Source organism: Cibotium barometz, chromosome 36, assembly GCF_041138505.1.
Source record: "Cibotium barometz isolate CiBa-2024 chromosome 36, ASM4113850v1, whole genome shotgun sequence".
NCBI lineage: Eukaryota > Viridiplantae > Streptophyta > Polypodiopsida > Cyatheales > Cibotiaceae > Cibotium > Cibotium barometz.
Window position 1 is genome coordinate 24,147,670 of NC_141081.1, and position 72,089 is coordinate 24,219,758.

At 41.3% G+C, this 72,089-nt stretch overlaps 1 long non-coding RNA gene and 2 pseudogenes across 1 annotated transcript; 1 reads left to right on the plus strand and 2 right to left on the minus strand.

Moving 5' to 3' along the window:
• Positions 1–23,000: 23,000 nt before the first annotated feature.
• Positions 23,001–24,785, minus strand: LOC147617658 (uncharacterized; annotated as a pseudogene).
• Positions 24,786–24,968: 183 nt separating this feature from the next.
• Positions 24,969–25,469, minus strand: LOC147617659 (uncharacterized; annotated as a pseudogene).
• Positions 25,470–32,718: 7,249 nt separating this feature from the next.
• On the plus strand, positions 32,719–33,532 carry LOC147617660 (uncharacterized). The gene is made up of 2 exons (XR_015262203.1): positions 32,719–32,804; positions 32,851–33,532. It is a non-coding gene; the product is annotated as an uncharacterized LOC147617660 (long non-coding RNA).
• The last annotated feature ends 38,557 nt before the right edge of the window (positions 33,533–72,089 follow it).

Genomic DNA, 72,089 nt, shown 5'->3' on the forward strand with positions numbered 1-72,089 from the left:
AAGAAGGGAGCAAAGGGGCTTCAATTGCCAGGAGATTGGACACCAAGCTCATGAATGCACCCGACCTCGCCAGGGCTTTGCCCAGTATCCCAAGAATCAGGTATCCCAAGCCCCGTCAAGTTTCACCCCAGTCCAGCAAACCTATAGACAAGGTGGACGAAACCCTGTTCAACCCACCTTCTCTGTGAACCAAAGTAACTATGTACCTCCTCACCAGCAGTGGGGAAATAACAGAGGAAGGGTCCAGCCCCAAGCAGCAGCCTCCAAAGCGGTGACTATTGCGGATGAAGCAGCTAGCAAACCGGTGACCAAGTGTCACATTCATGCTGCAGTTGAACACCAAGGTCCGAATCCACAGTTTTCTGTCATTCAAGTTCCTGCAACTCATCAAGGTAAGCCATTTAAGCTTTTGATTTATTCTGGCAGTTCGCATTCCTTTTTTTCTCCAAAATGCATGCGCAAGCTAGTCTTAGATCAAAAAGTGGGCAATCCAATGCAAGTAGAACTGGCCAGTGGAAAGATTCTTTTCACCCACCACGAGACCGAACCGATAGAATTTATGTTGGATGGAAATCCTACAATATCCCAGTTTAAGGCCTTACCCTTGGGGTTATTCGATGGAATCCTTGGAATGGATTGGCTTTCCCAGAGTCAAGCTGAAATTAAATGCCATAAAGGAACCTTATCCTTCTTGGACCTTAGTGGGAACAAGGTTCATGCATGTGGAAACAATGGGACTCCGACCCTGCAGTTGGTAAAAGCTTCTAAGCTGTTGAAAGGGCTAAGGAAAAGGCAACCAATCTATGTGGTCAAGCTAAACCTAGTAAGTCATGAGAAACCATCTGGAGAACCAGCTTGGTTGAGTGTATATGAAGATGTATTCCCAGAAGAGCTATCTGAGATGCCTCCAGAAAGGGAAGTTGATCATGAGATAGAGTTGGTGCCAGGAGCTCAACCAATAGCCAAGCGGGCCTACAAGATGTCAGTCCTTAAAGCCATTGAACTCAAGGAACAGCTTAGGCAACTCCTTGAGCAAGGATCGCCCTGGGGAGCACCCGTTCTCTTCCAAAAGAAGAAGGATGGGACATTTAGACTCTATATTGATTACAGGGGTTTAAATCAGCTAACTGTTAAGAATAAGTACCCCATTCCCAGGATAGATGAATTATTGGATAGATTGCATGGTACCAAGATCTTCACAAAGATTGATCTTAAGTCAGGGTACTATCAAATCCGGATAAAGGAGCAAGATATCCCAAAGACAGCATTCAGAACCCGTTATGGTCACTATGAGTTTACTGTGATGCCATTTGGGTTGACAAATGCACCTGCCACGTTCAACCGGTTAATGCAGGAGATCTTCAGGGAATACCTAGATGACTTCGTCTTGGTCTTCTTTGATGACATTCTAGTGTACTCCAAAAATGTTGCTGATCATGAGATGCATGTCAGGAAGGTCTTAGAGATTCTAAGAGCCCACAAACTCTTTGCCAAAAAGAGTAAATGCACATTTTCAGTGGACCGTGTGGAGTACATGGGATTTGTGGTTTCCAAGGATGGAATTTTTGCAGACCCCACAAAAGTGCAGGCAGTGATTGATTGGCCAGAGCCTCGGACAGTTAAGGAAGTCAGGGGATTTTTAGGCTTGACAGGTTGGTATCGCATTTTCATACCTAGATATGCAAAAATAGCCTCCCCCCTGACAGCCCTCTTGAAGAAGGATCAATCTTTTCAGTGGACTCCTATGTGTCAAAGTGCCTTTGACAAGCTAAAAGTAGCCTTAGTGTCCGACCCGATCTTGAAATTGCCGAACTTCAGTAAGCCTTTTGAGGTGATTACAAATGCCAGTGGTTTTGCCCATAGGCGGTGTTCTAATGTAGGAAGGTCATGCAGTTGCCTATGAGTCCAGGAAACTCAAGACACATGAAAAGAACTATGCCATCCATGACTTGGAATTGCTTGCAGTCATCTATGCATTGAAGTTATGGAGACATTACCTTTTGGGACAAAGGTTTACCCTGGTGATTGATCATCATAGTCTGAAATGGATTTTCACTCAGGATAACCTTAACATGCATCAAAGGAGATGGATGCAGACTCTCCAAAAATTTGACTTTGAGATCAAGTACCGGCCAAGTAAGGCCAATGTAGTTGCTGATGCCTTAAGTCGAAAGGTATCCCTGCTAGCAATCTCGGTGATCTCTAGCCCTCTGGTAGAGGAAGTGAAAGGGAAGATCAACCAAGACGATAGCTTCTTCACTCCAATCATTGCTCTGCATCTTAAGGAGAGCAAAACTCCTAAGGAACTGAATGTTGTGCAAGGATATATGTTGACCACCAATGACTGTTTATACTTCAATAATCGGCTATGCATTCCTAAGGGTGAGGATATTAGAAAAAGACTATTGGTCGAGGCACATGACAGCCCCATAGCTGGACACCCTGGTTACATAAAGACCTACATGTCAATCAAGAAGAGTTTCTTTTGGCCAGGTCTGAAAAGTGATGTATTGCATCATGTCTGCCAATGTCTTATATGCCAAAGGGTCAAAGCCGAAAGAGTTAAAATGCCTGGAATGTTGCAGCCTTTGGACATTCCGTTAATGAAATGGGAATGTATAAGCATGGACTTTGTCACAGGTTTGCCTATTGTTCAATTAGGGTATAATTCAATCTTTGTTGTGGTGGACCGCCTCACAAAGGTTGCACATTTAATCCCTATTAAGGTAACCTCACTGCAATGGATATAGCCAAGGTCTTTATTAGAGAGATCTTTAGATTGCATGGTTTACCCAGAAGAATAGTCAGTGATAGGGATGCCAAATTCACATCAAGGTTTTGGACCGCCTTCTTTGAAGCTGTTGGTACATCCTTGAATCTCAGTACAGCCTATCACCCTGAGAGACAGACGGCCAAACCGAACAGGTCAACCAAGTGATCGAGGATATTCTACGGTCCTATTGCGGAAGGGAACCTCGTAAGTGGATGAGCTATCTCCATTTGGTTGAGTTTGCTTACAATGCTTCTTATCATCACAGTATTAGGATGAGGCCATTCAAGGCACTCTATGGTCAAGACTGCCTCACCCCATTAACCTGGTCAGATCCAATGATCAGGGTAGAAGTGTCAAAGCAAATGCTGGATGAGATGGATCATCAGATGCAAGCTATCCGAAAGGATATAAAGGCAGCACAAGATCGCCAGAAGCATTATGCAGATGCAAAGCGGTCTGTGAGGACCTTTGAGGAAGGAGATATGGTGTTTCTCCGTGTATGACCCAAGCGAAGTTCCATATCCTTGGGCAAGTACAAAAAGCTCTCTCCAAGATACTGTGGTCCATACGCGATCACCCGAAAGAGATCAAGCTTATGAGCTACTGCTACCTCCTCAACTAAAGGTACATAATGTTTTTCATGTAAGTCTGCTAAAGAAGTATGTACCTGACCCTAGTCACATCTTGGATGTGTAAAGAAAACAGGAGATAGAGGTAGCACACACACAAGAGAGTAAACCCTAGTTACTTCATTGCATCAACACACAAGAGGGAAGCCATATCCATTTCCCGCAAAACTCACACAAAGAAGAACACTACATAGTGTAATGTTCACACTCCAAATAACCCTAGACATAATGTCCACACACATGACTAGCTGGACGCGGTCATTATTCCACACATGCTATCCACCTAATATGTCAGCACATCATGTGCTATCACCAGCTGTCTCCGAGCTTGCATTCTCAACACTCCCCCTCAAGCTCATAACATCCATCTCATGTACTCCAAGCCTGTCTCGAAAATACTCAAACTTCTCTTTACCTAATGCCTTGGTAAAGATATCTGCAACCTGCTCATCGGTCTTCACATAGACCAAGTCAATCTGTCCATCCAAAACCTTCTCACGCACAAAATGATAGTGGACCTCTATGTGTTTGGTCCTAGCATGATAAACAGGGTTGCTAGCCAGCTGTATACTGCTCATGTTATCACAGAACATGACAACTTTCCCATCATGATGCTCACCAAGATCCTTGAGCATCTTCTTCAACCACATAATGTCACATGCAGCCATAGCTGCTCCTCTATACTCTGCTTCCGTGCTAGACAAAGCAGCGGTAGGCTGTTTCTTGCTACTCCAAGTAACCACTGCACTCCCAAGTGTAAATGCATAACCACTTGTGGATCTCCTGTCATAAGTGCTACCTGCCCAATCTGTGTCAGTGTAGCCATGAACATCCAAATCTCTCCCATGTTCATAAGACAATCCATAATGTGCCGTGGCTTTCACATATCTCAATATCCTTCTTACTGCATCCAAATGAGGCTTTCGTGGACTTTGCATAAATTGACTTACTAGTCCCACTGCATAGCTCAAATCTGGCCTCGTGATAGTCATGTATATGAGACTACCAACCATTTTCCTTGTACATTGTGATGTCTTCTAGCTCATCACCACAATCAGCCCGCAACTTCATGTTTTGCTCCAAGGGCGAACTCATTGGCTTGCATGCCATCATAGCATATTTAGCCAACATTTCTAAGGCATAATGTCTTTGTACCAGCCATATGCCCTTTTCGGTCTTCACAACCTCAATGCCCAAAAAATACCTCAACTCTCCGAGATCTTTCATGTCAAATTCAGCACGTAGCATCTCTTTCACACTGGCTATATCATGGCCAAAATCACCTGTGACGATCAAGTCATCCACATAGATGACTATGACAACAATTCCTCTTTCTGTCTTCTTCACAAACAATGAAGAATCTGAACTGGATACCTGAAAACCAATGCTTATGAGGTACTTTCTTATCTTATCACTCCAAGCACGTGGTGCTTGTTTCAACCCATATAAAGCTTTCTTCAACCTGCATACATGTGTAGGATACTTAGGGTGTACATACCCTTCTGGCTGTTCCATATACACTTCTTCTTGCAACTCACCATTCAAAAAAGCATTCTTGTCATCCATTTGATGTAGTTTCCAACCTTTTGATGCTGCCATAGAAATGACCGATCTCACTGTGGCCATCTTGGCAACTGGACTAAATGTTTCCTCATAGTCAAGGCCCTGTGTCTGTGCATAACCCTTTGCGACCAGCCTTGCCTTATGCCTTTCTATTGATCCATCTGAGTTTCATTTCACTTTGAAAACCCATTTACAACCAATAACATTTCTCTCACTTGGAGTAGGAACCAACTCCCAAGTATCATTGCGGACCAATGCATCCATCTCCTCATCCATTGCCTTTTCCCATACATGCTTGCCAATTGCTTCATCAAAGCATGATGGTTCCACATGCTTAATCATTGATGTCATGTATGCATAATGCATTGCATACCCTTTGTACGTTAACCTGTCCACTGGATATTTCACCCTTTGTGATCTTCTTATCACCTGTGGCTCACTATGAGTCCTTCTTGCATGTGGTGGCACATATCTTTCTTGCCTTACTCCTGGTGTGCGTACGGATGGAATGCCAAGTTCCTCATCAAGGCTTTCCAAGCCTGAGGACTCATAACCTGTTATGCCAATTCCTTCAACTTTCTTCTTGCCTTTATCCATAGCACTACTACTTGTGCTACCATGCTCATTTCTCAATCTCCCATTCCATGGGTTCACACTGCTACTATCACTCGATCCTGCAGGTCCTGTTAATGAAGTAGACACTTCATTTGGCAAATTTACATGAATATCTGAATCAATGTCATCAACCATGACATCTACCTTGTCCTTGTACCAACTTGCCAGTTCATCAAACACAACATCTCTTGATATAACCACCTGCCTTGTGTTTGGATTGTAGCATTTGTAGGCCTTCCTGTCTTGTGCATAACCTATGAAAATGCACTTCTCTGCCTTAGGATCCAACTTCCTTCTTAGCTCATCTGGCACATGTACATAAGCAATGCACCCAAAAACTTTGAAATGGCCAATGTCCGGCCTATACCCTGTAAGTCTCATCTCCGGTGTACTCGCATGTATGGCAGCTGTGGGTGTCTTGTTCAATGTATACACCGCAGTGGCACATGCCTCGGCCCAATAGTAATTTGGCATGTTCTTTTCATTGAGCATAGCTCTAGCCACTTCACAAATCACACGATTCTTTCTCTCTACTTCTCCATTCTGCTGAGGAGTATACCTGCAAGTAAGCTGCCTTCTTATACCATGCTTTCTAAGATAGTCATCAAAAGCATTTGAGATGTACTCTCCACCACCATCTGATCTTAGACATTTAATCCAAGTCCCATATTGCTTTTCTGCAAAAGCCTTGAAAGTAATGAACTTTTCAAGAGCTTCACTCTTCTCCTTGAGAAAGTATATCCACATAAACCTTGAGTAGTCATCTACAAAGATGATGTAGTACCTGTTTCCATTCAAAGTTGGGGTTTGGGCTGGCCCCCAAATGTCACTGTGAATAATTTCCAATGGGTACTTGCTCATTTGATTCTCCCTTGAGAAGGGTAATCGTGCCTGCTTTCCAAACTGACAGGCATCACACATATGATTGCTTCCGTCATATTTAAATCTGGGTAATCCACCAACTATGCCATTAGCCTGCATATTCTTCAACTTCTGTATATTGACATGTCCAATCCTCTTATGCCAAATATCAATGTCTGGCACCACACCTTGTCCTTTAGAAAACATGGCTGTCTTCAATTCAGGTATTCCTGCATCAAGTTTGAATAACCTGCCATCCTTTTTACCCTTGGCTACCAACTTACAGCCATTCTTAAAGTCCTCAACAAAGCATCCATGCTTGTTAAACCTCACCTGCAAGCCTTGCTCAACCATTTGACCAACTGAAGCAAGATTCTTTGATATAGATGGCACATACAACACATCTGACATGTTTTTGATTCTACCATCATGCATCCTGAGAGGAACACATGAATACCCATGATGTATTAGGTCAGTTTTGCTAAGGTGCCTATGATCTCAAAGGAGCAAAGCCCTCTCCCTATAGCCCCTGGAAGCAACTAGCATATTTTTCCAAGGTCTTTGGGATAGCATTTAAACATTTTGATGTCATTTAATCATTACAACACCATTTAAGCTTGGGGAGTTTAGAAAACATATGGTTGAGGCTTGGAGAAGCCTTTTGGTTCACACTTGGAGGATTAGGAGCTCATTAAGCTCAATAACTAGAGATTTGCAAGTTTTTAGAACTATCTTAGAGAAATAAAGCATCACTAATTATGCCATTAATCTCTATCTATATCCAATTGAGCTAATTTCTTTGGTACAAACAAGGATCAAGGAGTTATAAACTTTTTATTTAAAAATTTTTCAATTTGGATCAAATTTGAAGGAATTAGAGCACTTTAAGTGACTGTTGGTCTCTGACATAAGCAAAAATAGCATTTAAGAGAGTTGATAAAATTGACGGTTCTCTCTAACCTTGAAGAATTCGGTAAAACCCTCCTAGGGTATGTTGGAGTTATATGTTGGGAAGCTAATGATTGCTAAGTCATTGAAAATGAACAAGAGTTAAAGGAATTGGATCATAATCTCTAATTGGTTACTAGCAAGGAAAAAGACTAAAAAATTTAACTTTGGAGTAAAGATAAATCAAATAAAGTTCATATGCAACATTAAGCCTCACAGGATGTAAATTCATATGTATGACACATATGTAGCTTGATTCATAAGCATTTGGAGCTTTGGAAGGCATTAAAAAGTGTGCTACATCAAGATATTATTTTGACTTTGACTACTCAATGACACTCTCCTCAACAAGAGTGAGGTCTACTCTCAAGTGTGAGCTCATTGGAGCATGTGGAAGTAGTGAAGCATTGCTTGGAGAAAGTTGAGCTTTGGATAACTCATTTACAAGTTTAATAGGTACATTATAGGAATCCAAAGTGGGAGATAGCCCAATATAGATTGTAGGAGAGAATCTTGACAGAAACAACTTTCAATCTTGGAAGTATAAGATGCAGATTTTCTTAAAAGGAAAAGGCTTTTGGGGTTTAATTATAGGTGAAGATACAGAGCCATTGGTGCAACTCAATGTAACCCTAGTATAGGTACAAGCTCACAAGATTTGGATGAAAAGAGCTAACAAGGTATTCCATTATTTTGCCATATGTGTGACTGAGAGGAGGGAGACTGGCCATATGCCTCAATATCAAGACTAGAAGTCCAAACATAGACATACTTAACAACAAGTTTACATGCCATCTTCTCACTTGATAAGTCACCATAAGCACAAACAAACTTAAAGTTGCAAAAATACATAGAGAAACTATGCCAATGACTTCTATGCATGGCAAAAGGAGGCCTAACCAACCCATACCTCCATCATCTGTCTCCATTGAATTTCAATAATAATAGTATCATCTACATACATGTAAATTCACTCTTAAAAGGAGGATACTAAGAAAAAGACATAAAAATTAAATTAGAGAAACACTCATACTAGTTGAATGAAAAAAATAGCTTACCAAGTGTGTTTGTTGGCTTTTATGTTTTGCAAAATATCTAAAGACAATGGTTTTTGACTTTTGGGTAGTTGTGTATGGTTTCTTTTACCTTTATCTAAAGAAAAATTTGACAATGCATGAAGACTTACCAAATTCTCAAGATAAATTATTCTACCTTGTGGTGGCAAAGGATTTGTAGGTTGATCCCAAGTCCTTCCCATTAGGGCCTTGTAGGCATCCCTCTCTCTCACAAGAACTTGCCCTCTACCCACCATGGAAAATGAGATATTTCATATGGACTTAGAACACCCAATGAAGAACATGTGTGCAACTTTATTAGAGCTTTCTAGCCAACTCTTACAACAATGAAATTGTGAGTCTTCAAATAGCATCCTTGTTTTTAAGAAACCGTAAAAATATATTCAAAGATACATGTCACATTCACCACAAAATGGAGAATAGTTAAACAAAAGAAAAGTTCCTTAAGCAAAAATATAAGTAACTATACACCAATCTATAAGCAACATCAAGGAGGGATCAAGGAGATAGGGCTTAGGATTGCCCTCACTATCTTTGGAACCCTTCTTATTCACAGAAATAAAAAGATGCTTTGTTACCTCCATCTTTACCTACTCAAAATACTCACTCAATCTATATTGAGGAGGGATCACAAGTGGCCTAGTAGTTTGTCTTACTTCGATTTCAGGGCTACACTTAACACTTTAGATTTGATCAAAGGATCCTGGAGTAGGGAGTTATTTATAACACAATAATTTCTTTGGAAAAGGGAGAGGTCTATCTCCCCACCAAGCAGGTTCATTCCATTTCCACCTTACCATAGCATGGCTAGATAAAAGGGACCTGTGATCCACCCAGACATTCAAAGTGTTAGGTATCCAAGCAGCATTATCATTGGATAGAACTCTATCAATTCTTGAGGAGGAATTTTGATATTGCAAGCTAAAATAGGTATGACCAGGGTTAGAATTCCAATCATTAAACTTAGTGACGATATTGACCCACATTTGTTTCTGAGAACAAACAATATAGTTGTAATCCTCAACCCTATCTTTTCCTTCTTCCACCATGTTAAAACACCCTAACAAACTACAATTATGATTGATGTTTAAACCATATAGCCATTCCCATAACTCTTTCCTAGATTTAGCATTAAGACCCCCCATATATATTGACCCAAACTATATATCCTTTAAGCATGATTTCCACCACAAGAATTCTCCCATTAGGGTGATTAGCCACCACCAGTGGTTTGAGACTTGTTTTCACAATAGTACATATTCCACGGTAGTTGTTTAAAAGATAACATATTTGCCAAACCTCCGCTCTCTAATAGTTTTAGGAACAAAAAGATTATGTTCATGAATACCCCAGATATCACTTTTTTTCCCTGACAGAATTCCAAAAAATTAAACTTTTTTTGCTTGTCCTTCAAGCCCTTCACATTCCATAAAATACCTTGCATCACTTATCAACAATGGTGTATTTTACAACTTCCATCCTAGATGTGCCATCTCTTGAGATATCAAGCTCTACATGTGCGGACATTGATGGACAACTTGGGTGACCGTTCCACACTTATGTCACTGGCATAGTTGGCAGACACTATGGTTATGATATACATCATGGGTGACAGCTAGTAGAGCATTGGCATAGTTATAGCACTAGCTCATATAGTCGGGTTCACACTATGGACCAACCTTTGTATGTTAGTAGTGGAGTACTTTATATTATTGTATGTACTCTTATCTTTTAGGTATTATGCATTGTTGAGTGAAGAAGAAGATAGAAGAAAATTCAGCCATCCCTCTCTCTTGTGTGTGCTTGTCTACTCTTGTTAGCATGTCAGTTTGGGAAGCAAACAAAGAATGTGTTTCCACATGACAGAAATTTAAGCAAGAGGGCACTTGATGTGGTGCACTTTGATGTGTGGGGGGTGACCAAGACGACGTCAATGGGAGGATGTCACTACTATGTATTGTTCATTGATGACCACACAAGGAAAGTGTGGGTGTACTTCATGAAGGAGAGAAGTGAAGTGTCTACTCACTTTCAAAATTTTAGAATGTTGGGGCTGAAAAGCAAATAGGTTTGCAGGTTAAGTGCCTAAGGTTAGATGGAGGGGGAGAATACTTCTCCAATGAGTTTATGATGTACCTAAAACAACATGGAATTCAGAGGCAATTTATATGTAGCTACACTTTGCAACAAAATGGGGTTACTAAAAGAGGAAGAATAGGCACATTGGAGAGGTTTCTCATGCATTGATGGTGGTTGAGAAGAGCACACCTCATTATTATTGGGCTGAAGTAGTTGTGACTATAATTTACATCATGAATAGGACCCCCATAGTAGCAGCAGTGCATGGTGTGACTCCAGAGGAGAAGTACATTGGTAGAAAACCAGATTTGTCACACTTGAAAGTGTTTGGATGCATTGCATATGTACATGTCCCTGATGAGCTATGAACTAAGCTAGATCCAAAGGTTGAAAAATGTATTTTCATTGGATACTCACTTGAGAAAAAAGGGTACATATGCTATAATCGTGTCACACGTGAGATGAGGGTGAGCACAGATGAGGGTGAGCAGGGTACATATGCTATGACCCTGTCACATGTGAGATGAGAGTGAGCATGGATGTTGTGTTTGATGAGATGAGCAGTTGGTATGTTGTGTTTGATGAGATGAGCAGTTGGTATGTTGATGTAAAAGACTCCATTGGGGTTGATGCACACGAGCATGTGGTTGCAAATAATGCAGGGCAACAATCACAAACATTGAGTCGACCAGGAGAGTCCTCTAGTAGTGGGTCTACTAATAGACCATGGAGTGGCAGGCTATGCCAAAATACTGATTTTGCGAATACAAGAGATGCATCATATAAAGATAAAGAGAAGATTGTTCAGCCCCTTGGTATGCTTGATGTTTCAGTAGGGCATTCATGTATAGATGGAGAGTCTAGAGGCTCAGAGCAGAGCCTTGATGATGAGGAGTTTGGGATTCTAGCAATCAGGACACCTAGTGTGAGAAGAGCTAATGTAGCTACTAGGACACCATAGATATATCCAGGACCACGCAAGTCTAATAGGGTAAACAAACCATTTCAGAGATTGATGTATGATAGCTATGTAGCTAGCCATTATGCATATACGGCAAAGGTTGTGTAGGATGTTAAACCCACATATTTTGAGGATGTTGTTAGCCATACACTTTGGGATAAAGCCATGGATGAGGAAATGGTTACGTTGGAAGCAAATATGACATATGAATTGGTGCCTTTATAAGAAGAAAAAAGGGCTATTGGTTATAAGCAGGTGTACAAGGTGAAGCACAACTCAAATGAAAGTATATGCACGTACAAGGCTAGATTGGTAACCAAAGGATATGCACAGACACATGGGATTGATTATGAGGAGACATTTGCACCTATTACAAAGATGGCAACTGTGTGAGCTATGATTGTAATGCTGGGTCAAAGGGTTGGATTTCACATTAGATGGATGTAAAGAATGTGTTCTTGCATGGTGAGCTACAAGAAGAGGTGTATTTGGACCAGCCACCCGGCTATGAGGATTTGAGTCACCTAGACTATATGTGCAGGCTGCGTAAAGCCTTGTATGGGCATGGCATGAAAAAATTGTAGAGTATCTTGTCACCATTGGCTTTCATATGATGGCAGATTCAAATCATTCACTCTATGTGCTTAAGAGTGATAGGGGAATTGTGGACATCACCATTGTGGATGACTTAATTATGGCGGTGACAATGAAGAGGAAGTTGAGCATGTGCAAAGTCTCCTCAAGCAAAAATTCGACATGAAGGACTTGGGTGAGCTGAGATACTTTCTTGGCATTGAGGTCACTAGGGTGCCTAAGGGCATATGGTTGTCACAGTGAACAATATGCCTTGGACATGTGGTATGGCTGGCTATAAGCCCATCTTTGTACCATTGGATTCGAATGGCAAGCTAAGTGCAGATGCAGGTGAGATTTTAGAGGATGCCACTATGTACAGGAAGATAGTGGGTAGCCTTATCTACATGGCAATCACCAGGATGGATTTGAACTACACAGTTGGATTGGAGAGCCAATTTATATAGGTTCCTCGAAAGCCACATTTGGATGGTGTGAGGAGGTCCACACTATGTTATGTGAGGTCCACAATTGATTATGGTCTCTTTTATTAGGCTGATGTAGAGCTACAGGTGTATGGTCTCTTTTATTAGGCTGATGTAGAGCTACAGGTGTATGGATACACGGATGCAGATTGAGCTAGTAGCATCTCAAACAGAAGATCTACTAGTGGATTTATGTTTCCTTTTGGAGCGCTGTTACATGGAGCAATAAGAAGTAGTTGACAGTTGCCTTGTCGAGTACAGAGGCAGAGTACATGGGTCCTGCAATGGCAGCATATGAGGTAGTTGCTTGGAGATATGGGGCTACATGTGGGTAGGAAGATTGTATTGCAATAACCTTAGCAACATAGAGTTGGCCAATGTTTCATGTATAGACCAAACATGTTGAGGTGCGTTACCACTTCATTATAGAGAAGGTCTTGGCAAGTGAGATAGATCTTGTGTATGTTAGCACAGAGGATCACGTTGTTGACACTTTCACCAAGGCCTTGGGAGCTGAGAAGCTTCGTAGATTCCATGACATGCTTGGAGTGATGGAGATGGAGTTGAGCTTGAGTGGGAGTATTGAGCTGTCAAGCTCAACTAGAGCTGACACTCACGATGTGCTTGGGTGATCGTTCGTCATTTACATCGGCGGGTGGACTGCACTACCAAGTCCACCCGCCGAGTTATGGCACACTTATCATGCCAGTGTTGAAATTATGATGCTAGAGTGCCAGGAGCACCTAGTTGTATCTATCCCACATGAGGGAACATGGAAAAAGTGTACTTGCCTCATATAAAAGGGGGCCATTCCAATCAATGAAAAAAACATACAATTCCACAACTCAAGAGTCTTTTTATGAGTTCAAGCCAATCTTATCTTGAGACCTAATTGACTTGAGTAACACACATCATGAGTACACTTAGGCACCATCCATCGTAGGTTAGTTAAGTTAATTTGTGTTTAACATAATTCTATAGGATTAGTGTAGATTAGGCCTTTTTCTTCTGCTCCATAGCCATGGAGAGCTTGATCCATGAACTCTAACATGGTATTAGAGCTTGGCCATAGCTCTCCTAACCCCATTTTTTACTAATCTTAGTTTATTAAGTGAGATTAGGTACTAATCAAACCCCCAATCTCAACCTTATCCTATTCACCTCTTGTGGCCAAATCTTGCTGAGCTTGGCATTGCCTATTCCTTCAACCATATCCAAAACCCTTTTAGCCATAGCTTGTACTCATCAAGGTGTCCCATGCTACCAAAGGGTTCAAGAAAAAACACTATAAAAATGGTGCATTTTGCTTGTTTCTAGCCATTGGTCTTTTGCTTTATTCATCATCTGTGCTTCAAATTAAGTCAAGCCCTTTTATCTGTAGTTGGACCATAGTATAAGGAGCCCATAAATCAAATCTTGAGCCATTTCATTCATAGGTTGGAGAGATTTCATCAAAAATTTAGAATTTATCCTGTTTTGGTTCAACAATGATTAATGGTCTTACTCTTCATCAAATAGGGGGTTTAGGGGTTCAAACCTTAGCTAAAGGTATTGCTACAACTTCTCTCTTGACCATTTAGCAAACCTCTCACATTTGAGCACTCATTTGTATCCTCCAATGTTCCCCTATTTTCTGCATAAAAACTAGAGAACTAGTCCTCTCACTAATTAGGGGTTAATCACTTAAAAACTAGAGAACTAGTCCTCTCACTAATTAGGGGTTAATCACTTAAAAACTCCTTGGTTTCTCATCATTGAGGAATTAAAACTTAAATTGAAGAGTTGCTAAAGCCATATATGCTCTCATATTGCATTTTTCCTTAAATCCATTGCCCAAATCTTCATTGCAAATCACACTACATTTTCTAGTTTTTTGGTCAAGGGATTGCATTACATCTTTTTTGCTTCAAATCATTCATTGTATCAAGAGGTAGACACTGCCAACAAGTAGTACTTGGTAAGACCCCTCATCAAAATGGAAATCATGGATATAAAGTTCAACGGGGATGGATTTTTTACATGGCGAAGTAAGACCATGTACTTGCTTATGCGAAAGGGCCTATGGCATCTCATTGAAGATAATGATGTGAAGATGGAATCACTCAACAATCACAAAGCTTTGGGACTATTCGGCAGCACTGACTCAAAGAGCTCTAAAACCATCCTCTTGATGTAGTTTTACAAACTCGACAAGAAAGAGTTAGAAACCATGGTTCAACACATCATCAAATTCAAAGGTATAAAGTAACAACTCAGTGCACTCAAAAAGGTGATTGAAGAAGATGAATCGTGTTCACATTATGGACCACATGTATATAGTACTCTAGTACTTATGTTTGGATATCACTTATCTTTTGTAGACCTCTTTTTATATGAAGAAGAAGAAGAAGACTTTCAATCTTCCATTACTGTGTGTTGCCTTTTAGGGTTTGTGTGTATGTGCATGCTTGCAAGATCTCAAGCTCTCCTTCTTCCCCCTATCTTTTCATTCATCACAACCATTCATATAGCCATGTTGAGGTCTTCATCACAGCCATTCATATAGCCATGTTGAGCTCATAATTCAATTGAGCTCCAAATTGCAACTTCACGATTTCTTCCTGCAATACACTTTGCAAAATTATTTTGCTTCCTTGTCCTCTAAATAGAGGTTTCCAAGCCATTAAAATTGCCTTCATGAGCTCCAAATTGAGCTCTCCATATGCATCTCTCCTTCTTGCTACGTTTGTCGATTCCTTGAATCTTGGCTACATTTGGGCCTTCTTACTTGCTCTATGCCTAAGTTCTCCACATCTTGAGCTCTCACATGAGCTCCACATTGTGCATGCTTCTCCTTTATGTATGCATAATCTCTTCAAGGCTGCTTCTTCATGGATTTCCCACAAGAAACCCGAGGTGCATAAACCATTGTGAAAGCCTTAGTGCTTCCACCCATCATACACATCTTCTATGAGCAACACATGTGTGCATCTTCCTCTTGATGCACACATGGATTCCCAAATGAGCATGCTAACAAGCTTAATGCCCCTCCACAAATGCTCCTTGCCCGGATGCAAGAACCATGGGATCCACAAATCCCACACATAGCTATCCTTCATACACAATACTTGACCATTCTTCCATGCTCAAACACCTGAGCATTTTCTATGCCCATAAACACCAAAAATTGAGGTAAACTCCACAAATTACCTTCGCAAACATACTTTGGCAACTTCCATTATGTTGATGAAGACTCCATAGTCTTGATAAAGCTAAAATTTGCATTTTTAGCTTTGTAGGTAGCTTCTTTGATGGTGTTGACAATACCATTTGCACCCTCCTTGATGCAAAATCTCCTTCATATTGCAAGAACTCTCCTTGTGTTAATAAAATCTCCTTCTTTGATGGTGTTGACAATACCATTTATTTTGCACCCTCCTTGATGCAAAATCTCCTTCATATTGTAAGAACTCTCCTTGCACTCCAATGATAGCTTCATTGCAACCTCCTTGTTGCATAGACTTCTTAGCAGCTTCAAATCTCACAACTCTCCTCTCAAAATGCAGTGAAAATGATAATGAGTGTGCTAAATTTTTCATAATAATGAAAATATCAAAACATAATAGATGCTTAATCAAATGAACACAAACTAAGATACATACATAAAACCATGATTAAGCGCCCACCCTAGCTTTGATACCATGTTAAGAAAGTAAATATGGGGTTAATCATAGTGTTGCACAAGATTAAGCACACATAAACTAAGGAGAGTTATACCACACCAAGAACTCCATGGCTAGAGAGAGAGACATTACACACTCAACACAATGCACTCTATTGCATATACTTACAACCATACAAATGAGGCTTCAATCCTCAATTGAAAGGTCTTTTTGTTTTAGCCTTCGTATCTTGTCAAGCAATTATGAAGAAGTATTCACTCTTCTAAACAGGAATGCTTGCTTCTTTGTGTTCTGCATAGCTCTAAAAGTGATCCTCCTCTTACTAAGAATGCCATTCAGTCAGAATATCTCCAAATGTGGATTGAACCTGTGCGCAAAAATGCTTCTTTGAGTTCTACATAGTTCTAAAAGCGGTCCTCCTCATCCTGAGAATACCATTCAATTAAAATATCTCCAAATGTGGACTGAAATGTATTCATCATTCTTTCGTCTGCTGGTGAATTTTGTTTTCCATGCTGATTCAAACATAGCAATGTGTTGGGGTCACCTTTCTTGGTTCCATTGAATTTCGACCACTTCACATGAGCTTCTGGGTGTGCCATTGCTTGCTATGGTGGCTGTGGTGAAAGTTAAACTCTCCTAATCCTTGTGGTACATGTTCTAAGAAAATATAACGATGATGGAAGTAGAATCTTCTCAACACAAAGCAATGAAATACAAAAAGAAATGGAGGGTAAATAAGATTATTGATTGCAAACTTTTTACAACTCAAATGGCTGTCCATCCACCCGTGTGCTCCGATAAGGAGCTTCAATGGCAATTTGAACAGACTCTAGATGGAGGACTTCTTGCATGCAAAGGATGCTTGAACACAGTGAACTATGATGCCTCAATAGCTGCCCACGTTGCCTTTATATAGCCTCACGGGATTGGTCGGGACATAGATCGGCCTCAATTGGCCACCATACGTCGAGTGCTTGTGCACCGAACTGACATATCACCAACATGCTATATCAAGGCCTATTGTTAGTGAGGAAATATTCCAAGGAATATTCCTTTTAACATCGGGCTGCTGGAGGGCCACTATTAACTCAAGGACTCGTTATCCTCGAGTTGCTACCAAACACCCTCTAATTGTGGTAACAATAGCCCACATAAACATGTGTACTACTTAGCTAAATGCTAAGTCTACACAAGTTGTCTCCTAACCATTTGGCCACACTTGGTCACCATCAGTATATGAACTGAAAATTGTCGAATGCCCAGGTGCTTATCCAAAAACGGCTTCTCCTCATAATGGGGGCCTTACAGCGCTTGAGCACATCCATCACCTGTAGTACAATCACGAGGGTGGAGCATTAAGCAAAATGCTTTTCCAACACGTGCGGATGTTGCTATTGTACTTGTGTTAGAGAGCGTGAGTGAGAGTGTTCCAAGCTAGAAACAGAGTTTTAAAAGTGTGTGATATTTGGAATGTTCTACTATGCCAGCTTGTTAGAGTGTAGAATGTGCAGACAGTGAGACGATGCTAAGAATGATTTTTTAAATTTTCTAAAAAGAAAAAAAATGCTATTCTAAGCAGAGCTTTGGAATGAGATAGGATTTGGAGCTCTAAGTTTGTTCCCAAATTATCAATAGTTTGATAAACCAATAGGATTGCCAAAAGTGTTGCTTGCTAAACAACATGACAAGACAGTTCGACTCCGACACGAACTAGTCGAGCTCTTGTGTCAATGTCTGAACACATGGAAGTGTAGCACTTGAACATTCACTCTCTCATCTCACTTAGAAGTAAACACTCAATAAACATAAATAGACATACATAAGATATTTTGAAGTTTTCACTATATTCAAAACTATATGTACAATATTGTAAACTGTATGTAAAATATTCAAATCTTTGTCTCCGACTCTCTTATAATCAAGCTCTACTCTTACTCCTTGCTCTAACTCTCTTACTCTGTGTTCTATATGTTCTACCTATGTTATCCAACCTTAGTTGAGCAACGAGTATGAAAACAGTTACACTATCCCATTAATACTAATAGGCAAAACTACCCGACTATCTTGACTAAATGACTGACTATATTATTACAAAGATTGTGTGCACAAGCCACTATAATCTATAATTATATTTTTGTATGGTTTGTTACAGACTTGGTCAGCGACACCCGATAGAGTGGTCGGCTACCAGCCATCCGATGATCAGACAACAATATGCCTTGGTTTGCCACAATAATAACACTCCATCTTATTACCAGATTGTTGTCTCTACCATATCCACCTCAACCTCTTTGGATCCTTATTGCTCTAGATTGGCCTCTTCCACCTGTATGTGGCCGAGAATCATTTGATTGTTATAGTTCCCAATCCACGATCTTCTTGATCTTCAATGCATATTCATTGATGCTCAAATTTTTCTTCCTCACATTAGGAGGCTCATACTTTAGCTACATCTTTCATGCCTTAGGATTTGTGCTAGATAGCTTTACTAAGGTGTCCCATGCTCTTTGGGTGTTTTTAGATAATGTATGTGGCCAATCATAGAATTTGAAACATTGATTGAAAAAGTCAATACATAACTTTCCTGACCTTTTTATGCCAAGTTTTAAACTATTGCATCTATTATGGGGTTGGTGCTTCTTCATCTAGCTCTTGCTCTTTTTTATCACTTGGAATGTATATGCCTTGAAATTATCCTTGTCTAGATTCTTATTCACAATTTACGTAAGTAGACATCTTAACCTATAGTAAATTGAATCTTTTATAGAAGCTCAATGTTTATAAACTACAAACAATTGTTCAAATTGCATTGTGTGCACGAGTTACACAGTCACTTCTAGTGACTTGAATACACATCAACATGTGCACACTTGCAATATCAAAATCTGATATCTAAATGTAATCAAGATTTGAGATTTGTAGGTCTATATCAAAATGTAATCAAGATCTAAATTTGTATGAATCAAGAGTGATCAATGATGAAAGGGTTATGGTGATCTTGCTTTGCAACTACAATTGAAGATTGTAAGATGAATACTACAACATAATGGAGTGTTTCATAAATAAAATAACAATATTTACTATGGATACTAAAAAATAATGGAGTACTACGAGATAATGGAGTATTGCATAAATAAGATAAAATTATGAAAGATTTTTATTCGACCTTTATTGTGCTAATATCATGATACATTTGGAAAGCTCTTGAAAATCTTAAGAATGCTTGAATGTCATGCCACATCTTGTTTTTCAAGCTATCAACCACCCAAATGTCTAGTAAAGGCTACTCGGAAGATTCCAATGGAGGGGTTATAAGAAACTCCAATCTTCCATAAGCATGCTTAACGAAGCCACATAAAGGAACTTATAGAGACATCCTATCACTCAACAAAGAAGAAGAGGTAGTCAAGTTAAGAAATAATACCTTACCACACTTGCATGAAATGCTTCAAATGTTTTGCTTAATACTAGTTTGGTAATAGGACATAAAAGTGTCGTGGGACATCTTTATGTCCTGCATAAAATATAGCATTCTAAGGGTATTCTTTTTTTTTTCATTTATAGTGGTGTGATGATTTTCCTTTATAAAGGAATGTTAGTGCTATCAAAATATAGCATTCTAAGGTGTTATATACACTCTTACAATCAATTAGTCAAGCTTTTTGAATAAGTTTCCAGATCACTAGAGTATCACTATACTTAATTTGATAAATAAATCACATCAATATCAAATTTTTTACAATTTTTAATGTTGTTAAATGTTTCCAATACTTGTAAATAGTATCTTTAAAAAAATCTCATTGAAACAATTTCTACTTTTTAACATAGTACATCAAGATTCAAAATCCAGTTCTCCATGTGCTGAAACCTGTAGTACCATAATTTTATGGCCACCTTGTACTCAGGTTTAATGCCTTTTGAGACCTCTCATATTTTTTCTAGATAGCCTAATAGGTCTATATTAAGCTCAAAAAGGGATGTCTTAAGAAACTACCTACATGCTAAGTTGTATTTTTTTTTTCAAAATATCAAAATGACATTTTTATGTCCTGTTGAGCTACCAAACTAGTGTTAAAGCTTTATATAGGTTGGTCCTCCAATAGATTGGAAAGAAAGACATCTGCAACAAAAGAGAAATTTCAAAATAAATGGAACTTTTCCACTTAAAGCTTTATATAGGTTGGTCCTCCGCTAGATTGGAAGGAAAGACATCTGCAAAATAGAAGAGAAATTTTAGAAAAAATGAAACTATTCCATTTATCAACACATCAATGATCTGACACTTGCAATTGATAGGAAATCTCATCCCACCCCTCATCCGAATCAAGTTGCATTTGTAGCAATCTACACACTTGTTGCATTGATGCTTACAAACCATGGTTTGTTGTTTGCTTGAATCCAAGTATTCTTCATTTCCAATGGTGAGAGCAATATTGCCTCTGTCATGAACTCTAAGTGGACCACTTGCGCTTGGTTACATGTGGTCCAATGTTTCCTCAAGTTGTAGTGACCCATTGACTATGTTCATCTCTAACATCACACATCTTTTAGATGTCTACTATAGGAAGAAGAAGTAACATGAACAACAAAAGATAGTTCTTCAGCCCAAAAATAATGAGGCATGTCCTTCTCATTCATCAAGGCACAAGCAACTTCTGCAATGTGCCAATTCTTCCTTTCTATAACACCATTTTGTTGCGGAGTGTACCTACATATGTGAACTGCCTCTTGATTCCTTGCTCTCTCAAGAAATCTATAAACTCATTGGAGAAATATTCTCCCCCACCATCTGACCTTAGGCATTTAATCTGCATGCCTTTCTCCTTTTCAACCATTGCTTTAAATTTTTGAAAGTGAGAGAACACTCACTTTTCTCCTTCATAAAGTAGCCACACTTTCTTAGTGTGATCATCAATGAAAGTCACATAAAACCTGCAACCAGAAATAGTTGCAGTCTTGGCCGGTCCCCATACAACATCACAACGTATAACATCTAATGGTCTTATACTCACATGCTTGTCATGTGGAAAAGCATGTTCGGAATGCTTACCAAGTTGGCATGCTTCACACACCTTATGCATACCATTAACTTTAAAGTTGGGTAAATAATCCACAAGATTTTTAGTCTGCAAAGACTTCAACCGCTGCATATTCACATGTCCAATGCGCTTATGCCAAATGTCAATATCCGCAATGACACCTATCCCATACGCAAACATTGCAGCCTTCACCTGAGGTATACTCACATCCAAGGTAAACATTCTTCCATTTCTGTTGCCCTTTACAACCAAGTGGCATTGATTCTTGAAGTCTTCAACAAAACAACCTTGAGGATTAAACCTCACTTGGAAACCTTGCTCAACCATTTTCCCAACTGAGACCAAGTTCTTCATTATATTTGGAACATGAAGTACATCTGTAAGGTACATCATTTTACCATCCTGCATAGATAATGGCACTTTCCCAATGTCATGTGGTTGTAATAAAGACAAATTTATTTGCATAGAGGCCTCAAAAGCTCTCCGTGAGAGTCTGTCTGGGCTGAGCTCTCTGACTCTCTGAATAAAGCAAACTGTCTGGAAGAGAGCCTCTACTACCATCAGGGGAGGTGCAGCAGACTCAGCTTGTATAATGTCATGGGGTACTGAAGGTTTGCTACGGAGCATCCGAGAGATCATCATGATCTGTGGCCTCTCAAGCTGTGTCCATGAAGATCTCGGTAGTCCAGGTGCCCAAACTGCAGCTGCATACATCAGTGCTGGAGTCACCAGAGTGTCAAACAACCACCCCTTCATACGGGGCTCCTGGAAGTGTGCCTGGTGGCACTGCCTCTCTAGCATGGCGAGCGCTGCATATCCTCGTGTAAGTCTGTCTCTGGCTGCCTGTGCCATGGAGAATCGTCCTGTTCTGCTGGTGAAAGTTACCCCCAAGTATACATAAGAGTCCACTACCTCCACCTGGCCTCCTGCTAGGGTGAAAAGGGCATGCCTCCTCACTGGTGCAGAGGTATGGAAGATCATGACCTTGGTTTTACCAAGGTTCACTGTAAGACCTCGCTGTGTGCAGAAATCATCGAGGGCGTGGAGGTGCTGCTGTAGTCCAGCCTCTGACTTAGAGATCAAGATAATATCATCAGCATACAACATAATGTGGACAGGTGTACCTGCTAGGTCCATACCATCTCCTCTGCTCTGAGCTATGTAATCTGCTACCTCATCTATGTAGAGTCCGAAGAGAGTGGGGGAGAGGGGGCAGCCTTGCTTCACACCAACGGTGCTAGCAATAATCTCTGAGAGACCTCCTGGGCATCGTACTCGCCCTATCACCTGCTCATACAAAGCATAAATGCCCCATGCCATCTGAGATGGTACTCCTAGTGCCTGTAGTCGCTGGAACAGTTGCTCTCGGGGTACTGTGTCAAAAGCTTTGCGGAAATCCACAAAGCAGCAGTGTAGCCTCCTCTTCCTCACCTTTGCCTGGTCAATCAGGCACCGGAGAGAGAAAGAAAGAAAGAAAGAAAGAAAGATATATTAACGTCTACTGGAGGCCGAAATTGGCCTATGAGACAAATCAAAGTACATGATGTGTGTCCTCCGCCCATCAATGAAAGGACAAAGGTACAAAAGGTACAAAAAAGTAACTAAAATGAAGCAGTGAGTGATCCATGCGTGAAACAGAGGTACATGATCCATGGTAGAGTGAGGGGTGGAGCTCTATCTCTAGGGGTGTCTAAATGCTCAGGGTAATACAAGTATGAGATGCATAAGACTAGCTAGCTCCATCCTGTACTAATATGAGGGTGCAGTATATGATACATGGGTGGATGGGGGTATGAAAGCCGCTGGGTCCACCATCACCTAGGCCTGCCGCTCCTGGAGAGTTTGCTGGTGTCGAGTTTGCATCTCCTCGATCTGTTTGCGGTAGAGTCTGGAAGCTTTGTATCCTGGGGCTCGTGGTCGTCTCCTAGCCCGGACCTGCTCCGCCTGCTGGAGGGTAACCCCCGTCAATGTAGTGGGCCCTGGTGCTGTAATAACACGCTGGAAGAAGTCTGTGAGGCAGGACTGTCGCTCGCCCTCTATTGTGGTAGCCCCTGGGCCTAGTAGGGTGTCTCTGTGTCTGTGGATCTCTGATAGGAAGCGGCCGAAGTGGCGCTGATCTCTAGACTCCATGAGCTCTCGCAAGGAAGGCTGTCCAGTGAAAAGGGTGCCATATCTGCCTCGGATGTCCTCATATGCTCTACATCTACAGACAAAATGCTCCTCGCTCTCCACCTCCTCTCTGCATATCCGGCAAATCCGCTCTGCTCTGGGGATAGATGCGGCCCTCCCTATCTCAATCTCAAGTCTGTGGGATGAGACCCTGAGCTAGCCAATCGCCACTCGCAAACTATGTGGCATATATGTGTCCATGTATCCTGGTCTCTGTATGAAGCCATCAGCCAGTATGATCATGAACTGGTCTCTATAATACAGCATCTTCGGGGGAAGAGGCTGTGTAGGTGTGATCCATGTCTCTCTAATATAGAGCTGCCATATGTCCTGCCTGAGAACTCTGTTCCTCTCACTACGTGAGAGGTGAAAGTGGGGTGAGTCCGGACCATACTGGAAGGGTGGCAATCTCTCCATGTCCAGCCCATGGGCAGCAAACCACTGTGTAACCTGTGAGTACCACGATCCCTGCTCTCCTGTCTCTGCTAGCTGTCTAGATGCCTCAAAGGCTCTGCATGTGAGTCTGTCTGGTGGTAACTCTCTGATCCTCTGTATGAAGCATACTGTCTGGAAGAGTGCCTCAACTAGCATGGGTGGAGTGGCTAGCTCTGCTCTGATAATGTCATGGGGTACTGATGGCTTGCTGCGAAACAAGCGTGAGATCATACATACCTGTGGTCTCTCAAGCTGTGCCCAAGAGGCGGCTGACAAGCCGGGGGCCCATACTGCGGCTGCATACATCAAAGCTGGGGTGACCATAGTGTCAAACAACCATCCTTTTTGGTGTGGGGCTCCTGGAAGTGTGCCTAGTGACATCTCCGTTCTAGCGTAGCTAGAGCTGCATAGCCTCGTGTGAGTCGGTCAATGGCCGCCTTTGCCATGGTGAAGCATCCTGGTGGACTGGCAAAGGTGACCCCCAAGTATACATAGGAGTCAACCACCTCAACCTGCCCACCTGCTAATGATAGAACTGCGGCCCTCCGTATGGTCTTGGAAGTGTGGAAGATCATCACCTTGGTTTTCCCAAGGTTCACTGTCAACCCTCTCTGTGTACAGAAATCATCTAGAGCGCCTAGGTGGCACTGCAGACCCTCCTGTGTTTCTGAAAGCAAGATAATGTCATCAGCATATAACATGATATGTACAGGGGTACCTGCTAGGGCAGCTCCATCTCCGCCATCTCGAAGGATGTAGTCTGAGATCTCGTCGATGTAGAGGCCAAAAAGAGTCGGGGAGAGTGGGCATCCTTGCTTCACACCAATGGTGCTAGCAATAGGATCTGAGATGCCCCCCGGGTATCGTACTCTCGCTGTCACCCTCTCATATAAAGCATAGATAGCCCATATCATCTCTGATGGTACTCCAAGGCTCTGAAGTCGTTTGAAGAGTCGCTACCTGGGTACTGTATCAAAGGCTTTGCGGAAATCCACAAAGCAGCAATATAATCTCTTCTTCCGCGCCTTTGCCCCATCAATGAGGCAGCGCAGAACGAAGATGTGGTCTATGGTGGAGAAATCCCGTCAGAAGCCTGCCTACCCGGGGGCTCGAAGCCCCTCCCTCTCTGTGTAAGAACTGAGCTCTGCCTCAAGTATAGCTCCATAGAGCTTGGCCATGATGTGCCCTATCATGATGGTCCTGTAGTTCCCTGGATCCAGGGTATCACCCGATTTGTGGATAGGCACTATGGTGTGCCTAGTCCACTCCTCTGGGAAGCCCTCCACTATAGCCCGATTGAAAACAAGGGCTATCAATGGGGCTATAGTATCGGCTGCATAGATGAGGTGCTCACTCTGTAGGCCAGTATGGTCAGTGGATCTGTGATGCTATAGCCGTCGGATGGCCCGCTCTACCATCTCTGTGGTGAAGAAAGTGGAGCTGATGGGTCGTGGATCTGGTGGCTCGGGGATCGGTGGCAGCTCTGGGACCTCATAGAGCCGCTCTCCATAGTCATGCCATATGTGTGGGTCCTCAATGGGTGTGGCTGGTCGGGGCTCTCTGAGAGTGCGCCATGCTGTCGCACTGTCCATACTCATGAAGAGATGATAGAGCTCAAGCTCCTGTGTCTCCTCGAAGACTCGCCGCTTGCGGCGTGTGAGAGCCTTGATCTGTCTCCGTGCCTCTCTCTCTGTGATCGCTCCCAAAGCCCGTTGTGCCCATAGATTACGGTACAGCTCTTTGCACTCATCATCATACCACCGGTTCTGGGGAGTCCCAGGGGGGCGGGGGTGCGGCCTGAGTGGGTAGTGTGTGGGAAGGAGCTAATGGCGGCGATGTGCAGGACGGATGAGATCTGGGATACAAGTGTGGGTAAAGGTGCAGAGGGTAGTAGTCGGCAAAGACCAGACTCTACTGTATCTGAGTATATAGTGGATAGCTCATGAGTGAAATGAATAGTGGTGTGGGGTGTGGCTCTGGAGGGTGTGTGTGAGGGAGCATCGCCCCTGAAAGAGAGAGAGAGGTATGTGTGATCTGCTCCAATGGGTATAGGCGGAATGACAAAAGAGCTTAGCAGGTGAGAAGCCTCTCGGGGTCCCATAATGTAGTCCACTGCGCTCCCTCCGCCCTCGGGGACTCCATGTGGTATGCATGTAAGACTGCTTGAGGCTGGCCACTGTACCATCCCGTTAAATAACGAGACGATGCTGAGAACCTAGGCGTAGTAGATGTCGTCCATAGGCTGTGGGGGTGGCTGTGTCTGCTGATGTCCGTGTAATGTCGGATGCCTCTAGAGTGTGGAGAATCTCTGGGTCCTCAAAATCATACATCTCACACTGATGTCTGCTGGTCCTGGCATTGAAGTCCCCCATAAGGAAGACTTCCCCTAATGTAGAATACTCCATAATCCCCTCCATCAAGCATGTGTATGGTGACTCTCCCATCCCTCCCTCCTCCTACTCTGCTGTAGCGAATCTGGAGTCCGAAGCCCTCTCGAAAGAGGCAATGGAATAACCCTCGGATCTCATAGTATACAGTGCATCTGAGAAAGAAAGTTATATTAAACGTCTTCAAAAGACCCATAGGGCTCATGAGACCAAAAAATTTACATCATAGTCCATGTTTTATCTTGCCATGGAACTAAGGAAAGAAAAATACAACCGAGTAATAAGAAACTAGAAACAATTGATACATCATCATCATGAGGTACTAGATACCCAAAGAGTCTATGAGACCAAAAAGATGTCACACGTAATCCATGTGCAAACTAGGTGTCAAAACAACATGAAATGAAAAATAGCAAGGTCTATGTATTGCATAGATCCCTGTGTATACAATGTAGAAAGTCATGTGTCCTCAAAGGAGTATAGGGCCATACTCGTGTGGCAGTGCCTGCAACATTGAAGAATATCTTGAATCTGGAGCTGAAGGGTGGAGGGCCCAAAGCTTAAGAGGGTGAGAGTGTCTAGCTTTCTAGAGGGAGGCAACTCAATCTTTGATAACTGCACATGTGCAAGCCAAAACCTCCCGGATCGATCACGGGGACTAGAGTGCCGTGTGTGTCTCATGTGCTCTATGTGGTTTGCCAAAGGTGGGGTGGGTTCTCGTGGCCGTCTATTGGGTCACACTAAAAAAAAGAAAGTGTGATAATGGCTTGTGTGGGGTCCTGTTGTCCCCTCCTCTCTATGTGGGGGCATGAAGGCCTCTTGTTGGTGTGGGCACAGTGGGCACATGTCTAGTAAGTACATCCTCAAGCATCTCTTATTACTATAGTGCATCACTCGAACAAGAGGGCTATCCATAGTCACCAGGGATGGGGGACGGTGACGGGGAATAGGGACGAGAATGGGACGGGGGATGGCCAAAAGTAGGGAATGGGGACGGGGGGCGGGGGACGACACTTCAAAATTAAAATTGTTAAAATTTTTTCTACTTTACACTTTTCTACTTTGAAAGTACATCAAAATAAACACAATTTTGCACAAAAAGATAAGCTTTTTAGTTATATTAGGCAAAATACCTTGATCAAAGACTGAATGGCCAAGGCGTTCATAATAGATACAAAATAGGAAAAGGGGCTACAAAATACAATGCATGGAAAGGCTCAAAAAATGGCAAAAGGAGCCAAGGATAAAGCCTGAGGATTGAAGCATGTGAAAAGGAGTGATCATCCACGTGAAGTGCTCACCTCATGGTCGTGGGTAGCTTGTGTCAAAGGAACATGAAGCTCATCCTCCCCTTCAGTGTCAGGGGCATGCTGCACCTCCTCTTGTGGGCTATCTTGTTGACTCATTTCCCACTCGATGAAGGGATCGACCTTCTTTGTCATGTTCTTGCAAAGCATTCGAAAGTTTGCACTCACAAAGACAAGGTCATTGGGTCGTTCGACCCCAAGTCGGTTCCTCTTCTTAGAGACAATGTGGTCATAGGTGCTCCAAAGTTGCTCCAAGAAAGAGGAGCTGACGGCCTGGCTAAGAATGTACATGGCCAACTGCTGCTGTGGCTCGGGTCCATTTAAACCAAAGTCCTCCCACCATAGAGCAACACCAACCCTCTTGCGGTCCTCCTGTGCATCAGGACAACCAAAGGACCCTTGGAAGGTCCTATACTTGGAAAGCTGGTCTGTGATCTTGCGCCTAGCCGATGGATCAAGCATAAGACAATCCAAGATGATCTTCCATCCAATGCTTACCTCTAGGTCGCTCACCTGCTTGTTGCCTTGAAATTTCGGATCTAGCACATAAGCTACTGCATGCAATGGAGAGTGGTAGGAATTCCATCTTGTCACACACAAGTCATGGATTTCGTCATACTTCTCTTGGTTGGACACTAGGTCTTTGAACTTCTCTACCATGCGATCCATGGCCTTGTACACCTTGCTAATGCAAGGTTGCATGGCTTCCAAAATCCTCAAGATGTGGTCTATGGGCTTCATCATAGCATCAATGGTCTTCACATTCTCCCACCAAAATGCATCTTCTGCCCGCAACCTACAGTCCCTGCTGGTGTTTGTGCGAGACTCTTGCATGTCGGTGAACTCATCGCCAAGGAAGAGCCCCCTCAATATACTACATTCCCTCAACCGGCCCAACATGAGAAAGTAGAAGGCAAAATGGGTGTTAGAATATTTGAGGAGAGAGAAAGAAAGAAAGAAAGAAAGTTATATTAAACGTTTTCAAAATACCCATAGGGCCTATGAGACCAACACCAAATTTACATCATAGTCCATGTTGTATCTCGTCATGGAACAAAAGCTAAGAAAAAAAAGAAATATCAACTGATACATCATCATCATGTGGTACAATCATCCACCCGCCGGGGTGGGTAGAGGGCCATCTAGGATATCTAGCATGGGTGATGCAAAGAGATCAGATAGCTGTGATACGTCCATGGAGTCGGGGGGATCTGATTCGAATCGATGTAGTGTATCCCGTATCTGCAATTGACGAGTCGAAGGTGGGCGTCTCGGGGGAGGTGGGCGTTTGGCCCACTGCAAAGTGTCAGCTCTAGCTAAGGTGACGAGTCGAAGGTGGGCGTCTCGGGGGAGGTGGGCGTTTGGCCCACTGCAAAGTGTCAGCTCTAGCTAAGGTGACTCCTCGTGGGAGGGTAAGACCAGGGGGAGCTCGAGCTAGAAACTTTGTGGTGAGATCTATCCTCTCATCGTCCTCAACGTGTCACTGGAAGAAACTGGTGCTAGGCTGTTGGAGGTCCAGAGGGTGCTTGTGATCGAATCTCTGTGAGGAGGGACTCTCTATGTCTGCGGAGCTCAAGTAAAAAAAGCCCAAGGCTGTGCTAGTCAGGGTAATCAATGATCCAAGACAATGGACCAAATCCCTCTCTGAAAATGCACTGAAACCTGCCCCGTATCTCATAAATAGACCGGGCAATGACAGATGTAGTGCTTCTCAATTCTCTTGGAGAACTCATCCATTCCTCTCCCATTGCTGCTTGATGTTCTCGGCCGCTCTCGGCCGCTTGCTCTACTATGCACTTCTCCTTGTCAAGCAAGGTAGTTGGCAAGCTCTCGGATGAGGGGTGGGTATAGATTGTGCCATACTCCCCAATCTTCTTGACCATGGCCTTGAAGTATTCTGACCTAACAAGAAAAGCATAGATGGTAGACCTAATGAGTCTACACTCTTGATAGAATTGTCAAACTTGAAAGCAATGAACGTGGATGGGTCATGAGTCATGACAGTTACCTCACCGATTGAAATGCCGTGGTCGTGATAGAAGTAGGGAGCCACCGCCATGTCCACCTCCTCCTTCAAGATGAGGTTCCAGTTCTCCCCCAAGTGTTAATTGTCATCGTGGGCACATGGATTGAGAGGCGGTGGAGATGGAAGGTGTTGGTGTGGTGGACGAGGGTACATGTCATTGTTGCGGGATCAACAATCACTCGTGGTATCCTCCTTGCCGCTTCGACTGCCTCACAGACCGCGAGTTTGTCTTGAAGCTCGCGTCTCTTTTCCGGTGTGACATTGGGGCAAAAACGCACCTCGTGTCCACCCTCATGCAAGAGGTGGGCTCGCACTTTGTCAGTGCCACCCGTTCGCGTATATGGGCAAAGTTTGCATGCCCATGGCCGCGAACCACCTCTATGAGTGGATGTGGTATAGTTGACCTCCTTCCACCATGTCCATCCCGTCGTCCTTCAATGGGAAGCACTAGTGGAACGTGAGGAGGATGCCATGGACCTTGGAGAGGGTGAAAGTGGAAGAGGGTGCTTGAGTCTTGAATCTTTAGAAGATGAGAGGAGGTTGGAAGTGGAAGAGGGTGCTTGAGGCTTGAGCCTTGAGAAGATGAGAGCCTAGACTCTAGAGGGAATGTTGGAAGTTGGAAGTTGGAGAGGGAGTGGGTGATTGAGCCTCGAGAAGTTGGAAGTTGGAGAGGGAGTGGGTGCCTTGAGAAGTTGGAAGTTGGAGAGCGAGTGGGAGCCTCGTGTGTGTGCTATGCACGAGGGAGTGGGTGCCTTTTGTAGAATAAGAGAGGGGGGGGAAGGATTTGAATTTTGAGTGTGTGTGTGTGTAGGATAGAGAGACGGCCAGGTGACGTTGGGTGGGCAACGGTCACTGGCCGTCCCCTGCCCGTTGTCCCCCACAACATCTCTTTCATGGGCATCCCAGGACGGCCGTCCCTTGTGGGAGACGGTCCCAACGGGGACGCCCGCCCATCCCCACTCACTCCCGCCACGGACGGGACCGGGAACGCATCCGGCCCATCCCTAGGGGACGTCCTGTCCGTTCCTTGTGACTATGGGGCTATCTCATAGTACATTGGGCATCTGAACAAGTAGTGATTCCTTGACTGGACCTCTCCAGTTGAGCATGGTCTGTATATCTGAACCTCCCATGGGATAGGCTTAAACCATCCTGTCTCTATCTTGAGCCGGTTTGAGGAAACCCTGATCTGGCTGACAGCAATCCAACTTCTCAATGAAGCCATCATCTGTGACCGGTAAGAAGTGCTTATGGTAGAGAGCCGGCTTCGTAGGAAGAATGGGGTTCTTTGCTTATTGGCCAGTGTTGGAACTAAGTGTTCACTAGGAGTACTTTTTGGTCATCACAATGTATGCCATGTGGCACTCAGGGATTTATCCCATATGCTCAGCTCTTGTACTTTCCCCTTATATATTCAAGGGGTCACATCAATCAAATGTGTCCCGCACAACCTCACATGAAGAAAGCAGAAAGGAAAGTGATGATTTTTATTGGTGCATACTTGCTTCCCGGTCCTCTCTACCAAGGATGGTACCCCTCCATGCACATGTAGCAGCCTGTTTCCCAAGCGACATGCCCGCGTGAAGATTTTTTTTAAAAACCCAAAAGCCATGTGCTTTTTTTAAAATTAAAATGTTCACAAAGGCTTTTAAGCCGCCTTAGCCTACCATTAAGGCTTCACACCAGTCCTACAATAAAATTATTAAAAAGAAAGAAAGAAAAAAAAACAGCCGACGACTATAGCCCGCCGCCTCCCCTCTGTCTACCGGCCAGTGCACGCATTCACGTAGAAAAGAAGAAGAAGAAGGATTCTTCTTGTGCAAATCAGCCCGCAGTCGCCTCCCTCTCCACCCCCCCTCCCCCCCTCCCCCCTATTTTTACCTCCGTCCCCTACTTGCAACCATGGGGCCCCTCTTCTCACTGACTCCTTCATGGCCTCTTTGGGTTCCGCACAACAGCAACGACATATATCAGGTGTGATCTTTCTTATAGTTTGGGCTTCAAACCAATTATAATATGTGGCGTATATAGATATCTAAGACCTATCACTTCATAGTTTTTCGGGCACATCACATTTCTGGGGCTAATGTTACCTTTTATGGGTACAAAGCCACTCATAGCGTTACTTGGACACATCTCACCACCCCGGTCCCCCAACATACGAGACTGACCTAATTAATTGCAAACTACCAAACAATCAACGAAGGGTTGCTCATGATATGATACGCAAATTGGTTCGTGACATCGAGATGTCACGAACTCTGTGCACGTGCGTTTGTAACCCTGCCTCTCATATGTTCACGCAGTGGCTACGGGAACCTCCATAATTTCAAAAATATCAAAAGTGAAAAGATCCAGAACTGCCACAGGGTATGAAATTTAGGCAGCCTGTGAAAAGAAAATTTCGAATGTGAAGTGCGGGGCCATTAAAAGCGGTCAAAAGGATGAAGAATGTCGATTCAGCAACTGCACCTCCAGGGGGTGCAATTGCTGAATGGCTCGACCTTATGCTACAAAGGTTCAACGCATGGGCGTTTTTATTTTAGCCATAAGCATATCTTCGCCACACCTTATTAATTACAGATGGTGGGTACTCGTTCAACGGCGTCGCTGCTCAGCATGCAGTGGTGGTGGGTACTCGTTCAACGGCGTCGCTGCTCAGGTGTGCTGCGCAGTGAGTGCCAGCAGCGGGGGTTCTGTGCCGGTCACGAGTGCATCAAGCAGCGTCGCGAGCCGCTTCTACAGAGATGGAGCCTGCACCACCCAGGTGGGAACGGGATCTGGCAACTTCTGCTTAGTTGGCGGCCAGTTCACCGGAGCGTTCTGGTTCAATGGCAGACGCCGATCGCTCTTGGGCGATGCTGGTTGTGATAGCGTGATGAAGCCAACAGGAGTCGTCTACACTGAAGATGCCTCCCAGGGCCACTGGATGCTCACTTGCTCCGATGCAGCTGAGTTGTTCTCGCAGATGCAGAATGTGACGGATGCAGAGAAAGTGAATTGGCTCATGGCTCGAGGTGCCACCTACGTCCTGCTCGAGCCATGAGCCAATTCACTTTCTCTGCATCCGTCACATTCTGCATCTGCGAGAACAACTCAGCTAGCTGCATCGGAGCAAGTGAGCGTGGGGTGGGGATATATTTCATGCGCTCCCCCTTGTCGTGTAGCGGGGGAGTGCATGAAACACTTTCCACCTGGAGCCCTCATGCCAAGGCGACCCCACAAAGAGCTGCAAAAGCTCATTGAGGTGGAGAAGAAGGCGACCCCACAAAGAGCTGGAGAAGAAGGCGACCGCCCGCAAGAAACCGAGCCATTCCCGCCCAGGCAGAGCCTCACGATCAAGGCATTCGCAACCATGTAGAACACAGAGAGTGTGCCGATTGCAATCAGATCGAGGAGTACGTGCATCTCTGTGAAGAGAGCCACTATCGCAGTGCACGCACCTGCAAAATTAACAATAAGTAATTAAGGTCTACATGCGAAGATGAATTTGCTACTTCAGGTCTCCCCTTTATTAAAAAAAAAACAATTCCTAAATTAGTAGTGTAAGTAGTCATCCAAAATAAAATTAGTAGTGTAAGTAGTCATCCAAAATAAAATTTATAGAATTCAAAAAAAAAAATCTCTCAAAAAGTACATGAAAATGCACATTCATTTTAGGATATTTTGATTTTAAACAATTTTTGAAAAAATCATGTAAGAAATTAAATGAATAATGTAATTTTAAGTGATAAATAGTAATAAATTTATTCTCGAAAAAAAAGTCATCATTAAAAGTTATTTAAATGTGACATAAATAACAATATAGGATTTAAAATAGTAAAGAAACACTGACTAGTTAATCGATTAAAATAGTCGTACAGATTGCATAGACAAATTCATGGAATCAAGCTATCAATCTATCCATTGATCTATTCAAGCTTTTCTAGAGTCTGAGTCGTCCACAGTCACAAATGAATTGAGGACTCATTATTCAAGCTTTTCTAGAGTCTGAGTCGTCCACAGTCACAAACTTGCATAATCCAAAGCTGTCCAATGTCAGCCAGCTCATCCAAAGTCACACTCGACTCCAAAGTCCATCCAGCTCATCATCAATCGCCACTCTACCTACCTACCTATCTATCTACCTACCTACCCACCTATCTATCAATCTATCTACCTATCCATCCATCACTTTATGTATCTTTCCATCAATCTATCCATTGATCTATCCACCCACCCACCCACCCACCCATCCATCCATCCATCCATCTATCTAGACCATTTCTTTTCACCGACACATTCACTTGCTGCTACAATTAAACAAACTCACATCAACATCATGCAGCATTGATAAAAGTTATCCAAAAATGAATAAATTGTGACCACTACCTACCTACCCACCTATCTATCAATCTATCTACCTACCCATCTATCTACCCACCTATATACATGTATATATAACATGCATGTTCATATAACATAGTCTGGGCTTTAATTCATGAATATAACTTGTTTCCCTCCAAGTCATGAATTAAAGCCTAGACTATGTTATATATACATGCACGTATATATAATATAGTCTAGGCTTTAATTCATGAATATAACTTGTTTCCCTCCAAGTCATGAATTAAAGCCTTAGACTACGTTATATATACATGCACGATTCCACATGACAAGGGACAAAACAATTAAAAAACTTGGAAGAACTGAATGATGTACTTTTTTGTCTATTGAACTGAATGAGGTTGTCCTTGAAAGCATAAAATTTTGTTTTACCCTGTGGTACTAGTAAACCACTTTAACCCTTTTTGCCAATTTATAATGGGTGTTATGTTGAGAAATAACTATCTTAGTAGGACCATACCTTGCACGACCAAACAATGAAAGCATAAAATCAAATCGAGATGACCATTTATTGGCAGAGACTTGCAGCCTGATCACTATCAGAGAACCCCTCGTGACTGCTCTGCCTTATCAGACCCCCCCTTCTTTTGCATCACATGGCCTTGCTAAGGTGGCTTAAGACACAAGAAGTTTTAGACATTTTCCCACTATGATTCCCACATGGAGGATTACAACAACATCATGAGCTTCTGCAGGCGTGGCGGAGCATACCTAGCTAGGTGCGGTGGGGCACAGGGGGCTGCCCCCCCCCCCCCTTGCTAAGGTGCCTTAAAGCACAAGAAGTTTGACATTTTCCAACTACGATTCCCACATGGAGGATTACAACAACATCATGAGCTTCTGCAGGCGAGGGGGAGCATACCTAGCTAGGTGCGGTGGGGGGGGCAGAGGGCTGCCGGCCCTCGAGGGGGGGTGGCAGCCCCCTGCCCCCCCCACCACACCTAGCTAGGTATGCGGAGTCTCGTCTCCAGAAGCTCATGATGTTGACACACTATAGGGAAACATAAGGGAAAGTGGGTCTCTTTCCCACATGGGAAAATGCCCAAAACTTCTTGTGAAGGACGCAAAGGCAGAAAGTACCAAACTAGCCGCAATGGAATACCCAACAGTGGGTCCTGAGCACGACTTGCTGGCCAGCGCAACCTTCCAAAGTCGTCCAAATTCCACCACGTTGCAGGTTTGAATACCGGAACCCGCACAGGGCCCCACCCTCGGACCTCCTCAAAGCAACCTTCTAAAAGGAATCATAAGAGCACAACACAACCACCCCCCCTTTTCCCTCTCTCTCTGCTCTCTGCATAAAAGCAAGCCGCGTCCTTGTAAAAGATGAACAACAGGTGCATGACATGAACAAACTAACGACAACCTAGTGCCCTTGTAAGTGTGTGTGGTGCAATGAACAATAGCACTTGAACAACAGCTGCGTGGGTGGTGACGTCTTCTTCTAGTGTCCACGTGTCTTCATGACAAGAACTCATCAATTCCTTGGCTCTCTCTCTCTCTCTCTCTCTCTCTCTCTCTCTCTCTCTCTACATCCTTGGTTGTTGCTGTCCCGATCAAACTCTTGTGGCTTATGCTCAATGTGAAACTCTTGCCTTATTGGGCCGCCTTCACAAATTCACTACTTCAACTCGAGGACGATCACAAATCACACATCACCTCTGCTCTTGCTCTGATAGTCAATGTCACCTCCTCTCCAATGCAGATTTGCTGTATGCCACCAGTTACATCATGCCGCTCAACACATCTTGCCTCGCAGAGGCCCCTTGTTTCGAATACATCCAACATCCCGTGTGTTGTGTTTCTTCATAGAGCTGTAGTTGCGTTTCTTCATAGAGCTCTGGGTGGATGGAGAGACTACCACATCCATAAATATGGTTCACATCTAGCAAATGGAAACAACACCTGAAGTAAATATCATAAAACCAGGTCTATGCAAAAGAAGTCCGACATGCTAGGGCGACTGCCAGACAACTGGACTTGGCGGAGCAAGCCCGAATCAGACAAGAAGCAACCAAGGAAGTGCAGGAAGCACAAGGTTAGGGTATGTTGATTCCGACTTGGCAGCCAAAGTCACTGTCAAATGGGTGTCCGCCCCTTCAACTGCTGCCAGACAGCTAGACTTGGAGGAGCAAGCCACCGAATCAGACAAGAAGCAACCAGGGAAGTGCAGGAAGCACAAGGTTAGGGTATGTTGATTCCGATGACTTGGCAACCAAAGTCACTGTCAAATGGGTGTCCGCCCCTTCAACTGCGGAGGAGACCAGGAAGGCAGAAATAGCCTTCGAAAAGATGAAGGTTCATGAAGAGGAAGATCAATCCCTCAAACCTCTGGATAACAAGAGGACTAAGAAAGTCCATACCATAGCAGAAGACAATGTGCCAAGGAAGAGAAGACCAACAGCACAAGGGAATAGTAAAACAATGTTCAGACCAGAGCACTGGATGAACACAATACTAGTCGCACCAAGGGTGCCAGAAGAACAAGACATAGGGAAAAGCCTACGGGGCAGACAAAGCAAAAGTAGGAATCCTTCCGACCAGGGCAGAACAGGATCAAGCGGAAGCAGAAGTCCTTCCGAGTTGCGATGTCTAGGAAGGAAAGACCTCCCCTATAAAGAAGACGGAAGCAAAAGACTTCTGACAAGGTAAGTGACTCACCTAATGGAATGCAAGTGGGTAGCAGATGAAGAAAGAACATCAGGAAACAATTAAGTTTCCAAATATGATTTATGGGATGAATTGATTAATAATTTAAAGCTAAGCATAACCGTAGATCAGTTGCTTACTTTAGTACCCAACTTTAAGCAACAACTGATCCAAAAGCTTTCAAGATCGGATCAGAAGGCAAAGGAAAAGCTGCCAAACAAGGTGAAGGAAATAGAGTGTCAGACAGTTAAAGCTGAGATAGTACCAGAAGTCGACACTATAGTCATAGAGGTGATAGTGAAAATCAGATGGCGCACAATACCAGGAGTACTATTGGATGGAGGATCCGGAGTGAATATTATCTCCGAGACCATGGCCAAGGAGCTGGGCATTATAGCATTGCAACCAGCACGACTAACTGTCTCCCTTTCACATTGTGAAAAGCGACGTACATGGCTTATGCATGAGCTAAGGGGATTCTTGTTGATGACATCAACGATCGCGTGTTCAAGATAGTATAATCCTCCTGGTACATGTCCATGTTTTCATGTATGAGTTTCCCTCTATAGAACTTTGGAGTGCACCTCCTTTCTTACCCCACTGGAGATGCCCCTAGTAGATTGGCCCTGCACATGCAAAGATGCTGGACATTTCCCTTCAGAGGCAGACCTTTTCCCACTCACACATTGAAACTCTCTAGAACTTTGCTCTTTGGTGATGTCAGTGCTCTCATTAGTTGCCACTAGAGTGGCCCTCCGCGCCTACCCGTTAGAGATTTGCGCGGGTAACCTGGGCAGGGGGTGGGGATCTATCCCAACATCGCCACTCAAATGAATCCCTTTTCTAATTTTGCTAGTAGGGGGTAGCTCTCTTAGACCCATCAATGCCAATTGGCATCCATTTCTACTACCTCTCCAAGGTGAGGGTCAACCTACAATACTCTCTTTCAAACTAGAACTCTCAGCTACTATGGGCTATCAAGATGTTCCTCCCGCAGTCTTTACAACAAAGTCATGTCTTAATGAAGTCGATGATCCCCCTATCAAGACTAAGCCACCCTGTCCTAAGCTACCTCTCAAAAAGAGAAACTCCACGCTAGAGATGCCTACCTGGCCATCTCTCCCTCTCTCACCTGACTTGCACCCCACTCTCCAAAGTCAGGATAACTAGGGCATGATAAAACAAGGTAGTCCCAACCAAGATCCCTACTAAGCCCTCTTGAGTCTCCAACCAATCCCCTTCATAGAAACAATCGAGCTATGACAAGCTAGAGCCCCTCACCCGCTAGTCTAAGAAAAGGCTACCCCACTCATGACAATATCCCTCATGATGCCATACATATGATGTCCTCAAATACATACATAGATGCTCTGAGGCCGCCAGCTCACCCCCCTCTACTATAGAATGATTGTTTCCTACTCTGTCAGATAAGGGTCCTTAATCATACTTAAAACCCCTCCTTACACACCAGTGCATCATTTCTAGCAATGCATCAAAGATCTATCCCCAAAACTCTACCCGCTCGCATGGTTAGGGGCATATACATTCAGCAAACCCACTCTACACTTTGCAAACCACATAATCATCCATTGGGAATGCTAAGGGACTATCACTGCACTGTCCAAAATAGCATGTTGCCAAGAGTCCATAATAGACATACATACTCCCTTGGGCGCCCAAAAGTTCATATCGTGATGCCATAAAAGTTTCACAGTGACCATGCAGTATCAGTTAGCCAAATACGACTCTCGTTCATGAATCATAAGCACACCAATGCCGCTACTAACCAAACATTTTGCAAATTCTATCACAACCTACCATCTTTGCGAATTCTATCACAACCTACCATGATAGGGCATAAAATAAGGACTTCCCATCCCCTACACATTCCACAAGACAATCCTCATGCATCTTGTGGGAGAAGAAAGAGGCTGTGCAACAACAATGTGTGTAATCTTTGAGGTTGTCTTGGACAAAGAGTAATCCATGTCTAAGCATCCTTGAGAAGGTGACAACATCTCAACAGATAGAGACCATCCAACCAAAGCCCATGTCCCTCTAGCACCAAGAAAATCCTCTACCTCATACAAAGTGGCCCCATGTACATTTACATAGAAAGAGGGCCCATGAGTATCCACAACCTTGTGAACAAGATATGGCACTCTCTATCACTATATATAGAAGGGACCATGACTTTAGCTGAGTGAATGGAATAACTTGAAACGTTGCTCGGTTCATGGGAGAACTACAAATATTGGGTGTAAAGGTGCATACAAGGCCACCAATTGCCGTTGCACAACACTCTACAATATATTCCCTTTCTTGAGAAATGTTGGCTTGAAATACTCACGTGAGCTTCAACAACCAAATCTTGGTACTCATCTGAGTTAGCAACTAAGCGTAAAACCTCGCCTGTCCCTAGGTAGTAAAGTCTCCTTAATATCAATTAAAACCTTTAGCAGGCATCCAAGAAATTTGCATGACATGTAAGATCAGCTATCTTGTCATCCCAGATTGTAGTAGACAAGAATCTAGCAATGCGCTCACTATAGCATGGTACAGACTCTATATTAAATAAAGTTGCATCTGGGAGGTCATTGTCTACCCCCTTGGGTGCTTCACAATAGAAATTTTGCTCAAATGGTCCTGAGTAGACCCTTTCTTTACCACTACCATGAAGTCAAATTCTAAAAGAATGATTTGCCAATAGATAATGGCAAAACTTCTTTACAACATAGATCATTGTCAGCCCTTCTTGCTTTGTTGTGGTGTAATTATTTTCAACCACATTCAAATGTTAGCTTGCATCTAAAATTGGGAAATCCATTTTATGATCACGAGGTTGTGTGAGGTTGCAAAATTGGATGCATTGATGTGAACATAGAATTCCTTATTCCAATTTAGAGATTTCAATATTGGTGCAATGACTAAGGCTTTTTTTTGCTTTTCAAAAGCTGTGTCACATTCCTCAGTCCATTCAAATACTACCAACAAAGTGTATAATGGTCGTGCGAATGTTGCAGCAGCGTACGAACTATATACAAGAGAACTATTGGGCGGCGCCCGGCCTTACGGCCATATTGGGCATTATACCCCAACACTAAGAGCTTATCAAATCTCCTCCTTGATTTTTTGACCAAAATTATCATTGTACATGTAAGGTTGTAGTTTTTGTGGCTTTGCATCCTCCCTCATTGGTATGGTGTGTTGACAAATGGCAGGATCCACACCCTTGAGATCCTTATAGCTCTACACAAAAACATCTTTATACTCCTTCAAGGTGGAAATCTATAGCATTTCTTCCTCTTTTGTCAAATCCATAGCAATGTACACAGGACAAGGTTTCTATCCTGGTTCTGCTAGATCAACCTTTTTTGCATCCTCCAGACCGTAGGATTCTCCCACTATAGTTGGTTTCACCCTTTGAGGTACTTGACGAATAATTTTCCTATCCTCAATGGTATATTTCTTGAAGTTTGATTGGATGCTGATTACATCACCTTCCCCACTATTGTCCTTGGATTTTGTCCACTATTTTAGTGACTTCTCAAGGCTTTGTTTACAGTCCTTGAATATGGCATTTTGCTCAATTTTTGCTATTTTTGGGTTTTTGATTGTTTGTTTTATTTTTGCAGGCTTCCCCCTTGACAACATTGTCTCTGCTAGGGATTGAATTGACTGGATTCTTCCCTGCTTTGATTTCATTTTAGCCGTGCTTATGTTTGTCTGCCTTGTGTTTATGGATTGGAGAGTTGTTGTCCAATGCTTGTAGTTCTTAATGCAGTTTGTAGCACCCACAAGCATTAGAAACTCGGTATACCCATTAAGTATCAACTGTTGTCTACATCATCCCGGAACACGCTTGTTTCTTTTTTTTAATCCTCTTATTGTTTTGTCCTCATTGACTTTATCTCGGCAAGTGAAAGTCCTAATTCTACCGGGTCTCTTTCTTGTAGCAAAAGGTGTACTTTTTCAAGCGTGGATTTAGGCTCAATCTCTTTGTCATCTTTACTTCATATTAAGTCTCACCCTGACCTTGAATAAATTATCCCTTTGAATTATCCCTTTGTTGGATCATGGATCACTATTTAAAAACTAAGGCATGAAACATTATTGGTTTGTCCCATCTAAAAAAAAAAACAAATTGGGAAGGGTACACTCCCCAAAATTTTATTTGGCACCAAGTGAGGATACCCTAGTGGAGTTTGAACTCGGGGGCCTCTAGGTGGAGTTTGAACTCGGCGGGGGCCTCTAGGGGAGTTTGAACTCAGGGGCCTCTAGGTGTTGAGCCAACCCAATTGACCAATCGGGCTACGAGCTTATCAATGTCCGTCTTTATCTAATAAGCTATTAATTGTATAACACCACCTATAAACGAAGAGTAAACGATATGCGAGTGCATATATGTGTGTGTGTGTGTATGCGAGTGCATATATGTGTGTGTGTGTGTATTGTGTATGTACATATATATATATATACACACACACTTACACTTGAGAGAGAGAAGTATGCATGTGTGTGTGTGTGTATTGTGTATTACATATATATACACACACTTACACTTGAGAGAGAGAAGTATGCATGTGTGTGTATTGTGTATGTATATATATATATATATACACACACACACTTACACTTGAGAGAGAGAAGTATGCATGTGTGTATTGTGTATGTACATATATATATATATACACACACACTTACACTTGAGAGAGAGAAGTATGCATGTGTGTGTGTATATTGTGTGTGTATATATATATATATATACACACACACACACACACTTACACTAGAGAGAGAAGTATGCATGTATATAAATATCTATCTATATCTTTATTTCAAAAGGGATTCCAATTGGAGGGGTGACACATAGTAGTATTTCCTAGCTTTGGTCTCTGGAGGGGTGACACATAGTAGCATTTCCTAAGTTTGGTCTCTGGAGGGGTGACACATGGTAGCATTTCCTAGCTCTGGTCTAAAGGGGCCTAAAAAACTGAAAGAAAAGGGGCCTCAAAACTGATAATATGCTTATTGGAGACAGGTATGCCAACTCGTGTATATATATATAGAGAGAGAGAGAGAGAGAACTGTTGGTTGTTGGATCAAATAAATTATAATTTGCATTGGAAATGGGGAGGCACGCATATGGAGCATGCTTCAACGTAGTTGTCCACAAGACTGGGGGCGCCCACACCGCCAACGGAGATCAAGATCTCACACATGCAACTTAGAGTCATGCCTCGCACCAGTTGCTTCATCCCATCACAACACGGCTTTGAAGGGTGGCTCTCCACACTACCCGAAGTAACACAATGCAAAGCAAGGCTCAAAGCCTCATCTTCATCACTGCAATAACTCGCTCCTTCAACAGTAGAGCCGAAACCATCCAAACCGACCATCATCATCATCATCAGAAGGACCACCTGTGCAAGCAAAATTGAGGATGGTTTACCTCAGCCTTGTGCAACGCAATCTAATTGTATAATCAACCTTTTGATAGATTGATTTTAGCAATGGATAGATAGATAGCTTGAACAAGGAGGGACGAGTTAATCTTTCAATAGATGGATTTTAGCAATGCATAGATAGATACCTTGAACAAGGAGGGACAGTGGATCATGCCTCCAAGAGCCATGATTGATGTGATGAAGAGAAGGAGCGAGTAACCTTGATTGAAGAAATCATTGAATAATGTAAGCACTAGAGATGAAGCCAGTTCCCCACCATATATAATATTAGGAGAAGATCAAGACTCATGTGAGCGTGTGTTGTATGTAGTATTATATATCTCGTGAGTTTGATGTGGTGCCGTTACAAGAGAGATTTCTTCTTGCCACATTGTACCATGGGTAATGCATGGGAGCATTCTCTCTTACGAGAGAGATTTCTTCTTGCCACATTGTACCATGGGCAATGCATGGCATATTCTTGTGTTGGTACACTTATTTTCAAGGTAAGCGTTGTCATATACAATTCCTTGGTTAACATAATTTCTTCTACTTAAAATATGATGTTTGTTTTCAAAATTTCTATTACTATGTTTATAAGTCCCTTCCCAATTGTGTAAATCTAAGTCATGATTAAACCTTTTGTGGCACCTTTAATTTTCTCATGGTATGTAAGTGTGCTCAATTAAATTCTTATAGATCTTGTATATTGTTTGGAAATATTAGGCTGCCTTGATGTTATTGTTAAAGATGGGTAATTTTGGCTTCCTATTAGCATTTATGTAAATTTTAGATTAAATATCTTTTTACTAACCTTGTTAATCAATATGCACATTTAAATTGTCTTTGAGTCTTTGTTATTTAAAGAAATATTTATTCTTTTAAAGATAGGTATTTTGATAATCTTAGGCTATGCACTTTCTTATTAAAAATAAATTAGGCAAATTATAGTAAGGCAATTATTACATTGAATGTCTTTTGGTAGCCTTGTTAAGAATTTTGTTAAATGACCTTCTTCATATACTTAAACAAAACCATCATGCTAGACTTGCTAAAAATAAATCTAGATACTTCAATTCAAAAAATGAGAAAAGGTAGAGTACTACACCCAATTGTAATCTCCTATTTCTCTTAGCCTTCTAGAAATTTCCTCATACTTTACCCAAGAATAAGCCATGTTGAGATAGAGATTAAAACTTATATATTGTAGCACATCATCAATGAACATGGAACAAGGGAATCATCAATGAACATGGAACAAGGGAATCCAACTATGTTAAAAATCATTCTTGCATGTGTAAAGCTTACAAGACATCATCTTATGATTGTATATCACTGTAATAGAATAAGAGGTCCTTTATTTTTTTAAAAAAATTCATGAAAGGAATGTGGATATGAGAATGTTTTTTAAGTAATTGAGGTGGTTTCTTACCTTCACAAACCCTTAGAAGCTTGGATTTCTTATGTATCCATGCAATTGAGTTACACTTTTTGTGATCAAGTTGAATCAAGAATTCACCCATGGTAGCAAGGCAAGTTAACCCTCCTTTAAATGTAAATTTAAGTAGCTAGAACTTTTCTAGAAAAGGGGCTAGAAAGAGGCTTGTTAGAGGGAATGAAACTTGGGATCCCATTTTGCTTCCATTTTAGTGATAAGGGCTACCTTTTCTAGTGATATTTTAACACCAAGGCTTACAATAATGAGATGGTGAGGTGTGGGTTGATATAGAGCACATAGACTACTACAGGACTAGCTAACTATGCTTCTAGGGCTAGTCTCATGGGATATAAAAGATAGAAAAGCACATATAAGGGTGCTAGAGCCATGCGACCCACACTTAAGCCCTCCTTAAGCCCTTGCCCTTAGCCTTGAGGCACTCTATACTACACATGCCCCCATTTTAGGTAGCTAATATGCTACCTAAGACCTTTGGGGCCTCACTTTAAAACATTTATGATATCAAATGAGTCCATATAAAGACTTATTTTTTACTAGGTCTTTTATATTACTAGGCCTACCTAAGACCTTGGGGGCTCCACATAAAAAAATTTATGATATCGAGTGAGTGCATATACAGACTTGTTTTTTACTAGGCCATTTATACTACTTGTAATAGGTGTCTTATTTATCAGTTGCTATTGTATTTTAAGAATGTCTACATATAAGAAATGATATGTATATTCCCAAAAACATGTATGTAGACCTATTTTTAGGTATCCTTTTCATTCTCATGATATGGGGAGATTTTATTAAGAGCGAGGCCCTTGGTGGACAATATAAAGACCTTAGTCGAAGTCACCCTAAAAATTAGGGTCATTGTTACATGCTTTTACACACACACACACCTTCTCCTTCAAATTGCACTTGAACAAAAGAGCACCCAACCAAATGGCCATGATAATATTACATTATATAAGAGGGTTACAAATGTGGGTGGGATAGTCATGACAATGACATATGTGGTGGGATATGCATAATTATCACCACCATTGTGTGTAGTACATTGGCAAGTAATCCTTAAACAAGGGTGCACAATGAAAATGCCTAGTGTCTAGCCTTAGATCCCTATATTTTGGTAGGTATAGTATGTCCATATCATCCAAGTGTAGGATACACATGGAGTTCCCTACTACTTAGCTTGATAGTGAGGTTGAGATTGTCATTAGAAAATGTATTACAATAATGTAAGATCCTTTTGATAAAATATTTTGTAAGCTTATATCAAATTTTGGAAAAAAAAATTGTGAGATTCTTAAGGATATTTTATAACCAAATTTCAATGTTAAAATATGGTATCCATCCAAAATTTCAAGAGTGACACTGGTTTTACTCTTTTATATCCATCAAAATGTGCCTTTTGTTTGATTAGTTGGGTGACAAAATTCTCTAGACCAACTCTCTAGGCCATCATCATTTATTCTTCTTATTCTTTCTTTTAGATGTGAATTTATAAAAAATATGGTTTGTGTATGATCACAAGAAAGCTCATTCACATGGTTAGTCCTAACTACATCAAAAATAATAAGAGGAGTTATATTGTTTGACTACACGCTATAGAATGTTATAATGTTTAACTACACACTATAGATAACAAAATGTGGAGCTCTTTTCAATTCTTCTTAGATGATAATTTGTTAGTGTCTTTATGATCTAAAAAAGTATTAGCCCACTTAAGCTATAGTTTGTATTGTCTAAACCATTTTACATTTGAAAACACATATGTATTGTGTCTAAACCATTTTATTTGAAAACACATATGTATTGTGTCCAAACCATTTTATATTTGAAAACACATATGTAACCACAAATTGTCTCATTGATAAGAAATCCATGCTGCTTATGGAAATACCAATGTTGCATTTTTTACAATGTAATTAACTACTTGTAGACCCATTTTATTACTAGATCTAATGATTTTTATTTATACATGTGTAAATTTAAGTAATCTTATTGTATACTAACCCACTTAAAATTAATGTCTATGGTACTTTTATAGTTAATTATGACATGTGTTTTGCTAATGTCTATGGTACTTTTCTTTCTTTATTGGAGTCTCCTCTAGCTAAGGTTCTCCTTCATATGAGGTTTTTACTTTGTTGATCTTGGCAATCCTAGATTGAGGTTGTGGAGTGGAAGGAGTCGGTTTCTTGGTACATTTCCTAAATCATGCTCCAATATGTAGCACTAGAAACAATGATTTTTTTCATTGATGTTGTGCCCTTTTTGTTGGGTTCAACAAGTGTCCACCAATGATACCCTATTTAGTGTTCTAGTTTGGGCATAACTTGGGTGTAGGTATGACAACTGTGGAAGTGGAAGCTCTAAACCCACCTTCAAAATACTACCTTCACATGGCCCTTGAGCTCCACCCTTATTCGAAAAGTTCTAGGCCTACACATAGTTTTATCTTAGCCATTCTATATTGGAATCCTCATCATCAACAATTTTCACTATTGATGCTTTGTCAATGTCTCTCCTCTTTGAGTCAAATCTTCTTATTGATCTTGAGAGTGTTATCTATTGAAGCTATGTTTGTTACATGATTATAAAGTTAATCTTGCACTATATATGTTCTTGCTTCTCAAAGAAAGGGCTTTCTTGATAGTGAAGATATAAGGTTGGATTTGGAGAGTGGGTTGTGGTTGTGGGAGATGTCGGTAGTGATAAAGGATGTGGTGGTGGTGGTAGTGGGTTGTGGTTGTGGGGGATGTCGGTAGTGATAAAGGATGTGGTGGTGGTGGTAGTACCACTCGTTTAGATTTATCCTAGATGGTAAATGCACATGCCACCATAACATCTAAGAGCCAATCGAGCTTGTCTAACATCAAGTGTTGATGTTGGCATTCTAGTGCTAGTTAATGAAGATGTTGGTGTTGTAGTGCTAGTGTTTTAGTGCTAGTTAATGAAGGTGTTGGTGTTGTAGTTAATGAATATGCTAATGTTGTAGTGTTGGTGTTGTAGTGCTAGTTGATGAAGAGGTGCATGATTCAATTGCACTTCATGGATAGTCAAGTTTCTCATTCTTCTATTGCATGCACATAGTAAAAGAAAGGGTTTTTCCTCACTACTATAAAGGTACCATGCACTAGGTGTGTGGATTGATTCTTATAGGTTTTCCCTAGAAAATCAATAAACCATCCAAACATGCTTAAAGATCTAATACTAATATTACATGAGGAAGATTTTTATTTTTTAACATACAAAGATATTAAAATTGAATTTGTAAGAGAGAGAGAGAGAAAAAATAAAACATTATTAACGCACAAATGAATTATGTGTGTATGTGTGATTTGTAAAAAAGTAGGAGAAAGTTAGGAGAGCTACTTGGGCTGATGGAGTGAAAGATGAGCTCCAAAAAGTCTCAAAGGATATATACTTTGGTAACACTAATGAAGAGAGAGACATGCTTAATATCTCAAGTGTTTGGAAAGACTTGGATGTAACCCCAAACCTATCATGGGTGATTTTCATGAGGATGGGCCTTCCTTTCAATAGAGGGCCACTCTACTGAGCCACTACCCATGCACAAATCCTCTTTTTCCCAAGTTGTCTCTCATCACTCATTCCTTTGCAAGGATTGGATTCAAAGTCATATGGATGCTACTCTAAAGATAGTGATTGGACCCAAGGCACAAGCCAACATCCCCATTGCCAACATTGAGCACCTGCTTTCTCTTTTTGCTTCTTTTAGCATTATTATTTTTTGTATGAGTAGTCACTTATAAGATTGAGTTGACATCATGGCTGGATAGCAAAATATTTCATTGTAAATCTATTTCTCAGGTCTTCTATATGGGGACTTCTACATGGGGAAGGGTTTTTTCAATGTTCTCCTTGTCAACTCAATCTGTAGCATCATTAATGTCTATGGTCCCCCTTGTTTTTAAGAAATCCCTAATGCATGTGCTACATTGGGACCCTACCTTCAATGTCAGTACTAGATTACTTAAGGCTTGTCTTGTGTGGGCTACTTAAGGCTTGTCTTGTGTGGGCTACTTTGTTTGTCCCACCTTGGCTTTGGCCCATTGTCCTTAATCTTGCCAAACATCTTCGTCATGTTATATTTGCTCGAAGTGAGTGGCACGGCAGTCATAAGTGTGTTCACACACATCACTACCATAACATGGCAACAAATCCCCCTAGAAGTAATGCTGTGAACATGAGCTGGCACTCAATGTATAGGGAAGTACCATGCCATATGGCTTGTGATCAATCCACGAAGGGAAGTAAGCCCAAAGCTTTGCAAAAAGCTTTCAACTTCTCATAAGAGGCAACGCCTTTGTGAAAAGATTAGCAAGACTGTCCTGTGTTGGCACATATGCCAAACTAATCTTGCTCGCAGCAGCAGAGAGCCTCTCCTTGACATAATGACACTGCACCTCAATGTGCTTAGTGCGAGCATGGAACATTGGGTTCCTCACAACTGCCAATGCACTCTGACTATTAGTGAAGATGATGGTGGTAGATGGCTGTCCAACACCCAAATCAGCCACAAAGGTGTCTGAGCCAAACACACTCAATCGTAGTAGCTGTGAAAGTTGCCATGTGTACTCAGCTTCACAACTGGAAGTGGCCATAGTAGGTTGCTTCTTGCTTAACCATGATATGTATGAGTTACTAAGCATGAAGCAAAAACCACTTGTGGACATGCGAGTGTCATAGCAATTAGCCTAGTCATAATTCGAAAAAGCATGTAAATCTGGCAGCAATGATCCCCCCTTGGGATAAAGCAACCCAAGGTGCCTGGTACCACTCAAGTAGCAAAAGAGTCACTTAACTGCCTGCTAATGCTTAGTGCCTAGGCTATGCATAGACTTGCTCATCTGTTAGACTGCAAACTGAATATCAGGCCTCAAAATGTATACATAAATGAGGCAACCAACAGCTTGCTGATAGAGAGTGGAATCAAAGTAGTCTCTGGCATCATGAATGCTAAGTGTAGGCCTATCTCCATAGGTATAGCAATAGGCTTACAATCCTCAAGACTGAATCTATGTAGTAATGCCTCAATGTACTTTGTCTGTGACATGAAACAATACCTCCATCACATTGCTTAAATTGAATGCCCAAGTAATGATGAAGTAGGCCCAAATCTGACATCTCAAAAGTTGAATTTAATTCAACATTAAAATCAACAATATGCATCTTGTTCGGACCAGTGAGCAACATGTCATCCACATATAGCACAATGATTAGAAGTACATCACCTTTCCTGCCCTTTTTGAACAAAACCACAAGGTTGTGTTACATACACCTTCTCATGAAAATCACCATTTAGAAACGCAATCTTGATGTCCAACTGATGTACATTCCAACCATGATGAGCTGCCAAAGCAAAATGCTACGAATGGTCATCATATGGAAAGTGGGAGTAAAGGTCTCATCAAAATCAATGCCCTTTGCTGAGCGTAATCCTTTGGCCTTATATCGATCAACGCTACCATTCGGCTTATGTTTTAGCGTATACACCCACTTAGTGCCAATTGTCTTTTTACTCTAGGAGGCAAATCACATAAAGACCATGTGCTATTCTTGACAATAGCATCATATTCAACACGCATAGCAACCATCTAATTTTCTGAATTTTGTGCCTCTTCAAATGAAACAGGCTCTTCTTCATTATATATACTCGCAATAGCCAATGCAAAACATTCCGATGCATATGATACATGTTGAGAACCAAAATGAGTATGACTAGGTAAAGGTGCATCTAATTTGCTATCACACAAAGTATGCACCAGCCATTTAGGCATTGACCTAGACTCCTCAAGTTCTGCTCTCTTCCCATAAAGTGCATCATGAACATTTACATCAGAAATGGGCTGATTTGTAGACTCATTAGAAACGTGCATAGGTTGAATATTTGCCTCATTTTTGGTGCTACATGTGACTGACTAGCACTACTAAACAAAGGCAACAATGTCTCATACACATCTTGCGAGAAAACATTTACGTCTCTGGTACATGAAAGCAAATGTTGAACTACATCCTGGACAAAAATAACATCTCAACTAACCAAGATATGTTTAGACTGCAGATGATACAAACGATAGCCTTTACTTTCTACACTATAACCAACAAAAATGCATTTAATAGCCTTGTCATCCAATTTCCTGTGATGTTGCTCTAGTTAAAGAGCATAAGCCAAGAAACCAAATACACACAAATGAGCTATAGATGGCTTGCGACCAGGCCAAGACTTATATGGAGTGACAAACTTCAACGCTTTAGTGGGACATATATTAAGTACATATGTAGTACACATTATAGCTTCTAGCCAAAATGCATATGGCAAGGCTTGGCTCTTAACCATACACCTTGCCATCTCCATGAGAGAACGATTCTTTCTCTCAGCAACAATGCCATTTTGCTGTGGTGTATAAGGCACCGTACATTGATGTTTTATCCCACGATCTGCTAGGAATGCATTGAAGTCTCTAGACATATACTCCCCCCCTCAATTAGAATGCAGGGTACCCACTTTATAGCCTCAAACATTTTCAGCCAAAGAGATAAACTATTTGAAGTACATAAACACTTCGAACTTAGCTTTCATAGGATACACCCATGCATGCCTAGAAAAGTCATCACTGAAAGTCACGAAGTACAAATGATTACCAAATGATGGTTGGTGACTACATTGAACCACATACAACACTATGTATAAGTTGCAATTTGCCAATAGCTTGCATAGAACTATCCTTTGAAAATGAAGCACACTACATCTTGCTAAGAATATAGCCTTCACAAACATGCTCTTATGGCGCTTTGCAAAGTAGGTAAAAAAGAAACCATCTCAGATTTCTACAAATGCATCAAACTAGCAAAATTCAGATGCCCAAAATATGCATGCCATAGTTTTGCATCTAATATAGCCTACGTATCCACAACTGCACATGCCACATCTTCCACACATCTGTCATAAGCATTTAGCTTATGTAGTCTATGACATAACGAACCTAATGCCACAATTGTATCACCTATACTAAGATCATGAACTGTACATTTGTCATCAATGAACTTCATAACTAGTCCAATCCTAGTCAGTGCAGAAATAGCAATAAGTTCTTTCTGATCCCAAGCACATACAATATATCAAAGTGTGTGAAAGAGCTACCATTAGCAACAGTCAACATAATCTTTCCAACTCCTCTTACTGGATACTCAAAGTTGTTTGTGCATGTAACAAAATTACCAACAGGCGCAGACTCAAGGTAAGTAAACATGTCATGCTACGAAGTGATGTTCTTAGTAGCACCATTATCAAAATACCATACATGTTAATCTGCAACAACAGACATATATACATCATGCAAAGATGGGTCATAACTGCACTACACAACAAATGCCCATTCGGACTCTTGCATAACATTAGCAGATTCAACATTAGAGGTGCAGGCATCTGTAAACAGCCATACCAGCCTCTTTCTTCTTTACCTCCTTTGCAGCCACCTTAGGACATTCCTTAATTATATGACCAAGTTCCTTTCACTAATTACACCTGACCTTCTTCTCTTTCTTTTGCTCACCCTTATTAGGCTTCTTTGCACCATCTGCACCTGTCACAAATTTTGGTTTAAATTTGCCTTTGCCTTTATGGCTAGTAGCAAAAGCTTGATCTGCAACACGCATAATATTCCTATTTTACCAGGACTATTCTTCCTATAGTAAAACAAAAACGAGCTCCTCAAAATAGAAGGGAATTTGGATTACCCTTCATCATCAACCTAAGGGTGGATGCAAAGCTTTGGTAAGAATCTGAAAGACCATTAAGAATGGTCTACACAAGTGTACTATCTAGCAAAATCTTATCTGTAGCTATCAACTACTCCTTGAGATCCTTGATCTTTGTTAGGAAACTATCCATTGGATCACCTTCATTCCAAACCTGATACAATCGTGCAAGCATATCCCATGCACCCTTCGTAGTCTTACATCCATGAATGTGGGAAATGATGGCACACTTAATAGATAGTGCAATCAAGGCATGAGCTTGCGCATTTTTACCATCCTATTTAGCCTACCCAAGAGTACATCTTGCATCATCAGAACCTATAGCAGCAGAGCCTACACCATCATCCACCACTACACCTTCTTTAACACTAGCAATAATGGTCCTTGCTATACTGAAGTAGGACAACTATAATGACCTTGCACAATATTCCATAAGCCTTTTGCAACCAATACATGGTGCATCATATAAGAGCATAGTGGGTAGTTGGTCCCATCCAACTTGTCCTTAACAGGTAACATATGAAATACATCACTGTTATCAACCATGGCCACAAACTGTACCTGATGTAACTGTTGCCTCTATAGAGAGTAACTTGTAGAAAACTAACCTATACTATCTGAAACAACCCAAAATAGACCAAGAGGCACCCGTCTTGTAGATCTGAACCCTAATAAAAAATCTACACAAAAGGATGAAATTGCCTGCATAGTGCTTGTAATGCAGAAACAGAGGGCGAAACGACCTCTCAGATCAGAATTCTAAAGGCACCAAGCTCTATGATCTTACCCATAAAATATATTGACCTGCAAATGCTCGTGAAATGTTGTCTCAAATGGAGGAGATGAAGTGGAGGGTTTTGGCAATTCTACCTTGAAGCTCTTGCTTACTCTGATACCAAATGTTGGAACTAGGGTTACAGGAATGCACACATAGCTTGGAGAAGAAGAAGCTCAAGCGCACACAACACAAAAGTAGTATTACTAAGTGTGCAAGAACAAAGATAAGGTAGCCCTAGAGTGTTAGATGTATATACAATGTATGAGGGAAAAAATCTCCTAGTGAGGGAAAAAGTGCCTCAACAGTCCTAAGTGTGTTCACACACATCACTACCATAACATGGCAACACCAAAAGTTGGTTGTGGGAGTTTGATTTTTCTCACTAACACAAGACTTGATATATGCTAAGCAATTTATCCAACAAGCCATGAGAAAGTCACTGGAAGCAAGGGATGTGAGTACTCAGGTACATTAGAGGAACTCTTGAGTATGGCATCACTTATGGTATAGGTGATACCCTAGTGGGCTATTGTGACTTTGTTTGGGAAGGAGATTGTGATTCCAAGAAATCAATTTTAGGATATTGTTTCTCTCTTGGTTCTGGTGCTTTCTCTTGGACGAGCAAGAAGCAACCTATAGTGGCACTTTCTTCCACAAAGGTTGAGTACAAGGCAACATGCTTTGCTACTGCATGCGAGGTAGTATGGCTAAGAAAGATCTTAGTTGACATGGGAGTTCAACTTAGGGAGGCTACAGTGGTGCACTACAGTGCTGCGGTATGACAGCCAGAGTTGCATGACTATCTCCAAGAACCCTGTGTTTCATGCTCACATGAAGCACATTAAGATTTAGTATCATTATGTGTGAGAGCTAATCGAGGATGAGATAGTGGAGCTAGAATATTGTTCTATAGAATAGAACTATCTTGACATCTTCACCAAGGCTCTTGGGAAGGACCACCTCACACAACATCTTTAGCAACTTGGCATTGGGCCAAGGACATAGTTCATCTTAGGGTGGACATTTGATAAAAAATGGGAGAAAGAGGGAGCACACACATAATAGAAGCAAACCCTAATCCATATCATAAATCATAAACAAGGAGAGAAGCCATCTCTCTCACACAACAAAGAGAACACACATAGTGAGTGTTATATTCATAAATCATAAAGAAGGAGAGAAGCCATCTTCCACATCTCTCTCACACACAACAAAGAGAACACACATAGTGAGTGTTATATTCACACACCAAAAGTAACACTAATGTACTGTCCACACATGACCAATGGACACGGTCATAACTCCACACATGACCAATGGACATGGTCATAACTCCACACACACTAACACCTAATACACTATCAAGGCACTATGTGCTATCCGCTAGCTATACCAGCTATACACGAGCTTGATATCTCAACACTCTCCCTCAAGCTTTTATATATCCATCTAGAGCACTCCCAATCTGGTATGGAAGTACTCAAACTTATCTTTACCAAGGGTTTTGGTAAAGATATTTGCAATCTTCTATGTGTCTATACATATGTTAGGTCTACATGCCCATCTAGCACCTTCTCCCTAAAAAATGCTAATGGATCTCAATGTGTTTGGTCATGGCATGGTAGACCACGTAGGCTAGCTAGATGTATACTGCTCATGTTGTCATAATAAATGATAACACTCATATCACTCTATTGGCACACATCATCAACAAGTAGTTTCTTTAACCACATAGCCTCATATGCAGCTATATGGTGGCTGATCCACGATATTTGGCCTCTATGGTAGACAAAGTAACCGTAGGTTGCTTCTTGCTGCTCTAGCTCACAACACCACTACAAAGGCTAAAAGCATAGCCATTGGTAGACCTCCTATCATAAGCACTACTGGCCTCATCTGCATCTGTATATAACCATATACATGTATGTCTTTTCCACCCTCATAGAAAAGACCATAATATGTAGTAATCTTGACGTATCTCATGATCTGTCTCACTATATCCAAATGAGGCTTGTGGGGACTTTACATGAATTGATTGACTAGTCCTGCCGCATAATTGAGATTTGGCCTCATGATGGTCATATAGATAAGACTTCCAACCATCTTCCTGTACATGGTAATATCTTATACTTTATCACCCAAATCAGCCCTGAGCTTCATGTTCCGCTCTAAGGGCATACTCATCGGCTTACATGCCATCATCCCATACTTTGCCACCATATCTACTAGTGCATACTATCTCTATACTAGCCATATACCATGGCTTGTTTTGACCACTTCAATGCCAAGGAAGAACCTCAACTCACCAAGGTCCTTCATATCAAACTCATTTCATAAAAAGGCTTTAACCTCATCAATACTTGTCCCACAATCACCTGCTGTAATGATCAAATCATCTACATAGATGACTATAACCACTATGCCATCTCCTCTTTTCTTCACATAGAGTGAAGAATCTACATTCCCAACAACAAAACCACTGCTGATATTTTTTGATCTTGTCACTTCCACATGGTGCTTGCTTCAAGCCATATAGTGTGTTCTTTAACTTGCATATGAGAGTGGGATACTTAGGGTGTACATACCCCTCTAGCTGTTCCATGTAAACCTCTTCTTGTAATTTACCATTCAAGAAGGCATTCTTAACATCCATTTGGTGCAAGTTCCATCCTTTCTTTGTAGCCAATGCAATGATAGACCTCACCATCTTAGCTATAGGGCTGAAAGTTTCATCGTAGTCTAGCCCATAAGTCTGTGCATAACCCTTGGTGACTAGCCTTGCCTTGTGTCTCTCTATGCTACCATTAGACTTGCACTTAACTTTATACACCCACTTGAAACCAATCACATTCTTTCCTTGTGGCAACTCAACCAATTCCCGGGTATCATTCTTGGCCAAGGTATCCACCTCTTCATCCATAGCCTTGTCCCATTCAACCTTTCCATATGCATCTTTGAAACCTATTGGGTCCATATGTTTGATGACCAAAGTCATGTATGCATAATGCATATATGTATGTTAACCTTTGCATAGGGTATCTCACCCTTTGTGACCTCCTCAACACCAGTGGGTCACTATACTATGAGCTCCACCATGGACTCTCTCATGTGGTGGCATATACCTGCTTTGCCTTGCACCTAGAATGTGCAAGGTTGGAATCTCCAACTCTTCATCTATACTCTTTGAATCTGAAGAGTTATAGCCCACCATTGCCAATCACAATACCTTTAACCTTCTTCTTACCTTTGTTAACTAACATTGCTACTAGTACTAGTGCTAGCATCATCATTCCTCAGTCTCCTAGACCAAGGCCTCACACTAGCATCACCACATTGCTAGTACTAGTGCTAACATTATTATTCCTCAATCTCCTAGACCAAGGCCTCACACTAGCATCACCACTTGATGTATGAGAGTGGATCCTACCATGCTAGTAGTGTTGTCCATAGATGGTAAGTTCATATACACTAGCATCACCACTTGATGTATCAGTGGATCCTGCCATGCTAGTAGTATTGTCCATAGATGGTAAGTTCATATGTACATTTGAGTCAATGTCATCTATAACCATATGCAACCATATGATGGTCACTTTTGCCAAGCTCATCAAAGATGACATCCCTACTAACACCACTTGCTTTTTTAATGGGTTAAAGCACTTGTATGCTTTCCTATCAACTAATCAAAACACACTTTTCTACCTTGGGATCTAGCTTCCTTCTTCTTTTATCCAAAATATGCACATATGCTATGCATCCAAAAAACTTCAAGTGACCAACATTAGGCCTAAAGCCTGTCAACCTCATCTTTGATGTATTGTCATGTATGGGTACAGTGGGAGTCATGTTTAACAAATAGACTATTGTTGCACATGCCTCTACCCAAAAGTAATTAGGCATATTCTTTTCATTCAACATGGCCTTGACAATTCCACCAATCACTCTATTCTTCCTCTCAGCCACACCATTCTGTTGGGTTATGTACTTGCATGCTACCTTCCTTCTTATGCCATGTTCATGCAAGAACTCATCAAAAGCTCTTGACATGTCCTCACCACCACCATCTTCTCTCAAGCACTTTATCCATGCACCATATTGCTTTTTTGCATAAGCTTTAAAGTCTCTAAACTTCTCGAATGCTTCACCCTTCTCTTTTAAGAAGTAAATCCATATCTTTTTGCTAAAGGCATCTATGAAAGTTACATAATACTTGCATCCATTTATGGTAGGAGTCTATGTTGGACCCCATATGTCACTATGAATAACTTCCAATGGCCTCCTGCTCATTTGACTTTTATTCAAAAAAGGTAGTTGTGCCTACTTTCCAAACTGCTAGGTATCACACATATGGTTACATATGGTTACTGCCATCATATTTGAACCTAGTCAGTCCACCAACTATGCCTTTAGCTTGCATAGTTTTTAGCTTTTGCATATTCACATGTCCAATCCTTTTATGCCATACATCAATGTCTAGCACCACACCTTGTCCTTTAGAGAACATGGTTGTCTTCAACTTAGGTTTTCCCACATCTAGCTTGAATTGCCTTCTTTCTATCCCTTGGCAAATCAACTTAACTTGTAGCCATTCTTAAAGTCTTCCACAAAGCAGCCATGTTGGTTGAATATGATGGATGACACATATAACATATCTGATATGCTTTTCACTCTACCATCATACATCCTGAGGGAAACACTACCTATATGTGTGTGCCTGTATGTGTGATGGCATGTTGTGTGTCATCACCTATCACCACATAACCCTATGTTTGTGAGGGAAACATCCTATCAAACCACTCTCCATGATATGTTATATGGTTTGAAGCTCCTGAATCCATATACCATGTGTCATCCAATTCTTTCAGTGGTGATGACATAGTACCATATGCTTCATTGCAAACATGTGATCTACATGTCCCTCATTACTAGATGATGCATAATTCCCATGCTGCAATCTTTCTCCTTGGAAATTATTCTACTTCTTGTAACAACTCTTGTCATATGGCCAAGCTTACCACAATAGTGGCACTCAATCCCATTTGCATTTTGGTTCTTGCAATCATCCACGACCATGAGCACTTACTCTCCCCCTTGCTGGGGAGTATGCATTCCTTCCACCACCACCATGAGCTCCATATGACTTTTGAAAACTATGTTGTTGTGGTGGTCTATCATGCCATCCATGGCCTCTCAAGAAGGACCTCCCCCTGCCTCTATCATGCCTCCCCCTGCCTCTATCATGCCCCCCCTGCCTCTAGCACCTCTAGGGTAAAATACTTGGTATCTTGCATGACCACTTGTGCTAGATGATAATGAAGTATCAAGTTCTAGCTTTAGCTCCTCCATGATAAGCAATGCACATAGCTCATCAAAATCTAGAGGGTTCCCTCCTCACTGCTATGGAGGTGTCAAAATTCTTGTACTCCTTGCCTAAACCATTCAAGGTACCAAGTCAATGTTATCCACCATAGGTGCATTGATAGAGACAAGAGGGTCTATAATCCCTTTGATCTCTTGTACATAATCTTGGATATTCTTGTTATTTCTCACAACACTATGCAATTTTTTCTTCAACTACAATTTCCTTTCTTATGCATTTGTGTCATACGTTCTCACCAAGGTGTCCCATGCATCCCTTGGGTTGCCTACATTTTGAATATGACACAATATCCCATCATCAGTGATACATATTTCAAAGTAGTGTAGTACTCTATTAGCTCTCTCAATCCATGTCTTGTGAGCCTATACCTGTGATGGTATGGGGTTGGAAACTTGTATTACAAAGTAGTGTAGTATTCTATTAGCTCTCTCAGTCGATGTCCTATGAGCTTGTACTTGTGATGGTGTGGGGTTGGGAACCTATATCCTAGGCTCCACTTCTTCACATTTGACCAAACCCTAGAAACCTTTGCCTTTAAAGAAACCTTACATCTTGTATTTCCATGATTGAAAGTTGTTTCGATCTAGTTTCTCTCCCACAATCTGTATGGGCCCGTCACCTATTTTAGCTTCACAGATTGTACTTCAAAAACCCTATAAATGAGCTTCAAATCCTTGTAAAAGTTTTCAAACAATGATCCCACTTATGAACTCACATCCCATTGTGCTCAATGTCACACATAAGCATCATCTAAATCATTAAAGTTGAAAAAGTTTGAGTTGAAAATCCCTGGTTCAAAAAAACCAAAAAAGACTAGTCATGAATGATTTAGGTCCAAATCCTTCAATTATTATTCAAATACAACTTGCAGGCATTCATTCCGTTCCTAATGCAAGTCTCCAAGTTCACCTAGAAGGGTTTGATGAAAAACTCCACCATGAATGAGCACCACCATCAATTTTAGTAGCTCTCTGGACTGCTTCTTGTGTATATATCAGGTACCTATAGTCACTTAAATGATCCTTCTAACTCCAAATCTCATCCAAATTCAAGCCTCAAGGATTCAATGGCTTCTTGACACTTTGCTCTAGCCTTGTACCAAAGGAATTATAGTAATTTTAATTGTAGAGTGAGTAGTGATTTGATTAGTAGTGCTCTATTCTCAAAACAAAGTTTTGGAATTCTGCAAATGAGTAGTTATTTGACTTCCCCAAGATTCAAATCCACAAAATGAACATGTAATGAGATTATCCAAGCTTCAACACCTCAATTTCTAAGTATATGACAAGCTTAATCACTTTGTATAGGTTCCAATCACTTAACCAAGGTGTAGTATGTATAGAACTATCCAAAAACTAGCAAAAATTAACATTGCCTATTCATATGGCTCCTAGAGAGAGGACATTTGGTTTTGATGCTCCAAGTCCCTTAGTAATGAGGATATGAAGGAATCAGTTTAATTTTGTATATACTAGGTGCATTTGATTCTCCAAGTGGCATTTATACCTCTATTTTAAAGAAGATAAGAAAACTAGTAAAAATACCCAATTTCAATTGATTTTAATCAAGTTTTTTTGCATCCAAATTCTCCAAGATTCAGTATGTAGCTTGTTCCCAAGTTTCTAATACATTTGCAAGATTAAAATACATGTGCCTTTGAGTATATATGTGCCAAATACATCCCTCTTAAAGCTTTCCATGAAAGCTCCAAAAAACCAAAAAATGCACTTGCTTTGTGCAGCTTCAATCTTCACCTTTATTGACTTTGGCACCTGCAATCCACTTAAGGGTGTTTAGCTTCTCTTATCGTGGTCCTCAGCTTTCAGATCTATGATCGAGGTGTGCTCCACAACTTTTTTTTTGCTCACAACTTCAATGGAGTTCTTCACATCTTCTCTCTTCCCTCTTCTCACACTCACTCACTAACTCTCATATTGAGCACCACGCTCTGATACCATGATAAAAAATAGGAGAAGGAGGGAGCACACACACAATATAAGTAAACCCTATTCCATATCATAAATTATAAAGAAGGAGAGAAGCCATAGCCCATATCTCTCACACACACACAATAAAGAGAACAGATGCACTGATGAGTGTTATGTTCATACACCAAAAGTAACACTAATGTATTGTCCACACATGACCAATTGGACGTGGTCATAATTCCATTCATGCTAATACCTAACACACTGTCAGCACCACACCATGTGCTATCCACGAGCTGCACCAACTTACATGAGCTTGATATCTCAATGCCCACCACTTAGTATTTATCTCACATTGATGTATGGTGTACATTTGTAAGCCCCCCATTATGAGAAGCCATTGGTGCATGATGTCTTTGGTGGGAATCCTAGCTTAGATGCTAGAAGGGGTCATAGTTATGACCATTGATGGTGAGGAGATGGCTAGGGTACTACAAGAGGGTTGCGTGTGAAGCTACTCTAGTATGAGATATGATGATATCATTGATATAAGCATGATGTCATCATATGATATAAGCATGATATCACTAATGACATCATCATATAACATCATCAAATGATATCACCCATGATATCATCACATAATTTAACCCATGGCATCATTATATGATGTCATCCATGATATCATTACATGATCCCTAGTTCTCCCTTTCACCTATAAAAGTAGACCCTTGTTGTAGCTTTGTATGAGATTGGAATCCTATGCTTGTGAGGATCCATACCCTCTACACTTTAGTACTCCTCCATCCAGAGTCTGTCTAGATCGGCATCTAAGCTCTACACTAGAGCGCATGGGTGGAGAAGGCCATCATATTGTATCCATCTCTTGTTTGGGTATAATTAGAATTTTTTGAAATTCTCTATTGTCTATCTATTGCATTGTCTATTGCATTTTCTCTTGCTATTCTTTCCTTTCCATTGTGTCATATTCTCATAATCATTGCTACTACTTGACCAATAATATTTGTTGGTCCCCCCATTCTCTCCCCCTTTCTCCCTCTCTTACATCAAAGGAGCCATGAGACTCAACAAAAGGTTTGATTACTTTGAATGATTTATGGGATGGCCCCCTTTCGTGTAAGTATTTAATTCATAGACATTATTGTGATGTGCATGTGTGCACAAGTTAATTTATTTTATGACATGTGTGCGAGCACTAGTTGATTTATTTTTGTAACATGCATATGTGCACAAGCTAGTTTATGGTATTTGAAAGTTTGTAAAACCTTAGAAGAAGGTTTGAGGACTAAGGATTATTATATGGAAAAAGTCCAAATATGGATGTGTACACTATTTTTGGCTCAAGGCCTACTTTTGGAATATACTTAAAAAAATACCCATGTAAGAAGGGGCCACTCATGTTAGGGGGAGATTGCAGTAACCATTCATGTGTTTTTTTCAAGTGTTCCGTTCACTTTATGGCTATGGTTATCTAAGCTTTGGTTTTTATTTTCTTTTATGCAAATTAGTTGAATAGTGGCAAATTTTAATATTAATATTTGTACTTGGAGAAAGATCTTGGTTTTAGTGGTATCAGAGCTATAGGCCAAGTACAAGGAGGAAAAACCATAAATTTTTTTTGAAGTTATTTGCAAAATCAAACTAAACATTTACTTTAATTATTTTTGATGATTTAAATATCAATTTAGTGATGCCTGCAACCCTGTCCAAACTAAACCATGAAGGATACAAGGACTTGTGTGTGCTTTTCGGGTAAAAGGAAAAGCTTTCTTGGGACTTTTGGGCATATAACCTTGTGACCTTTGTAAAAGAATTTTGCATGGCTTAGCCATATCTAATTAGATTTTACTTAAATAAAAATAGATCAGCCCTTCATGAAATCTATGAAACACTTCTATATAATGGATTCATTGTACTTCATCTTTGTGAGATTTGATACTTGCACCTGATTTAGGGTATAGATTAGGTTAAGAATTTATATAAAAAAACCATCATTGTGTGCGTGAAAGTGAGAAGGCCATCTCCTTCAGGCTGCCCGCCGCCGCCGCTACTGTCGACTATGGGGGTGGGGAGGGTTAGACTAAGCTGAACTAAGTTTAGCCATTAAACTTGTTTCTTTTTATAATCCTAATTCTCGTCATTTCATGTCCCTTTCATTGCGCTTCTCTTGATTATGGGGGTGGAGGAGGGTAAGACTAAGCTTAACTAAGTTTAGCCATTAAACTTGTTTACTTTTTATAATCCTAATTCTTGTCATGTCATGTCCCTTTCATTGCGCTTCTCTTGATTATGGGGGTGGAGAAGGGTAAGACTAAGCTTAACTAAGTTCATTAAACTTGTTTACTTTTTATAATCCTAATTCTTGTCATATCATGTCCCTTTCATTGTGCTTCTCTGATTATTAGAGTGGAGGAGGGTAAGACTAAGCTTAACTAAGTCTAGCCATTAAACTTGTTTACTTTTTATAATCCTAATTCTTGTCATTTCATATTCCTTTCATTGTGCTTCTTTGATTATGGGGGTGGATGAGGGTAAGACTAAGCTTAACTAAGTTTAGCCATTAAACTTGTTTTAATTCTTGTCATGTCATGTCCCTTTCACTCTAGGCTTTAAATTCTATTTGAATTTCCATTCGTGGTCCCTATTGAACGGCACCTCTAGTGCTAATTTTTCCATTGTGCCAACCCCATTAAACAAACTTTTCAAAAATTTTCATTGTTATTTAGAGTTTTAAGTAGATAAAAGTTTTCTCCTAACTAATCTAAAATCTTGTTTGGATTTCTGTTTAAACTCTAGCAACTTCGAGGTAAGCATCTCTTGCTTCTTACAATATTTTAAATAAAACATATTTTATTTGTGGTAAAGAGTGAATACAATAATGTTTGGAAAATACGCCTCTATGTTTTAAGCTAACCTAGCAAGACTCATACCCATCTCAACCTTCCATTTGAGATAAGAAACCTTTTCTTTTCTCTTGTTTTAATTTTTCTATTTCTTTTAAATGTGAAGAATAGGTGAATATTTGCACCACCCTACTATTTAAGAACAACTTGATTCTATCTATATTCTCTTGAATCAAGAATGAGAACATTGGGACAACTTTCAAAGAAAGATTGAACAACATCTATCTAGGATGAACAAAAATATTAAGAAGAAAGTTAATGGAGTTGAAGAATCTGACATGTATATCCCGACTAATGATAACATATCCAAGCTACCTATTGTCAAGTGTTTTAGATGTAGGATAAAAGGATATTATGCCAAATCTTGCCCGACTAAAAAGAAGAACCAAATTGCAGAGAGCGAAGAGTACATCCTACACCAAAGAGGGTAACACAATCGACACATTACCTAAAGGTGGAGGTATGCATTAAAATTATTAACACCATATTGGGGAATATGGGAATTTTCCACAAGTTTGGGACACGTGGTCAAAAGTTTGGATTAACCATAACTTGAACACCACTAATCCAAAATGAGAGCTTTATAGCTCTTTAGATTCCATTTTTCAAGCGCTTTCCAACGATAGGTCATATGATAGGGTTTTGAGAAACTTACAAACATGTTATCCATGTCCCCTTTTTTAAGTATTCAAAAATGGGAATTGGGAAATTCCCAAATTCACTAATATGGTGTTTATTTGTTGTACATAATTTCTTGTTTACTTTTGTATCTATCTTTTGAATACTCTATTCTATGAGACCTAGTTAGAGAATTCTAGCAAAACTTTAGCTCCTAAAAAGATTTCTAGACAAAAACCCCAACAATCAAGTGCAACTTATTAAGAGAATGCCAAAAGCAAGGAAGATTATTCAACTGGCAATTTCTAGACCAAGTCTATCCTTGTTAAGTAATTCAAGTTAGGACTATTTAAGATTCAAGTTGGGATCACATTATGATTTGCTAGTAGATTTAGACAAGTTTAAGCTTTAGTTTTATTCAAGTAAAAGGTAAGCTCTAGTTCAACAAGTCATAAAGGACAAAATTAGACACGAAAGAAAGAACTAGATCTATTTCAAGATGAAAGATTTATCTAACTCTAAGAATAGTCAAGATCAGATTAGTTTATGTTATATTTGAGATTAGACAAATTTAAGTAAAAAAATAATTACTGGAGATTTGATAGAAGCTTAAGGCCAATTTTAAGATTAGAGATCCAAGTACGTTTCCTAGTCCTTCAAACATGTTATCAATCAATTAACTAGAAAATCAAGCTCTAGTTGCATGTGAATCATAATTACAAAGTCTATTCAAATTTAAGAGTGAAGTTTGTCTAAAATTTCAAAATGCTCAAACCCAAAATCTATCCAAGTATAAGATTCTTTCAAGACCAAGAATAGCTCATAGTCAAAGATATATTCAAGCACCAAATTTAAACCCCTTAAGAACAAGATTTATTTAAAAATATAGTGATTTTACTAAAGACTAGACTCTCAAATCCATCCACTCAAGTATTTTAATTTAAGTTAAGTTTGATTACCAGTATATCAAGTTATTTCTATCAACTAAGGCACAAGATGTCCATCCTTCTTCAAGTTTCTTTCTTTAAGTTTAAGATCAAGATTAAATCTTGAATTTTGATGTTTATAAGTATACATTAAGATTCCCAAATTCAAGAATTATAAACCTACTTGACGATTTTAATTTTTGAATTTAGAATGGTAAATATAAGATTAAGATCAAGAATAAATCCCCAAAATTCATCAAGTTATTCACAATAATGTAATTACTTTTTTTAAAAAAATCTTAAGTTGACAAGAATTTCCATTTTAGCTTGATTCACTTTTGGAATAAGATTTCTAGTTTAGATTTGAGGATAAAGAAAATTTATATTAAAATGAAAGTTTCAGGGGGAATCGACTACTCCATCTCAAACTTTTGTTCATAAGGTAGTGTTGTGTGGAGTAAATCTAAGGTATGGGACATTAGATTGATTTCACATGGCTACACCAAACACATCTATGTCTTTTATCTTTCACCAACTTGTGTTTATATGTGGAATGGGACACTTAGACCCGTAACATATCTATGTCTTCTATCGTTCTACAACTTGTATTTAGAAGTGGAATGGGACACTTAGACCCGTAACACATGTGTTCACTTGTTTAGTTTTATTTTTAGGAATTGTTTGTTGTGATGATCTCATCCTCCACATGTATTGTTACATTCCCGTAACGCCGCTACGGGCATTACCACAAGAGGGGACGGCCTCTGGCTCACCACCCAGCCATAGAGGAAGAATGAGGATTGCCCCTCATCCCCCAGGCTATATAGTGTGTGGCCTGCCGTCCACACTAGCCTGGCCGCCCATGACTCCGCATGGGCGTCCTCTCCCACTGAACCCCGGACATGGCCATCCGGTCTGCCGTCGGTCACAAGCATTACAGCCTACGTGACATTACCCCCCCTTAAGAAGAGTTTTCGTCCTCGAAAACAAACTGGGGAAACCTTTTGGAAATTGCACTACGGCGTTCCCAAGTAGCTACCTCCTCATCCCTATCTGTCCATTTAACAAGTACTTGTGGTACACTTTATGTCGGGTTTGTATGTCTCGATACCCAAGAACCCTTTCCGGTTCATGTGGTATCTTTGGTGGAGTGATCAGTTCCACCAAAATATCTAGAGAAACTACGTTCTCTAACCCGCGAACTGATTCTTCAGTTTACTAACATGGAAGACAGGATGAACTTGAGAACTCTCCGGTAACTCAAGTTTGTAGGCTACATCCCCAATCTTCTTAAGGACCTTGAAAGGACCACAATATCTAGGAGAAGGTTTATCACACTTTTTCGTTTGCATGGTTGCTGACTGCGCAGGAACCTTTAAAAATACAAAGTCACCTTCTGCAAAGGTCACTTGTCTGTGTCCTTTATCGGCAAATGTATTAGCGCGATCCTGTGCGCTACGGATGCTCTCGCGTGCAGCTTTGAGCATATCATTCATTTATCAAGGAACTCCTTGACAGATTGAATCATCTCCTTTTCCAGGCCTACAGCCATCGGAGATCTCGGTTGGAATCCATACATTAACATGAATGGTGTAAATCCAGTGAGTGTTTGGAGCTGTTATAGGCAAACTCCAATAAGGGCAAAATATTCTTCCCAATTTGATTGCTTCTTACTTACATAAGAACGCAACATATCCTCGAGTATTTGGTTAACCCTTTCTGTTTGACCATCAGACTCCGGATGATCTGCCGTACTCATACTCAGAGTAGTATCCAACTTTTTGAAGATTTCTCTCCAAAAATGACTGTTGAACTATCTATCGCTATCTGACACTATATCTGCGGGTAGGCCATATAGCTTGTAGAGATGTTCAATAAAGAGTTTTGCCAACTCTGGCATTTTTACAGTTTTCTTCGTGGCAATAAACTTTGCCATTTTAGTTAACCTGTCCACTACCACCCACACCGAGTCATTTCCTCGACTCGTCTTGGGTAAACCGGTAATGAAATCCATGGAAATGCTTTCCCATTTCCCTTGAGGAATGTCCAGCGGACGGAGTAGTTCTCCAACCTTAAGACGTTTCATGTTTAATGACCTGGCACTTACTGCATTTCAGCACATAAGTCTGGACGTTCTTAAACAAACTAGGCCAATAAAACTGTCTTTTTACTAGTGCATAGGTCTTCTGAATCCCAGGGTGACCCGCACTTGGACTATCAAAACTATACCCCGAAGACTCGGTTAGTTTCTCCGGACTAACTCTCGCTTCGCTACCCGCCGCACCTACGGCCAGTCTCTCCGGACTAGCATTACGTGCCGGCGAGGAAGGTGGGCGAGACTGTGACAAAGTGCATACGCGTACAACGCGCCAGACCTCTGTAAAGACAGGATCATGCTCACACAAGCCATGATTTGGTATTTCAACCAAAATCTTAAAGCAAATTTCATGCCTTATTTTGCATCATGTCATTAGCACAGAAGCTAATGTACTGGAGAGCACTCTAGTAGCGCAAGTTCTTAGACCATGCTACTAGATATTTGTAGACTACGCTACCATGTTGCATCACCAACTTGTTAAAACTTCTCCTTGGAAAGCTCTACGGCCATAGGAGAAATAAACTAGAGCCAATCTAATCATGCATCACAAGGATCAGTTCCAAAGTTGAGAGATACTTTCTCTCTTAGAGTAACCTCTTTGCACAAGCATATGCTCTAGAATCTTGTTGAGTTTCTAACTACCATCAATCTACGGATGGTTAAACTCCACTCTAACTCAGAGTAAATGTAACTTTTTTGAAAATTTCCATTCAAATATAACAATCAAACTTCCTATCTCTTATGCCATACTATATATGCGAGCAGATCATATAGTATGTGGAGATGTTTGATAAAGATTCTTGCACCACTACGGGTGTCTGGAATTACATCCATTCACTTACAACTCTTTGTTGCTATCACCAGACATATCCCTTCAAGTATTGTCTGGACTCACACAACTATTCGAGTTTATGTGATATTTGAGGATATCCCTCCTTTCCCTCAAGAAAGGTTTTTGTCCTCAAAAACTCTACTGTCAAGCGGACTACGCGCTAGTATCATAGGTCCAAGAACAAATCTAGACCATGTTTAATATCACATGTTATATCTTGAGTCCTTCCAAGAAACTTTTAAACATCTTGCAACGAAGATGTGGTATAGTGTCTACGCACATATGGTGGTACTATCGATAAACTGCTTTGCAATAGATCAGTGGTTTCACACTTGTAACAAAGTGCTTCATTGTTGCATATTATTACCCTTCATAAGCGGTTACACACTTATGAATTCTTTGGGTGGGTTGTACCATCTATCAAAAAAAATTTAAACTACTAATAACAACATTATCAATCCACAGATAATGACTGAGCTTGCTACGAAGCCATAGGTTGCTAGATAATTGAACTTAATTACACAAGCCCAATGCCTCATTACATCATACATTCAATATTAATGTAAACATCACAGTACTTCGTGATGATGAACTTAGGAATTTCATCCTATCCCTGTTTGGTGTTGGTATGAAGTATAACTATGAGAACATTATTTGCTGCCTCCTCATTATAGCGGCAAAGCTACCTACCCATCACAGGTGGCAATCTCTACCAAGCTATAACCAATGACAAGCAAATAAACGAGTACTCTTGTTAGAACTTCATAACCATATCTCACACCAAACTTATAATCACTACGGATTAAATGCCAGGGCTTGCAAAATTGAATGTTATCTGATAGGTAGAGGGTATCATCAAACTACGGATGACCTCGACAACTCACTAGGACTAGTGATGTGTAACTTTTAAGTTACTCCACTCTCCTTGCTTATTCCATACCATCGAACAAATCGGTCCCTCGATTTAAGCAACGTCAACATATTTATGAGTACCTCGATACTCATGGATTGTGGTTCGGTAATTTAAAATGTTGATCTAAAGTATTTTTCACTCGAGGATCTTAATTTTATTAGCAACTATGTATTAGTAGTGAGTAACTACGTACCCACTATCATCACACTAGTGAGTAACTACGTACCCACTATCATCACACTAGTAGCTCCATACTAGTTTGTGAGTAACTCCGTACCCAATGGCGTACCTCCCCCGAGTGGGAGTACCATATACAGCCATCTATAACAAGATGCTTAAGTCACTTGCTGCTAAGAAGTGACTACACAAATTGACCCCTCCATTGCACATTACAGTACAATTTCTGGTATTACAACACAATTTTTTGGACGTCCTTATCATAGAGGTCAACTTAAAAACTAGTGCATAGGTCTTGTGGAGTCTCGGCTGACCTAACCACACTCCGTAAAGTACATGGTCTTCATGTATCATCTATGGAAAGTTGTAAAACATTCCTGCGATGGATTTTTATCACCCTAAAATTATTGTGCACCATTTTAGTGTGAAGAGCTTTTTTCCTGGGTACCATGGTTCACCCCAAGCTCATCTTTTGCTAAATTCTCCGATTTAACAAAAGATATGTCTGCCTCCGAACACTCCGGTTCAACCCTAGACTTTGAGTTTACTTCTTAACACTCCGGTTAAGTCAAAACTCACCAGATACAGTAGGATTTACCACTAAGCTCTCCGGCTTAGCCTCCTATCCTAACTCAGCCCGAGTTTATGTACACTTCATATGTCAGATCCGATACTAACAACAATCAGGCTCATCTGGAGTGAGATACTACTTACTATTGCCATGTAAAACCTTATTAAATCCTAGAAATGCTCCACTCATTTCCCAGGGGTCATACGACTTATAGGGTTTACACGCACATGAACTTTGTAAGCAACATAGCCTGTCATGCAATATTACAATTGCTTATGTAGGAAAGTAATATATTTCCCAAATTCATATGGTAGCAACTAAAATGTGCTCACAATCGCACACTTATGTTGAACATAGGCAAGACTACACTTGCAAAATGCTATAGGGCATCCCCCATGCATGAAACTGTCCAACCAAACTAGTCTTACTGCTAACCTCTAGATTTAGATCACTCCGGAACTAAATCACTCTGTTAGCACTAGTACACCATCATGGTCTTGCTACCTAGAGCTTCTCCGAACTCTGTAATTGGGTTTTATCCCAACTTATGGCTATATTTGGTAATTTTCAAAGTTCAAATTTTATCTTGCACACTTTATCACTATAGACAAGTGTACATACAACCTGCCAAAGAGTCAAGTTACATGCACAAGCCTTGGCGTCCCATTCCACCAAGACTACAATCGATTCCGTGAGAATTGATGTCCCATACCATCAAATTACCACCAAACCAATTGATGTGACATATAAAAAGGCTCTTTCCCCCCTCGAAAGATCACCATAAACTCTCGAGCAGTGGGATGTCGACGCATGGCAATAAAAAGAAGAGAAAACCATGCTAGTAAGTTTAAGAACAGTTCTCTCGTCGATCAACTTTTATAAGGGCATTGAGCATTACATCTCAAGACTATACCCCTTCAGATTTACCTTTGATTTGTACAAATCAATCCTAAATCTGCTATTATTATCTAGGAGTACGCTAATTCTCAGATTAGTACTTCTAGATAAACCATTCAGTTGAGTACTGTTAGCAGCACTCCTAGCCCCTTAATCCCAAGTAATACACATCTTACGGATTACTTTTACCAGGCAATGTACGTGACTAAATTAAACTAGTCACTAATCTCTAGGCCCAAGTAGTGACACTATTTTGTTACTACCATTAAGGGCCAGCTTGCCTCTATGGGCCAAGGCCTTTTGTTGCTACAAACAGTAAGCAACTTGTTTGGACACGAGGCATAACCACATCAAGACTACGCTTGTATATGGTTCTCATTTGCCAAAGTTTATCACAATCTTCTAGCATCTGTTAAAAGATTGTGAAGGGTTATGAGCACTACGGCTCAATTAGGCTTACCTTGATTGTTCGTGATAAGCACTTCGTCTAAATTGGGCACAATTGACGCCATTGCCGGTCCTCTTAGCCCAAGTCAAAACACATTGCAGTTTTAGATTTACACTAGCCAAACTACGTGACTTTTATGGTCAATACTAAGTGTATGCTCCGAACCAAATGTGTGATCACCACAGGTGTTATTCTCGCGGCGCTATGGCCATAGACGTGTTCACTAGGCACAACGGCCATAGAACAGCTCACTCGGCACTACGGCCGTGGGATTTGTCTCTCTCTTAGCACGCGACGCTACGGCCATGTGCGGTGGGTCTCTTTCGTGGAAAACGGGCACTACGGCCACACGACGCGACGGCCGTGTGGGTTGGTTTCGTGGAGTGTGCCGTTGTTCTGTGTTTTTTTTTAAATAAATAAAATAAAATAAAGTAACAGGCCGGGCCGGCCCTCGCCGCTGAGGGCGTGGCCGCCCGCCCGTGGGGAGTGTCCAGGCTGGCCGCCCGTTTGCGAGGTGTGCGCTGGGCATGCCTATATGTGGTATCAAGGGCTGGTCGCCTATATTTTCATTATTCATAAAAATGAATAATTAAAAATATATTTAAAAAATAAATGGTTTTTTTAACCCCTTTTTTTTCTCTCTTTTTTTTAATTTTAAAAAAATAACGGGCCGTCTCGCCGCTTGGGCGTGGCCGCTCGCTCGCCCGTGGGGAGTGTCCAGCCGCCCGCTGGCATGGCCGCCCGGCCGCTGGGCTGGCTGCCGTGGGGCTGGCCGCCCCTAACTGGCCTGGCTGGCTGGCCGCCTAGGCCGGCCGCCGCCTGGCTGGCCCGTGGCTCAGGCCAAGCCATCCTCGTCCACACGCCCGCTCGCCATTTACCCGGCCAACGACACCAGCGAAGTTCTGTTCGCTTTGGAAAAAACAAGCCCATAGTTGCAATGGTGGGGCTGGTCTTCGCCCGCCCCCCTTCCCCACACGCAGTATAAAGGAGACTTCTCTCTCTCCAACGAGCCTTTACACAAACGCAAGGCTACGTAATGTCTTCGCCTGGCCCGTGGTAATATCTTCACCTGGGCTGCGTTCGCCCCCCACACGGACGCAGGTCAACGGGCAGATAGCGCAGGTCAACCCTCCATTCGGCCATTCAACAGCAGCTTCAGGGTTCTATGCCCACACGACGTGGTCTATTCACAGCATCGTGGGCTGGTGGTCTTCGCCCCTCCCACACACAAGCTTCAACGAAGCTTTAGCAGACAATGGGGCTGCTCTTCGCCCCTTCCACTTCCCCTGCACACAGTTGAAACAAATTTCAAAGCAGATATTCAATTCAGAAAAATTCAATCGCTTACAAAAATTGCTTACCTGCGATACTCCTTCGTGTGTGTGACGGGGAGAGAGAGAGAGAGAGAGAGAGAGTTCTTCCCCTCCATTCTTCCATGGCTGCCTCCCTCCACACCCTCCATTCGAGATAAGGGTGAGAAGATTGTGGATGAAAACCATCGAGTGGGCTCCGGATCCCCCGTTCACGCGCGGGCTCTCACGATTCCCTCGAACCACGCTCTGATACCAGTGTTACATTCTCGTAACGCTGCTACGGGCATTACCACAAGAGGGGACGGCCTCTGGCTCACCACCAGCCATAGAGGAAGAATGAGGATTGCCCCTCATCCCCCAGGCTATATAGTGTGTGGCCTGCCGTCCACACTAGCCTGGCCGCCCATGACTCCGCATGGGCGTCCTCTCCCACTGAACCCCGGACATGGCCATCCGGTCTGCCCGTCGTCGGTCACAGGCATTACAGCCTACGTGACATGTATCATAAAGCCATCCACTTATTGATTTACACAACTGAGGATAGTTGCTTTCCCAGCAAGGGGAAATGTTATGCTCTTTTATTATTTGATGGGGATGCTTGTGTATTTTTACGAATCACTAATGGATGGATTTCCATGTGGGGATGCTCGTGTATTTTGATGAATCACTAATGGATGGATTTCCATGTGGGTGGACTCCCACGTGTGCTTGCTAACATTTTGGTCCTTAATTTCCATGTGTGGGTGGACTCCCCTGTGTTTTTGTGTTGACATTTTGGTACTTGATAAATTTATATTTTTATGATGCCTAATTCTCATAAGCTCATTTGGGATTTATTGATGCAATGTCAATTGATTATTATTGATGTGGTTTATGTTTATGAGTTTAGGTGATGAGTTGTGCAAAGGTACCAAACTTGGGTGTTGCACAATGCGAGGGTATCGATTTAGGTGACGCACAATGTGAGGGTATCGATTT